The sequence below is a fragment of the Humulus lupulus genome, chromosome 1 (assembly GCF_963169125.1).
Source record: "Humulus lupulus chromosome 1, drHumLupu1.1, whole genome shotgun sequence".
In the NCBI taxonomy this organism is placed as follows: Eukaryota; Viridiplantae; Streptophyta; class Magnoliopsida; order Rosales; family Cannabaceae; genus Humulus; species Humulus lupulus.
In genome coordinates, this window is record NC_084793.1 from 13165534 (window position 1) to 13237622 (window position 72089).

Sequence of the window (72089 nt, forward strand, 5' to 3'; positions counted from 1 at the left end):
ATATTAATTTATTTTAAGATTTGTAAGTTAAAATTTTAAGCATTTATTAGTAGGTATTCAAATTCTAATAATTATCTTTGATATAATTTGTGTAGAGTATTGTTTTTTAGTACGGCACGAGTATGCACGACACAAAAAAATATGGATTTAGGCTAGGCACGATACAAATTGAAAATTGGCACAACACAATATTGGCCTAAGCACGACACGACAAGTCCGAATGTATGATATGAAAGTACAAATAAACTAGTCCAAAGGTACGACATAATAAAAAACTTGATATTTTGACATTAATAATGATAATAAATTTTTATTTATCAATTATCTATAAATTAAAATAATAATAAAAGTCTATTATTTTTCTCAATATTTATAATTTTATAATTATATTAATTTATTTTAAGATTTGTAAGTTAAAATTTTAAGCATTTATTAGTAGGTAATCAAATTCTAATAATTATCTTTGATATAATTTGTGTAGAGTATTGTTGAAAATTATATAAAAATATCTTAAATTATAATTTAAACAAATAAATATATTTAAATTGATAGTGAATCCATTAATTATTAAAAAGGAGGTGAAGGTTTCTAATCTCATCTTTACGATTTTTAACAATAATAAAATAAACTTAAAAGTCCTCTTGATGAAGATGAGAGAGACCCCATGACAACAACCATAGGCTTGCTCTCATGAAACTCATATGTGTGAACAAGAGTGCCATGGGCCACATCTCATCGCTCGCGGGGGTTTTGGGCCTCAGAAATCGGGACCACTGATCCAAGCCCAAATTTCTGTTTTTTCACACTTGGCGGGCCCTACTTTTGTATTTCTAAATGTGAATGTGATCACTTTGGTTGGGTTGCGTTTGATTTGAAGTCAACTAATCTCATAATATATTCAACTAAATCCTTTTGATTTTATATGATCCCTTTTACCAATGACGTTTTCAATTGTGTATCTTATGGATTGAGAATTTCATGCCCATTTTTATAATGGGCCACTTGACTTTGAGTTGCAAAATATCACTTGTCTTGTTGCCCTAGTTTAATTAAACATTACTCAAATATTTAAACCCCAATTAGTTAGGCAAGTCAAGATTGAGAGAGACCAGGCTTGAAATGAGGATTTGGAACTAAATAATAAAAGTTTGTACATATATGACTTGTAGGTCAACAATATGTCTCTAATCGTTTACTAACTTTACATGTATGACATGTTCACTACATGTGCATTACTTCATTTCTTTGCGTTTTGATTTTGTTCCATAATCATTGACGTAATGCCATACTATTCTTTTTATAAAAAAATACCATATTGTTTAAAAATAAATCAAATAAATAGAAATCGACATCGGTTAGATTATAATAGGATCTTTATAGTTATATACATAAAATAATTACAAAATTCATCTATATAATTTTATTTATAAAATTACTTTGTCGCATCATCAAAAAAATATTGAATTTAAAACAAAATATATCTGAATTAAAAACATTTCTGAAATCCCAAATTTCCTATTTTTTTGAATTTTCAAAAGTAATATTTTGGTTACTTATAATGGTGATAAGTTACCAATTTGTTACTTTTTCACAAAAAAATTATTTTTAGAGCATATGATTTCATATACATTTTAGTTACTTTCAAAATTTATTTGTTGAAACTTTTTTATCTTAAAATACTAATTAGATTTTTTTAGATTATATTATACTTTCTTATTCTTTAAGATATTTTTCTACTTATTTGGACTCATTTGTTATTAACGTAATACCTTACTATTCTTTTTAGAAAAAAATTCAAAAATATGATTTTTATACTATTAATGTGCAAAAATATGATAATTATATTTTTCTTAATTTTTATTGGAAAAATTTAAAATGAAAAAATTAAAGTATGAGAAATATAATTAGTAGCTAACTAAAATATAGAAATGCCACATTTTTTTATCATAGTTATGTTTTATTTGATTTTGTAGGATATTTTATTTTATTTTTTTCACTTTTTTATTTTTTCCTTCATTCTTCAGTTATTCTTTCTTTCTTTTTTTGCTTACTAATATTTTCTTCTATTTTTTCCTTTTTTTTTTCTTCCATTTTTTCCTTCATACTTTTTTTTCTTTCTATTTTTCATCATCTTCTTCTTTTTAATTTTATTCATTTATCTATTTTTTTCTTTCATTTGTATTGTTTTTTATTTTTTTTCCTTCATTTTTGTATTTATTATTTTCTCCTTTCATTTTTTTCTTTTTTCACACATATGAGCTTTTTTTTTCTTTTTTTCTTCTTCTATTTTTTCTATTTTTTTCATTTTTTTCTACCAATTTTTTCATTCATATTTTTTCCTTTCCATTTTTCTATTATTTTTCTTCATCTTCTTTTCATTTTTATTCATTTGTCTATTTTTTTCCTTCATCATTTCTTTTGTTTTATTTTTTTTCATATTTTTTTAGTTTTCTTTCCTAAGTTTTTTTTTCTCATTCCATTTTTTTTCCTTTTTTTTCACTCATATTTTAACATTACATAATTATTTTACTATTTTTTATTTATTATATTTTATTATTGTAATTTTTTATAGGTTTTTCCATTATATGTAAAAAAAATTAAATCACTTTTTTCAACATTTTCTTTTTACTGTAACTCTTATAGGAACACCAAAATTTGGAAATAAAGCTAATAAAAATATGAAAATGTGAATGGGTAATCAATTACCCTGATGAGAACATTCAATTCTATAAAAAAAAAATATATGAAGAAGATGGGAGAGAAGGGGAAGACGGTGGATCTGATTTTAGTTTTTCTATCTTTAGATTTGTGGTAACTAGTTACCTCATCGTTCTTTGTGTGTATATTTCTGGGGGTAACTGGTTACCTTCACATTCTTTGTGTGTATATTTATAGGGGTAACTGGTTACCTTCACGTTCTGATGTATGTGTATATTTCTGGGTTCTTTATGGTAACTAGTTACCTATGTTACTAAAATCATAGTACTTCTTCTTCATGTTTTAATGAAATGTTATTTCTCTTTTTCCTTCAAATTTGATGTTTCTAACCTGTCACCCCTCTTATGGTGACTCGTTACACCTCTTATAGCAAAAAATTACTCCTCTCAGGATAACTGGTTACCCCTCCTAGTACATGTTATTTAGCCTATCTCTAGGATTTTTTTTTACATAATTGTCAAAGATCAATAAAGTAACTGGTTACCTTACTCAGGATTTGAAAAAAGAAATGTACAATCTAAAAAAAAAGGGGAAAATGTTTATAATAAATAAAAAAATAATTTTAAACACAATTCATATTACAAAAAAAAAAAAATTACAAAACAACCAAAGAAAAATTTAATATAAAATTAGTAATATAAAAATAATGTTAAAAACAAGTTAAAAAAATAATAATCAAATTACAAACATATTCTTCCAAATTAATAAAACTTGATTAGGAGTAAAACTATGGCATAAACCAACTATTATACAAAAATATCAGAAAATAAACGCATAAAAGTGAAAATTCTTAAAAAAGAAGTCATGGATTAATTTTTTTTATTTTTAAAAGTCATATTTTTGCATACTCTATTAAAAATCTCATATAAAATGTAATTTTATCTTCTTTTTATACAAAAAATACCATATTATTTACAAATAAATCGAGATTGAGATCTGGTAGATTATAATATAGGTTGGCCGTATTTTTTAGGTCCAAGGGTTTTGTTGTTGAAAGCCCAACAAAATTAGTAACTAAGCCCAGTATGGTTCTCCATAATTGGAAGAAGTTTTCATATATGCCCAGCCCACAACGGAAAGTCCATAACCTTGGGTTTTCACTAATTTTTCAGGGGGAAAATATATATCATTTGTATTAAAGTAAAAAGATAATTAATGAAAGGATAATCACGGCAAAAATATCAAATACTTTCCCTTATATATTAATTCTTTTTTCTGTAGCAAAAATATGAAACTTTTGTTAATAGTTTTACTTAAATACCAATTCTTTTATTTTGGCGTCAATAATACCAAACATTTATTAATAGTTGCACTTAAGTATCAATTTTTTTTGTCAAGAAAATAATACTATATATTTACTAATTTTAAAAGATAATTATTTCAAATATTCCTGCAATGATTTTTAAAATGTATAAAATCAATTTTAAATTATTATAATCTAAAAAATTAAATGGAATAATAGAAAGAATAAAAAAAATTGAGTTTATATTTAAGGGTAAATATTAGTAGAGATTTAGTATTATTGTTGTAAATATTCTTTAAATTACTTTGAAAATATATATAAAATAAATTTTAATTTATAAAAGCATATAAAACTAATAAAAAATTTTGAAAAAAAAAATTGAATTTATATTTAAGTGCCACTATTAGTGTTTCCAAAAAATTTAGTAATATGACGTGGCACAAACATAAAGCACGTGAAGGACATGTAACGAGACATTTATAGAGGGTTGGTCGACTTACAACCAGACATGAGAAGAAAACATGTTATCAGATGAATTCAAAACTTATAAGGAGCAGCACAAAAAGAAGTTGATAAAAGACATGCGACCAGAGCTACTCCATTAAATATAGTTAAAGTTCAAAGTTAGTTTAATATGCAGATTTTTGTTAGATATCTGTTATAAAGTGTATTTATTTACCTATTATTTTATATTTACTTATTGCACAAGTTACGCAAGGTCCATGACCCATCTATGTACATTCTTGAATCTATAAATAGAGGACTCAGGAATTCTTTTGTTTTTTACGCTGAAATTCTTTATTTTAAGAGAATTCTAAGGATCTAAACCTATTATCCATGTTTTGTATCATTTCTCTCAGCTTGTGAAACTCAGTTGACTCCGGCTCATCTGATTGCAGGTTTTGGGAATTTACATAAATAAGAGTACTAAGTGGACGTAGGTCATTATTGATCAGCAGGGCCGAACCACTATAATTATGTTTGCGTTTCTTATTCTTAAGTTCAATTCTTATTCTATATCGTAAATTTGACTCAGTTTTGTTGACCAAATCAGTGGTCAACATTTTAGTGTTTTCGTTGAGAGTCGAGCTCAAGAAGAAAAAACAACGTCTAAATCTACTAGGAAAACGCAGGGTCAACAGGCAGGTCAGACGTCTGAGAATCAAGATGCTGAAACCTTGCTAGCAGCAATGGGGATGTTGTAGGATGAGTTGGCCACACTGAAGGCTAACCAGGAGAATGTTGCTGAAGCTATGATCATGCAACAAATGGAGATTGATAGACAAATGCGAAAGCTCAATGATAGGCAAGCAGCGATGGATCAGTGTCAGAGGGATGCAACTGTGGCACTGGAGGCGGCTATACATTTAGCACAAGGAGTTCGACTTACACATAATCTTCAACCACAACCATTACGAAGTTTTCAACAGCCAGAGCGGCACTGGGTTGCTCAACCTGACAAGCAGCCCCAGAATTTTGGTAGACATACCGAGACACGTCAGCCTCCTCAGTCCGGTCTCAGTCCGGTCAAGTTAGCGAGCAACCACCTTGACAAAATAGGGACGAGCAACGTCCCCGAAGCCTACGTCCTGTAACTGACGAGTAATTCTTACTTGAAAGAGGACCAGGGAATGTTCCCTTAGGAAACAGGAGGCAGCCAAACTTAGGTTTTGTGGTCAGAGATCCCCCACAAGAAAATAATGTCTCGGGACCTAGCAACCAACGCAAACCCCATAGGCCTCCTCCAGTCTATCGAGACGATTTTGGACGAAGATAAGGTGATAGTGTGTACAGCAGGTCGCACACTCACAAGTCGAATTTTAAAGATGGGCATGATTACAACGAAGGGGATTCTAGATTTAACAAAAGTCCAAGAAGAAATGCTGGTCGACATGATGAGCAAAGGTTCGAATAGTAGGACCCTCCATCTCCTCCACCAATGAATCATTGACCAGCAAGTCAAAATGAAGTGGGGCAGCCAAGGTAGCCTAATGTCTTCGATCGGCTAGGAGCATCAGAGCAAAGACGAAGTGAAGATTTGAAGGATGTCCTAACCAACCGAAGAGAAAAATATGGTGAGCATGTCCTTGTTGCGACTACTCCTGCCCCCGCAGTACCAATTGTTGTCCAGGCTCAAATATATGCTTTGAACCAAGTCGTTCAACAACTAGTCGGCAATAAAACTTCCCATATAGACTGATTGGAGGAAAGACACTCCTTTCATTAATAGAATTGTCGTGGCCAAAATCCCTAGCAAATTCAAAATGCATGTGCTACCCAGCTATACTGGAAGAGAAGACCTAGTATCTCACGTGAATAAATTTGAGATACAAATGGATATTCAAAAGGTGTCTGAAGATGCTCGGTGCACGATTTTTCTTGCCACTCTATCTGATGCTTCTAAAGAGTGGTATTGTAAATTTACACCGGTCAACATAACTTCATGGGAAATATTCGTCAAGGAATTTTATGGACAATTTTATGTTGGTTGCATACACTCGACCGAAGCAAATCAGCTAGTAGATATAAGGCAAAAAGAAGGGGAACCTCTCAAAGAGTATATTCAAAGGTTCATGAGAGCGGCTGATGGCCATTACAATTGGAGTAAAGCGTCGATCCCCGTTATGGAGTAGTTTGCGGAAAAATGGAGTTAAGTGCACCCAATATTTTTGGACCAAGCAGATAAACACATTAAGTTTGAGGAAGCTATCGCCAATGAAGGAAAAGCCTCAAACGCTGATTAGGACAAAAAAAAAAAAATAGTCGGCCAAAGCTGTTGGCGGCCCTAGTAAGTCCAACAACGATGGTAAGAACAACAACAAAATGGTGGAAAACCGGCAAGCACTGAGTCGTCTACGTCCAACAATAAACGCCCTAAAAAAATAGATATGAACCAATCACCAATTATACGGCCCTGATCGATAGCGGAGCAGAAGTGTACCAGGCCAACCACACCACCGTACCTTTTAGGCAACCAACTCCCATCAGGAAAGACATTTCTAAAATAGATACAACAAAGTTTTGTCACTTTCATAATGATTATGGTAACGACACAAATGAATGCAACGAGTTGAAGGATGAGATTGAGTTTCTGATACAACAAGGGCATCTGAAGAGATACGTACGATTAGAGGATAATCCCCAACAATGAGCTAATGGAGCCAACGAGAAGGCATGTACACGCAAACGCTCGCTTCCTCTACAGCCGGCCCCGGTCGTGGGCACTTTGCTCACTATCTGTGGTGGACCGCACTTAGCTTGTGACAGTGGTAAGGTAAGAGAGAGAGATATTGATAACTCTACAAATTAGAGTTATTTTACCATATTTTATATGCTAATTGTTGCTTAGTTCTTGAGTTTTTAATTAACTTATTAAGTTTTTAAGTAATTTTAAATTTGTTAGTCTTATTTTGATTTTATATATTTTTGTGTGTTTTTATAGTTATTTTGTTGTAAAATATTGTAGTTAATTATTTGAATTATTGTTGTTTTATTAGTGGTAAAAAAATGTTGTATTATTGAACTTAAATGTAAAATATAATTAAGTTATAATTAGTATTTTCAAAGAATTTAATTGATTTATTTTATAGTTGAAAATATTGTATTATGATTTATTTTATATTTATTTTGTAGGGAATTTATGCTCTTAAAAAAAAAAAAAATGAAGGACAATATGGCATTTTCAAGAAAGCAAGACAAGAAAAAATTATGGCATTTTTGCCTTCTCCATTCAGGCCCATGGCCCAAGCCCAATTCTCCTTCAGCTTGCCTCCTTCTCCCCAACGTGAGGACCATTTCTCTCCTCCAATTTGCTCCATTTCACTCAGCACCAAAGCAATCACATATGATGACATATATGATGCTCTCCCAGCTCCTTTCCACGTGACATGAGCATTTCCACCAGCTGCACTGCACTCCTATCATCAACGCCTCCCAGCCAAAAGCCACCATTTCCTCCTCCACGCCAGCCCAGATTTTGGGCCCAACTCCACCTGCGCCTGCCCAAGGCCCAATCCGAAAGACACTCTCCAACCGTGTGCCTGCCACCAGCCCCTTTATTTTTCTTGAGCCCATAAATAACTCAAGTGTACCATTTGTCCCCTTGTCTAAAAATACCACATTTTTACCCACTTTTCTACACATTTTTCACCCAAAATCATCATCACTCCTATAATTTACCCCTATTTACCATATTATTATTAATTTAATCAATTTACTTAATTTAAATTGATTATTTTAATAATCTCATTTTGGCTATAAATAAGGGTTTTGAAGACCATTTTTGGGGTGCTTAATGTTTTGGTTACCATCTTTTTCTCCCATTTTCTCCCTACCATTCTCTCTTCCATTTGGGTTTTTCAAGAGCATTTTGCAAGTATGTATGTCTTTTATTTTGTAATTTCTATGCTAGTTATGTGCTTCTAATCTTTTTCATAAGATTATTAAGATCATGATGAAGCAACTTGTAACTAGGTAATATTTATGTTGTATGTTGATTTCCCTTATAATACAACAAAGTTTATGGATTTTTCTTCTACATATATTTCTTTCATCTTAAATATCTTGTATTTTAGATTGTTAGAACATATTTACACTTTGTTCTTCATTAGTGCATAAACATAATATTCTTTGTGTAAGATGTGTCATTAAATTGTACACATCCATGCTTAGAACAAAAATATTATGTTTTGCCTTATAAATAATGTTCATTGATTTATTTGTTATTTCATTAGATTGATTTACACTAAATGCTTTGAAATTATAATTTTGAAAAGTGAAGAAAAATCCTATCTTTTTATAGAAATTTGTGTTTAAAATTATAAATCTTTTTGGAAAATGATAGTTTAAATTATTTTAACTATCACTAAAAACTTGGGAATCAATATACTAATAAATATTATGAAACTTACATTTTGTGGATTCTAGTATCTTAATAATATTTTCTTTTAACACTTATTGTCAAATCATTATTGATTTATTTTCATTCTCTTAAATAGCTTTATTTTTCAATCTTTCATTTTATGTTCATAATATTAAAACTCATCAATCTTTGGAACTAGGTTAGAATTTATTACTTTTGATTTAAAATAGTTTTCTTTTTTATTTTAGACAACTCCTTTGGGTTCGACCTCGTGCTTACACGAAAACTATTCTATAAATGCGATTCGTGCGCTTGCGAGTATAAATTTTTAAACATACCCGTTTTGGGTCCATCAGATATGTTAGGACCCTACGTCACGAGCAAGATATTGAAATGCTAACAGTTGAGGAGTGGACTCCCAAAAAATCTCGAGCATAGGAAGATTTTATAACTTTCTCTGAGCTTGAAGCACAGCATGTCAGGTTCCCCCACACAGATCCCCTGGTCGTAGATGTCCAAATCGCCAACATGATAGTGAAGAGAGTGTTGGTGGACACATGAAGCTCAGTAAATATAATTTACAAATCATCATTATAGAGAATGAAATTATCAATACAAGATTTGGAACCATGCAACCAAACCATCTACGGGTTTTCTGGCTAAAGGATCGCTCCAACAGGGTCGATGAGATTCTCGGTCACAGCAGGAGCTACCCCTGCGAACATGAAATTACTCACTAATTTTATAGTAGATGATTTTCCTTCCGCATATAATGCAGTGATCAGAAGACCCACCCTGGTAGAGCTACGAGCTGTGACCTCAATAAGGCACCTAGCCATGAAATTCCCAACAAATGTAGGAATTGGGTGCGTGCTTGGAAATCAAAGGGAGGCGGGAATGTTATAACTCCTCCATCACGAAGGCAAAAAAGTATAGTGAGGGGAGTGGGCTCATTGGCTCGGGCAACACTAATGGGTCAGAGAAAAGGTTGCAAGGAGTTAGCGGACCAAATGCCCAATACGGTGAACAAGTCACCAAATAGGGTGTTTCCCAAAGTGAGGACGAAGGTATAGATCCTCACTTTGGGAATTTTGAGGAGGAAGTTGAACCTGTGGAGGATCTCGAGGAGATTCAATTAGAAGCAGAACGATCGACTAGAGTTGTGAAAGTTGGTAAAAACTTAGAAACAACGATAAAAAAAGAACTGGTTGAATTTTTAATAGAGAATCAAGAAGTTTTTTCCTGGTCGAATAGTTATATGGTAGGAATAGACCCAGCAGTTATTAGTCATGTCTTAAACATCAACAAAAACCACCCACCAGTCCAACAAAAAAGAAGATTACTCGACAAAGACAGGTTCAAAGCGCTAAGAGAGGAAGTCGGGAAGCTTAAGAAAAATTGATTCATTATGGTAGCATTTTATTCATCATGGGTCTCTAATCCTATTTTAGTCCTAAAGCCAAATGGCAAGTGGAGGACTTGCGTGGATTTTACAGATCTCAATAAAGCTTGCCCAAAGGATTGTTTTCCATTGCCAAGGATTGACCAACTGGTCGATGCCACATTAGGACATGAATTTTGTCGTTTATGGATGCATACTCTGGCTACAATCAAATAAGTATGCACCCACCTGACAAAGAACACATCAGCTTTTGAATAAATATCAGGCTATACTACTATAAAGTAATGCCTTTTGGTTCGAAAAGCGCTAGTGCAACTTACCAACGACTAGTAAATCACATGTTTAAAGACCAGATTAGCAACAACATGGAAGTATACATCGATGATATGTTGGTCAAGTTGAAAAAGGTTGGTGGGGACATCAAGGACTTACGAGAATGTTTCAACATCTTGAGAAAATATCAGATGAAGCTTAACCCTCTCTAGTGTTCATTTGGAGTCGGATCAGGGATGTTTTTGGGGTTCGTAGTGAACTCACGAGAAATAGAAGCTAACCCCGAGAAGATTCAAGTGTTGATCGGCATGAAATTGCCCACCAGGATTAAAGATGTACAAAGTCTAACAGGAAGAATTGTTATCCTAAGTAGATTTATTTCAAAATCTACCGATAAGTGTGTCCCATTTCTTAATCTTCTCAGAGGAAACAAGAAGTTTGAATGGATAGAAGAGTGTGAGCAGGCCTTTCAAGCACTCAAGAAACATACGGCTCAACCTCCTATTCTATCCAAACCAGTCGAGAGAGAAACTTTGTACATCTATCTAGCGATAACAAAATATGTTGCGAGTGTTGTTTTGATTAGAGTAGAAAATAATGTCCAAAAAGCAGTATATTATATAAGTGAAAGGCAAGTAGGAGCATAATCATGATATCCTTCTATTGAGAAATTAGCTTACTTCTTGGTACTGACATCACGAAAGCTGGGACCATATTTTCAAGCACACCCCATAATAGTATTCACCGACTAGCTATTACGACAAGTCTTGCAAAAACTAGAAGTCGATGGTCGACTATTAAAATGGGTTGTGGAGTTAGGATAATTTGAAATTACTTACTCACCACGAATAGCGATGAAGGGCCAAACATTAGCGGATCTTGTAGCTGAGTTCACTAATCTCCCCATATGCGAGCAAACACCAGGAACACAAGTGGAAGCAAAAATTCCAGCTTGGAAGCTGTTTGTTGATGGGTCTTCCAACGAGCATAATTTCGAGGCAGGGCTGTTTCTTATAACACCAGAAGAGCATCAATTTCACTGTACAATTAGATTTGGATTTGTTGCATCCAATAATGAAGTTAAATTTGAAGCCCTACTCGCAGGATTAAGACTAGCCAGTGAGTTAAGCGTAAAATCACTAGAGGTATACAGTGACTCATAGTTGGTCATTAATCAGATTTTGGGAGAATATCAGGGCAAAGGATTGAAAATGGTCGCATATCTAAACAAATCAAAAGACTTGTTAGCGCAATTCAAAAAATATACATTACAACAAATCCCCCGCGACCAGAATGTTAATGCTGATGCATTGGTGTAGAGTCCAAGAACTTTACTTAGCTAATTGTTTAGTAGTATTATAGTATGTTTTGTATTATCTTTGTTACTGTGGATTTTTGGTTCAGACTGGGAATTATTTGTACACTCATAGTAGTACTTATAGATTTTCTAAGTTTAACCTATAGTTTAAGAATATTAAGTATAACCTAAGGTTTGATTATATGACTGATAATTAAGGATTATATTTATTATACTATAAGGTTTAGATATCAACCAATAGGATTTTAAGCACATGTTATGAATGGTGATTAAGGATTAAGTATTTTTGAGGATTAAATTTAATAAGGAGTAAAGTTTGAATGTTATAGGGTCAGTCAGCAGCTTTGAATACGTTGAGGGCTTAGTCAAGGCTGTTTACTCCATTCAAACTTAGCTAAAAATGTGTAATTTTGTGTTTAAATATTCAGCGTGTGCCGATATATCGCAGCTATAGGGGGCGATATATCGCAGCACATAGATACGGAAAACACGAATCGATGCACGGTCGCCTCGGGAACAATGGTCCAGGAGATATATCGCCTATAGGGGGCGATATATCGCCTCCTCCAGCATAAATTCAAACATTTTTGAATTCTTTTCCTTTCAGCCATTCAAACTTCTTCAAAAGTCCAGCATCTTTTGAACGAGTCTTCAGCCTGTGCTGAACGATTATTCAAATGATTTTCACCTAAAAAGCCATTATTTTTATTCAAGTAAAATCAAGATACTTTCATTCCCAAACTCTATAAATAGGACCTAGTACCCAGCCATTATTCACCTTTTGCTCTAAGTTCAGAAGCTGCTTGTGCTAAGTGAGTGTGAGAGTGTAAACACCTGGTTTGGGAAATCATAAGCTTAAACATCATAAGCTTATCAAACACTTTGGGAAGTGAGGTTCTATAGTATTTCGGTTGTGGTATAGATTGGTCTTTCAAGTCTTTAAGGTAAACCAAAACTTTAGTTCATTTTCTTTATGTTACTTCCTCTTTCATAACCTTCTACTCAGTCCCCTAATCTCATTCTTATTTTGGTTAGGGAATCCAAGTTCTTAAGCACATAAGTTTCGGTAAGTATGTTTTTCAATGGTTTAGTCTTTCCATCCTTTTCATTTCTTCTTCTTCATAAAGACTCACTCTTTCTCATATGGTTTTAGGAGTGTTCCAAAAAGTCCCAACTCAGTCCACATATCCCGGTAACTTTGGTAAGGAAAATAGGCTAGAATCAATATGTTATATGCTTATGTTATCTTATGCTTTATGTTATTAAATGTGTTATGAATATGTATGTTTGTAGGCTTGGGCTTATGCCCTATTTGACTAACAAGACCCCAAAAGATTATGGGCATATGTCTACTTAGCTAGTAGGACCCCACTAATCTCATGGGCATAAGCTTGTTTAGTCTATGGGACCCCAAGTAATAATGGCCATTATAATAAGTGTATGTATTAAGTGTTATGATATGTCTTTACGTTTATTATGAAATTTATGTTTATGACTATGTGTTAGATTTTCCTTGCTGGGCATTAGGCTCATTCCTTTTTGTTTTATGTGCAGGAAAATAGCTTTAGAGGCGGTAAGATTCGTGACGCTTAGAGGATGTGTATCGATGGTGAATGGAGTCAAGGGGCCGAGCGTTATTCGATTCGAGGATGTAGTCTCATTTTATCTTTTATGGTTTTACATGTATTTTCCGCATTTTCTATGTAACTCTTTTCACTTTAAGTTATTTTTTGTTTTAAAGACAATGGGTACCCATATCCTACTTATTTTTATGAAAGTAACCTTTTTTTCTACAAGTTTATAATAAATTATGGTATTTTCGCAAATGTATGTTTTAGTAAGAATTTGTATGTATAGTTCGATAATGGTCCAAGAGTCTAGATTAGTGGGTCATTACAATTGGCCAAGTTAGCAAGTTCCAAAGATGCAGATATGCTAAGCATAGTATCGGTCGAACATCTATCAACCCCCAACATACAGGAAGCTAATTCCACCCTGGCTATACATACATCTGATACCTAGATGACTCATATTTTCTAGTATCTCGACCAGGGAATATTTCCAACAAATAGGAATGAATCGAAGAAACCACAAAGACAGTCTGCCCGTTTTCTTCTAATGGATGGAATTTTGTATCGACGAGGATATTCTATGTCATTTCAAAAATGTATTCCCAAAGAAAAAGAAAATGAATTATTACAAGAAGTACATGAAGGGTTTTGCGGAGACCACTCCGGGGGCAGAGTTTATCAAAAAGATTCTACAATAGGGGTACTTTTGGCCTAAAACGAATGAGGATGCAACAGAATTTGTGGAAAAGTGCGATAGGTGCCAGCGATTTTCCAAAATACATCGAGCAGCCCCAAATGAGTTGAAGCAGATGTAAAGTCCTTGGTCATTTACAATTTGGGGAATAGACTTGATCAGATCTTTACCAATGGGAAATGGGGTGGGAAACATGCAATAGTAGTTGTCGACTACTTCACCAAATGGGTAGAAGCTGAGCCGCTCGCAACAATCACGACCAAGAAAGTGCTAGATTTTGTCGTAAAAAACATAGTGTGCCTGTAACGCCCTGGTTACCCCAGAACCGTTACGGTGAACGGTGAACCAGAAATTTGACCCGTTACCCGAGTCCTTTGGTTAAAAACGTGTTCTAAGTGTTATTAACAGGCTAAGGTGGAAAATCACTAAAAAGGAAAGGTTATATTTTATTAAGTACATAAAACTGTTCATGGGCCCACAAGAACATTTACATGTTATTTACAACTCAAAAAGGTCATTACTGTTTCAAAAATTACAAACCCACCGACCTAAGCGGCAAAAGAATAGGGTAAACCCCCTAGTTCCTCTGAGAACTCCTTGGCCGTGGTGGTCAAGCAGCCGCATATGTACACATCACCACTTAAGCTCTCCACTCAAGGCTGGGTGAGCTTTTCTTTCCCTTTACCTGCACCACATAGCACCCATGAGCCAAAGCCCAGCAAGAAAACACAGTATTGAATATAAACATTATCAAATGATTATCATTATAATCACACAGAGCTTATAGCTCTTAAACAGATGAGTGAATATCACTTGAGGTTCTAGAAAATCATACTGAGTGACTAACAAGCAAGTCACTAATTTAAGTAGAAGAGTGGCTGCTAGGTAAGCCACTAGCCTTAAACAAATGAGAGACTGATAGGTAAGTCTCTAACTTAACAGATGAGTGACTGATGGGTAAGTCACACAAGCGCTTATAATATTCATCGAACTTGAAGTCGGTCCGACATTAATGCTCTTTGAGTCATCCAATGCAGATATCGATTAGATCTAATCTTTATTGTCTTGTGTTGAACACGCTAAGGCCGTCCTGACTAATGAGTCAACACCAAGTGACCAGTGCCCAGTACCATTGCTGAACCTGACTAATGAGTCACAGCTTCACAGTTGATATTGACACCTTGGGCTGGCAATTTTCGATACGACACGACTCGAAAACGACACGAAATAAATGATTTTGGGTGACACATTTAATTTTCGTGTCATAATCGTGTCGACACGTTTAACATGTTATTAAACGTGTCATTTTCGGGTCAACACGCTTAACTCAAAAATGACATGCTTAAGACATGTTTAAGATGATATAAACATTTTAATTTATTTATATTATGTTAATCGTGTCAATTACGTGTCGTGTCATTACACGTTTAATTGTGTATTAATCGTGTCAGTTTAGATTTGTGTCAAATGACAAATTTATTAAACGTGTTATCGTGTCGTGTCGTGTGACCTGCTAAGATAATCGTGTCGTGTACTGGTTTGGATTTCTGACACGAATAATAATCATGTCGTGTTCGTGTTTACTCTAATCGTGTCGTGTCATAATCGTGTCGACACGATAACACGAATTGCCAGGCCTATTGACACCTATGCCATTTCTGACTAATGAGTCAGTGCCATGCATAAGTGAGCAATATTTGCTAAGCATTCAATAATAAATCTATGTCCACATTTACAAAATCATCATGCCTCATGAATAACCATGCATGCACATATGGGGTGCAGTTTTCTTACCTCTGGTTCGAGCGAGAAATAATAACAAGAACGACTCCTGAGAACGATCGATCTTTGATTCCTTAGCGGTTACCTAATCACAGCCAATTATAGCCTCCATTAATGGAATTCAACAATGAAAGGGTCTTAACCTAAGCACCACTATCGGGACCTCGAAACATGCCCACACGGTGAGTAGATTCGATCCCGGGCCTTAAGGATTGAAACCCCAAGTCAAAAACCCTTAAAAATACTCAAAACGGGACTTTGAAGGAACAGAGTAGCGCTACAGCGCTGACCCCCAGCGCCCCAGCGCTATTCTCAGAACCCCCAACACGCCTAAATGCCCCCTGAGTAGCGCAGTAGTGCCCTAAGGTGGGCGCTATAGCGGTACCTCCAGACCAGGAACCCCCTGAAACCTCCTTCTTCATCTCCTTCGATTCTAACCTGATTCCAATGCTTCCAAATCCCATATTTGATGCCAAATAAACCCAAAAATCATCCTAAGATACCCCAAACATCACAACCATAAGAACCCTAGCCAAAACTCCCAACAAAACCAAGTATTCAACATAGAAATCATAACTGTAAAACAGAACTAAAACAGGGCAAACCAGGGATTTTCAATGGTTAGAAACTTACCCAAAGCTCAGCTTATGATGCTCTTCAATGGAGGAACACACTCCCAAACTCCTAAGGCTTACTTCCCAAGCTTGAATCTTCAAGAATGATTTAAAAATCCCAAAGAAAAATGAAGGAGAGGATGATACAGGAGAAGCTTCAAGTAGAAAAGACCAAAATACCCCAAGGTCAATTAATAGTTTCTAAAGGCTCCCAAGGGCAAACTTGGTATTTTCCACCTATCTCGTTAATCATAATTAACGCTCTCCAATTCCCGCTATTCTCGATAATCTTAAACACCAATAATTCATATCCCGTTACCCTTTAATTCCCGATAACGCTCTAATCATTAAAATCACCTCGAGACTCATCCCGAGCCCTGAACTTAAACCTGTTATGACTAGACCGCTAATCAATAATCCATGATTGTCTCATGCCGAATAGCTCGAACAAACCCACATTATAATGTGGTCTCAACAACATATCACCGACATGCATAAAATTATACAATTATACCCTCAACGGGCCAGATTACCATCACACCCCTGTAATTAAAGTCTGGACCCACATGCATGCATTTAACATCATATTATAATATAATTCACATATACATGCATTCTATCAATTAATGGCATAATTAAGCAAGTATGGCCCTCCCGGCCTACTATTCCCGCCATTAAACCACATCGGAGAATTCGGGGCATTACAACTATCCCCTCCTTACTGAAATTTCGTCCTCGAAATTTACCTAAACAGCTCGGGATACTGGCTCTGCATATCTGACTCCAGCTCCCAGGTCACTTCCTCGACCTTGTTGTTCCTCCACAATACCTTAACCAAAGGTATCGTCTTATTCCTGAGGACCTTATCCTTTCTATCAAGAATCTGAACTGGCTGCTCCTCAAAGGAGAGATCTAGCTCAAGCTCCAGATCCTCATAACTCAAAATATGGCTCACATCAGATACATACCTCCGAAGAGCTAAAACATGAAATATATTATGCACGGCCGACAACGCCGGAGGCAAAGCCAATCTGTAAGCCACTTGACCAACCCTCTCCAGGATCTCAAATGGACCTACAAATCTAGGGCTCAACTTGCCTTTCTTCCCAAACCTTCTCACCCCTTTCCATGGCGAGACTCTAAGGAATGCATAGTCTCCCACTTGGAACTCCACGTTCCTGTGCTTGGGATCTGCATAGCTCTTCTGTCTACTCTGAGAAGCAAGCATTCTAGCTCTAATCTTCTCAATAGCCTCACTGGTCCTCTAAACTGCCTCAGGACCCAAGTATTTCCTTTCACCTGTCTCATCCCAATGAATGGGAGATCTGCACTTCCTACCATACATCATCTCAAAAGGTGCAACCCCAATAGTAGACTGATAACTGTTGTTGTAGGAGAACTCTATCAAAGGTAGATCCACCAAAGTCCAGCACACACGCTCTCATCATGTCTTCCAGAATCTGGATCGTCCTCTCAGACTGCCCATCTGTATGAGGATGATAAGCAGTACTGAACTTCAACTGTGTCCCCATGGCCTTCTGCAAACTCCCCCAAAACTTGGAAGTAAAAGTAGGGTCCCGATCTGACACGATCGACCTAGGTGCTCCATGGAGGCGCACGATCTCTCTCACATAGAGATCTGCATATTGGCAACTGTATATGTAGTCCTCACTGGTAGAAAGTGAGCTGATTTGGTGTAGCGATCCACTATCACCCAAATAGAATCATGCTGACAAACAGTCCTGGGTAAGTCCACCACAAAATCCATTGTGATGTCTTCCCTCTTCCACTCTGGGATATCAAGAGGCTGCAATAACCCTGCCAGCCTCTGATGCTCAGCCTTGACCTGTTGACATGTCAAGCACTTAGCCACATAATCAACTACATCTCTCTTCATCCCCGGCCACCAATACAACAATCTCACATCTTGATACATCTTTGTGGTGCCTGGATGCAAAGAATAAGGTGTAGTATGAGATTCATCCAGAATCTCTCGCCTCAAAGCAATGTCTAACGGAACACATATCCGCCCTTTATACCTCAATAGGCCTATCTCTGGATGCTCCAACCTGAACATCCTCTCTGATCTTGATCAGTTGTGGATCACTCAATTGACCCTCTTTGATTCTTTCCAACAGTGTAGACTGTAGCATAATATTAGCCAACTGGCCCACTAGGAACTCTATACCATCTCTGGTCATATCATCTGCTAACTCTCTGGCTATCAGCCTCATACCATGAATCTGTCCCGGACCCTTCCGGCTTCAAGCATCAACTACCACGTTGGCCTTTCCTGGATGATACAAAATCTCACAGTCATAATCTTTTACTAACTCCAGCCAACGCCTTTGCCTCATATTTAGATCTTTCTGGGTGAAGAAGTACTTCAGGCTCTTGTGGCCTGTATAGATCTCACACTTCTCTCCATAAAGATAATGCGTCCATATCTTTAAAGCAAAGACCACCGCTGCCAACTCTAAATCATGAGTGGGATGTCTCTTTTCATACTCCTTCAATTGACGAGAAGCATAAGCAATTACTTTTTCTGATTGCATCAAAACACAGCCCAAACCCTGATGAGAAGCATCACAATAAATCACAAACTTCTCCTGATCTGTTGGGAGACTCAGAATCGGAGCTGTAATCAATCTCTGCTTCAGTTCCTGGAGGATGTTCTCACATTTATCTGACCACACAAATTTCTGGTCTTGCGTGTCAGCTCAGTCAAAGCAGTAGCAATCTTTGAGAACCCTTCCAGGAAACACATATAATAACCTGCCAATCCAAGGAAACTTCTAACCTCAGAAGCATTCTTTGGCCTTGGCCAATCTCTGACCGCTTTGATCTTTGCTGGATCTACTTTAATCCCCTCCTTACTGACAATGTGCCCAAGAAAGGATACCTAAGATAACCAGAACTCACATTTTTTGAACTTGGCAAACAATTTGTGTTCCCTCAGTCTCTGTAGAACCAACCTCAGATGCTGCTCATGCTCTGACTCAGTTTGAGAATATACCAGAATATCATCGATGAAGACGATCACAAACTAGTCTAAATAATCCTTGAACACTCTGTTCATCAGATCCATAAAAGCAGCAGGGGCATTAATCAATCCAAAAGACATGACTAATAACTCATAATGCCCATACCTGGTATGAAAAGCAGTCTTCGGTATGTCTCCCTCCTTGACCCTCAACTGATGATAACCAGAACGAAGGTCGATCTTAGAGAATACCTTATTACCTTGCAACTGATCGAACAGATCATCTATCCTTGGCAAAGGATACTTGTTCTTAATTGTCAGTATATTCAGTTCTCTGTAATCAATACACATCCTCAGAGAACCATCCTTCTTCTTTACAAACAGAATTGGCGCACCCAAAGGTGAGAAACTAGGTCTGATAAAACCCAAATCTAACAATTCTTGCAACTGTACCTTTAACTCCTTCAACTCATCCGGGGCCATTCTCTAAGGCGCTCTAGACACTGGCTCCATCATTAGTGCCAGTTCTATAGCGAACTCAATTTCTCTATGCGATGGCAACCCTGACAAATCTTCTGGAAATACATCCAGGAATTCACAAACAAGTCTGGTATCTTCTGGTCTCACTGGCATGACCTGAGTGGTATCAACCACATTGGCTAAGAACCCAATGCAACCTCTTTGCAATAGATCCCTGGCCCTCAACACAGAAATCATAGGAATGCGAGGTCCATGCATAGCACCAACAAACATAAAAGGATCTTCACCTTCAGGCTCAAAGGTGACCATCTTAATTCTGCAATCAATGGTTGTCCCATACTTTGCCAACCAATCCATACCCAATATCATATCAAAGTCAGTCATAACCAACTCTATCAAATCCACTGATAACTCTCTGCCCTCCACTGTCACTGGCAAAGATCTGACCCATCTCCTAGATACCACTAACTCTTCAGTGGGTAACAAGGTACCAAACCCCATAGCATAAAAATCACAAGGTCTACACAGTCTATCAATAATACTAATAGCAACAAAAGAGTGTGTAGCATCGGAATCAATCAATACATTATAAGGGGTTCCAGCACTAAGAAGCTGACCTGTAACAACTGAGGGAGAAGCCTCAGCTTCTGCTTGAGTCAACGTGAACAATCGAGCTGGGGCCGAGCTTTCCACCTTCCTGGGTTCTTCTTTTCTTACATGAGGGAAATCTTTCTTAAAATGACCCACTGCTCCACACAAGTAGCAGGCCTTTGCCCTACACTCTCTCAAATGACGCCTCTTGCATCTAGGGCATTCAGGACGCGTCTTCCAGGCTTCACTACCCCCTGGACGACCCATTGTAATACCACGGGGCCGCCTGTCAGGACCTGGAACTGGGAAGGTGTCAGGAACCTTCCTCTTTTGATCACTGGGGCCTACACCCCTACCAGAACCCACAAATGGAGGAACTATCCTCCTGAAATCCTTCCTGGCTGCACTGTCACGCCATATCTTGTTTTCTGCACTCTCCGCTGTGAGTGCCTTCTCAACCACCTGTGCATAGGTAGTAACCCCAGCCATAGTGGTGATACAAACATCACGGGCTAATCTGGACTGTAGCCCCTACAAGAATCTCTCTCTCCTGGTCCCATTAGTGGGCACTAGCTCCATGGCAAACTTTTCCAAACGATCAAACTTTAAGGCATACTCAGTGACTGACAAACTTCCCTGAAGTAGCCTAATGAATTCCACAGCTTTAGCTGCCCTGATGGCATCATTGTAGTATTTTTCATTAAACAAGGTTTGAAACTTCTCCCAACTCAGGGCATTCACATTCTTGGTCTGGGTAATCACCTCCCACCAAATCCGGGCATCCTCCCGAAACATATAGGTGGCACAGGCCACCCTCTCATTACCAGTTACCCTCATAAAGTCAAGGATAGTGGTAATCATGCTCATCCATTGATCTGCCTTGGCAGGATCTGCACTGCCCTAAAACTGGAGGTTGTTGCTTCCTGAACCTTTCATAAAGAGGTTCCCATTTATTTCCTACCTCAGGCAGCTGCTCTGCTGCTGGCACCAACATAGGAGGTGCCTCTGACACACTAACCACTGCAGGCACTTGCTGCTGTCTCAGGAGACGAAGCTCCACTCCCTGTTTCAACACTGTAGCCTGCAGATCATTAAACAACTGCTGCCAGTTTGCAGGAGCTGGCTGTGGAATCTGAGACTGGTCATTTTCTTGACCTTGGCTGTTATTATTATTCTGGCCCTGATCACTTTGGCCAGTTGAAGTATCTGTCTGCCCTGGATTCATTCTTATTTTTGATACCTTGGTGAAACATTAATCAATATGGCCAGTCAGGTAGTAATAACTAAACCTATTGCCGTCTTACGGTCCAAGAACTAGCAGACAATTATCACATTCCACAGTCATACAATTATTCAAGCAGATACATGTTTATAACATTCAGCACTCAGTTGCTGAGGATATAATATTTCAGGGCACAGGTTTAACATGGTGTCTCATGCATACAGGTAAAACATATATACTATATTTAAGCAGTTATACATATAACTATATAAATAGTTACCAAATCCTGAGTCGAGCTTGACTTCAGTGATGTGTGTACATGCCCAGCCAGTCTACAGAAACCTTAACCTTGGCACGCTCTGATACCAAGTTGTAACGCCCTGGTTACCCCAGAACCGTTACGGTGAACCGGAAATTTGACCCGTTACCCGAGTCCTTTGGTTAAAAACGTGTTCTAAGTGTTATTAACAGGCTAAGGTGGAAAATCACTAAAAAGGAAAGGTTATATTTTATTAAGTACATAAAACTATTCATGGGCCCACAAGAACATTTACAAGTTATTTCCAACTCAAAAAGGTCATTACTGTTTCAAAAATTACAAACCCGCCGACCTAAGCGGCAAAAGAATAGGGTAAACCCCCTAGTTCCTCTGAGAACTCCTTGGTCGTGGTGGTCAAGCGGCCGCATATGTACACATCACCACATAAGCTCTCCACTCAAGGCTGGGTGAGCTTTTCTATCCCTTTACCTGCACCACATAGCACCCATGAGCCAAAGCCCAGCAAGAAAACACAGTATTGAATATAAACATTATCAAATGATTATCATTATAATCACACAGAGCTTATAGCTCTTAAACAGATGAGTGAATATCACTTGAGGTTCTAGAAAACCATACTGAGTGACTAACAAGCAAGTCACTAATTTAAGTAGAAGAGTGGCTGCTAGGTAATCCACTAGCCTTAAACAAATGAGAGACTGATAGGTAAGTCTCTAACTTAACAGATGAGTGACTGATGGGTAAGTCACACAAGCGCTTATAATATTCATCGAACTTGAGGTCGGTCCGGCATTAATGCTCTTTGAGTCATCCAATGCAGATATCGATTAGATCTAATCTTTATTGGCTCGCGTTGAACACGCTAAGGCCGTCCTGACTAATGAGTCAGCACCAAGTGACCTGTGCCCAGTACCACTGCCGAACCTGACTAATGAGTCACAGCTTCACAGTTGATACTGACACCTATGCCAATTCTGACTAATGAGTCAGTGCCATGGACAAGCGAGCAAGATTTGCTAAGCATTCAATAATCAATCCATGTCCACATTTACACAATCAACATGCCTCATGAATAACCATGCATGTCACATATGGGGTGCAGTTTTCTTACCTCTGGTTCGAGCGAAAAATAATAACAAGAACGACTCCTGAGAATGATCGACCTTTGATTCGTTAGCGGTTACCTAATCACAACCAATTATAGCCTCCATTAATGGAATTCAACAATGAAAGGGTCTTAACCTAAGCACCACTCTTGGGACCTCGAAACATGCCCACACAGTGAGTAGATTCGATCCCGGGCCTTAAGGATTGAAACCCCAAGTCAAAAACCCTTAAAAATACTCAAAACGGGACTTTGAAGGAACAGAGTAGCGCTACAACGCTGACCTCTAGTGCCCCATCGCTATTCTCAGAACCCCCAACACGCCTAAATGCCCCCTGAGTAGCACTGTAGCGCCCTAAGGTGGGCGCTATAGCTGTACCTCCAGACCAGGAACCCCCTGAAACCTCCTTCTTCATCTCCTTCGATTCTAACCTGATTCCAATGCTTCCAAATCCCATATTTGATGCCAAATAAACCCAAAAATAATCCTAACACACCCAAAACATCACAACCATAAGAACCCTAGCCAAATCTCCCACCAAAACCAAGTACTCAACCTAGAAATCATAATTGTAAAACAGAACTAAAACAGGGCAAACCGGGGATTTTCAATGGTTAGAATCTTACCCAAAGCTCAGCTTATGATGCTCTTCAATGGATGAACACACTCCCAAACTCCCAAGGCTTACTTCCCAAGCTCAGAGGCAGAGCACACGAGCTCCATCTTCGACAGGTTCTTCAGAGGTTGAGGGAGCATGAGTTGTACGCCAAGTTTAAGAAATGTGAATTATGGTTACCCGGAGTGACATTCCTTGGACATATCGTAGGTGCAGATGGGATTAAGGTGGATCCATCTAAGGTAGAGGCGGTTAGGGATTGGCCGAGGCCAAGGAACGCCACGGAGGTGCAGAGTTTCCTTGGTTTGGCAGGTTACCACAGACGGTTTGTAGAGGGCTTCTCGAAGATAGCAGCACCGATGACAGAATTGACACGGAAGAATCTGAAGTTTATCTGGTCCGATAAGTGTGAAGACAGTTTTCAAGAGTTGAAGCGACGGCTTATCATAGCACCAGTGTTGAGTCTTCCTTCGGGGGAGGGGAAGTTTGTTGTTTATTGCGATGCATCGAGGTTGGGCTTATGCTGTGTGTTGATGCAGAATGAGAAGGTTATAGCGTATGCATCACGACAGCTGAAGGAGTATGAGCAGCGGTATCCTACCCATGACTTGGAGTTAGCAACAGTGGTTTTTGCACTAAAGATTTGGCGACATTATCTATATGGGGAGAAGTGCGTGGTATACACTGATCATAAGAGCCTGAAGTATTTCTTTACACAGAAGGACCTGAACATGAGACAGAGGCGTTGGCTGGAGTTGGTAAAGGATTACGATTGTGATATTATTTACCATCCAGGGAAAGCCAATGTGGTGGCATATGCATTGAGCCGGAGAGGCCAGGTCAGTTGTATAGTTCTATCCAGATCTCAAGGGAGTTAGCTGATGAGATGGTTAGAGCAGGGATAAAGTTGGTGGTAGGCCGATTGGCCAATATTACTCTGCAGTCGACCCTGCTAGAGCAGATCAGAGAAGGGCAGTTGGCAGATGCTCAGTTACAGAGGGTTAGAGAGGATGTCTTAGCGAGAGTAGCTAAGGACTATTCTGTTTCTGAGGTTGGATTGCTTCGGTATCAGGGACGGATTTGTGTTCCATCTGATGAGGGGATCAGACGAGAGATACTGGATGAGTCTCATACGACACCGTACTCACTTCATCCGGGTACCACGAAGATGTATCAGGATCTGCAGACTTTATATTGGTGGCCCAGGATGAAGAAGGATGTGGTAGAGTACGTTGCTAGATGCTTAACCTGTCAGCAGGTGAAAGCAGAGCATCAGCGACCAGCAGGGTTGCTTTAGCCTTTGGGTATTCCTAAATGGAAATGGGAGGACATTACTATGGATTTTGTGGGAGGTTTACCTAGGACAGTAGGACTTCATGACTCGGTGTGGGTGATAGTGGACAGGTACACCAAGTCAGCCCATTTTCTACCAATGAGATCAACATATACTATGGATCAGTATGCAGAGTTGTATGTGAGGGAGATCATACGTCTCCATGGGGTTCCTAAGTCTATAGTGTCAGACCGGGATCCTATCTTCACATCCAAGTTTTTGGGTGGTTTGCAGAAGGCTTTGGGGACTCAGTTGAAGTTCAGTACAGCCTTTCATCCTCAGACTGACGGACAGCCTGAGAGGATGATCCAGGTATTAGAGGATATGCTCAGAGAGTGTGTGATTGATTTTGAGGGTTCATGGAGTAAGTAACTTCCGTTGATTGAATTTTTGTATAACAATAGCTATCAGTCAACGATTGGAGTGGCTCCCTATGAGATGTTATATGGGAGGAAGTGTAGATCACCCATTCATTGGGACGAGATGGGTGAAAGGAGTTATTTGGGGCCAGATATGGTTCAGAGGACAAGTGAAGCCATAGAGAAGATTCGGGCTAGAATGCTCGCTTCTCAGAGTAGACAGAGAAGCTACGCTGACCTTAAGCGTAGGGACGTGGAGTTCCAGGTTGGGGACCACGTCTTTCTCCGAGTTTCACCACTGCGAGGGGTGAGGAGGTTTGGAAAGAAGGGAAAGCTAAGCCCTAGATTTATTGGACCATTTGAGATCCTAGAGAGCATTACAGGTTAGCCCTACCACCATCACTATCAGGAGTCCATGATGTATTCCATGTCTCTATGCTTCGGAAGTACGTCTCAGATGTGACTCATGTGTTGAGGTATGAAGATTTGGAGTTACAGACAGATTTGGCTTATGAGGAGCAACCAGTTTAGATCTTGGATCGAAAAGATAAAGTATTGCGGAATAAGACGATTCCTCTTGTTAAAGTACTGTGGAGGAATAGTAAGGTCGAGGAGGCGACTTAGTGGTGGAAAAAGCTTATACAGGATCTTTATTTATTTTCATGTATATCTAATATTAAACAAATTAATACGAGATAGCCTAAAACATGTTTCTAAAATTGAATTCAAAGAGAAACAAATAATATAATACTTACAGTATACGCAACGGAATTAAGAGTCCTTCCTTCAGTTTCTCTAACTCTTGTATCCTCTCTGTCACATAGTATTATCAAGAAACTGAACCGATCTTCTATTTTCTTCACGATCTTCCAATGTATCCTTAGAACGACCTAGACTAGTGTGGGCAATTCTCAACACATGAGATAGATATAGAGAGAAGAAGAGAAAATAACAAAGTGGCTTAGAAAAGGACTTGTGTTTAGAGAGAATATAAATCTATCAGAAAATCTGACTTATGACTTATATGTCGTCTCTTTAATCTTCTCTCTAAGCACTCCTTTTATAGACTAAATTAGGTCATTTAATTTAATTAAAAAATCAATAAAATAACAGCCATTTTGAAGCCCTAGGTCGAAATTATCATGGACTATAGGCCCGTGAAATTTCCCATTTGATTATAAGCCCATTGGACTTAAAATCAAGGCCTGTATTATTTTCTATTGATTTAATTAATTAAATAATTATTTAAATCCTTTATCAAATTAATTATTTATAATTTGAACCTTGATTTAAATTTATTTATTAATTTAGATACCAATTTATCTTCATTAATAAATCTGCCATAATTTCTCTTTTCTTCTCAAAATTACACAACTCTGTGAAACTATCCAAAATTGACCTGATCAACTTTGATAATTCTAATTGTTGACGCCATTTTTCGTCAACAGATAAAAGAAGATCACAAAAATAATGAATGACAATGGCCAAACGAAACAAACAAATCAAACACACGGTTTTTTACGTGGTTCAGCAGTTAAGTCTGCCTAGTCCACGAGTCTTTGTTATTAATCTTAAGATTATCTCTGAAAAACTCTTTAGCATGAATTCTCCAGAGTTTTCTCTCAAGGATCATAATTTCGGTCCTTTACAATATATCATGGCCTCTCTATTTATAGAGAAGGCTGCAGAATAATATCCCACATATTTTGGGTAGTTACTCTTTTGTGAATAAAATAAATGGCTTTAAATGCCTATAATCAGATATAAAAGGAAACGTCCCCTGAAGATCAGGGGACGCATTAACTGACTAAATAATATCCCACAATTCTTGGGGATTTACATCAATAAATGAAGATTACATCTCTTGTTTATAATACTTGTTGATATTCAAGGTGATTATCGCGTATTTCTAAGGCTTTAACATCTCAGGTCTCACGTCATTGTTCGAGCTAATGGCATCTCCCGAGATCACGTGTCTTTCGAGATCATACGTACATCTAGCTCGAGACCCCCGATCCGAAGTTGTCCCCGAAGATGAGTGTGTTCTCGGAGCTACCTTTCGAGATCGAGATCGTTTCGAGCTCATATATTCGAGGTCATATATCGTACTTTGCAGGCTCGATATACAATCCTGGAGCATACTACAATCCTTATGAGACCATTTGTTGCGAATCCAACTTTCGAGGTCATATTTACCATGGCTCGAAATCTGGGTATAACATCATGCCCCCTCAAAAGTATTTGTTCGAATCCTAAGAGAAGGAAACTTTTGAACTACTTTCTTTGGGACCCGCACCGTCATACACTTTCGAACATGGACACGCATCAGCTAGGTATTGCTCACTTTAGGTACTTGAGTACCTTGGAAACACGCCCACGATCGTCCATCTGACAACTTTTCAGCGCCTTCTTGTCATTGATCCCCATTCGTTCGATCTAGTGAGGATTTTATTCAACACTCCTGATTAATTCCGTTTTCCCACCTATATATACAAGACCCCGCTTCATCTTCTCCATCACTTTTGTTCCTCGTAAGCAAGAGAAGAAGAAAAACATACCCAGAAACCTCTTGCCACAGTTTCTACTCTGTGCATGTTCTCTTGGCCAAAGAAACACAGGAATCCTGGTCTGTTCGAGTCAGTGAGTTCTTTATTGCAACCTCTTCTCCAATCGACGATTTCTCTGCAATCACCATCACTGTGTAAGTATGCCATTTTTGTTTTCAGTTTTTTTATCCCTACTGTTCTTATTGTGTATGCTAGTTTATGTTCTTAGCATAATAAGATAGGGGGTTTCGTTTCAATAGGCTTTCAAGTTTCTTAGACTTCCTCTGCTGGATTTCGCATCACTGGTTTATATCCAGTTTTAACGTTTGAGCGAAGTTTCAATTTTCTGGGTTTTGAAAATTTTAGGCCATGTTTCTTGTCTACTAAGTTTTCGGGTAAAAACCCTTGTCCTTGACAAATGCACGAAACCCAAGAATACCCTTTCTGGTTAACCGCCACCTTTCTTTCCCTTGAATCTCGAGATTTTCAAAAAATCTTCCACGCTCCTTTTCTTTCCCGTGGAAAACACGCTCTGACTCTTTAGTAAGGATCTCAATATTTAATTTCTTGTTCCTAAATCCCCAAGCTCATACCATCGAGCTCGTGATTCTTGCATGCATGGCCCTCACCATTTTTTCTTTCTCGTTAGATGTCACAGAATCTGGAAAGACGGTGGGGGTTATTGCGAGCCATCCCTTACGAGCCTAAATCTCCGAGCCCAGAATCGCTGTTCGCCCGGAATCAGCGTCGGATAAAAGAATACGAGCTTGCGCGCGAGCAAGAGGACATTCGAGCCCACTATCGCCGTCAGATAGACAAGGTCATTGAAAAGAAGAGAAGAGTTCTTCGGGAGGCCATCTATCCGGAGCCCAACCCAGGACCTAGGCCAATTCCCCTCGACCCTGCGTTAAAAGTCACGGTTGCATATCATCCAGGGGAACTCCAATTTTCTCTAATGGCGGAACCTTCGTCCTCGCAGCCTAGGAGAGAGATGTTTGAAGCCGAGCTCTACCAGAGCTCGGTTACCACCACCGACCAAATAACTGACATTTTGGCCCTCCATGGCCTTGGTTCGTTGGACACCCTAAAGTGTCGAGCTCCGGCTAGTCATGAACAGAGATGTTCCGCCCCTGGGGGTCGCGATGTCAGTGTGAAATATGCGGCCTAGAGCCAGGAACATATAAGGGCAGGAGCTCTTCTGCCCTTGAAGTCCTTTTTCAGAGACTTCACTGATTTCGTTGGGTTGGCTCCATTCCAACTCAACACCAATTCGTACAGGGTGCTGTCTGCCCTGAGGTCCTTGTTCCACGAGCTGGGGTGGACAGGACCTTCACCCCAAGAGATTTTATATCTCTTTTGTTTGAAGAGTAACCCCTCCTGAGCTCGGGGAGGAGATGGTTTTTTTTATCTTTCGAGCTACCCCAAAGAGACGAAGATTTTTGAAGATCTTCCAAACCACCCTCCTGACTCCAAAAAGGCTTTTTTCTGGACAGACGGTCTGTCCCTGTCTCGACATCGTTCGTTCAGTCGGATTCGTAAGTACTCTTGTTACTTTTATTATTTTTTTTTTTTTTTGAGCTCGGAATTTTAGCCCTTAAGACCATACTTAGCTGAAATGTGTTTCGCCTTTCAGCTAATTTTCAGCGTCCCTCCCCCACCAAGGCAATGAGGGAGCACAGAGAGGCCTTGCTCCGACTTCCTTATGGCAGGAGGTCTCTCTCGTATCTTCTTCAAGAGGGCAAGCTCCGAGCCTGTGGGTTGTTGGGAGAAGGCCAGTCAACCTCTGACTGGTCTAACAAAAAATACGAACGCTGGGAGGAGGTGCCACAGCCCACAAGCACCCTTCTTCCGAGGAGAGAAAAGAGGGCATCTCTCCCAGTTCGCTTGAGGAGTCCGCGATCTGGGAATGAAGCCAACGACGAGGCCTTGAGCTCGGACTCAGATGAAGGTAAAACCCTTCCTACTTCGAGAATGTGGTCCCCCACTTTGCTAAAACACAGGCCCAATAGGTTAGTCTCGTGCCCACAGGATAGATACCACTTCTACATATGGAGTTGGGTAGACGACTGTGTCCATAGGTTTGATAGTGGGCTCGGGAAATACGACACTATGTACACCACGGACGAGGTGTGGAATGGGATAGCTGTGCAGTATGGGACCAATGATTATAGGGACCTCTCGAGGTTATCACCAACTTATAGGGAAGGCACTCCCCCCGCCTCTTCTGAAGACGGGGGAATTTCATGGTTCCCAAGCTCGAGCTCGGGGGAAAGTTCCAGTTAGGTTTTTTCTACCATCACTCTATACATCTGTGATACTGAAGTAACTTATACACCTCTTTTACTGACTCACTGTGTTGACTTGTGCAGACGAGATGGACTCCGACCTTGACACCCTTATTGACAATGCGGGTGCCAAGAGGAGAAAACGCCCCAGGGCAGGGTCACTGAAAACCAGCCAGCCGGGGAAAGGCTCCAAGAGATCTAAGAAAACGCCTCCTCCTGCCCCGCTGGCTTCGAGCACTGCTGCTGCGTTGACTGGCCAGATCAGCGCCCCCACGACGATGCCATCCTCGCAGGCCGTCGTCTCTGCGGTGGCACCGGTCTCGCTGGCTGGTATCCCTGTCGTGGTTGAGTCCCAACCTCCTGCGGTGGGTCAAACGTCTTCTGCTCAGCTCGCCAAGAGACCTTCTGCTTCTTGAGCTTAGAAGCTAACCATCTCCACCCATATGGACTCATATGTGGTGGATAACGCTGCCGGACCTCATGGATCTACGCTGATTTCGGATGTCATGTCCCGGATCGGCCAGAGCTACGGCAGTTTCGAAGCTCCCCAGTGGCAGTGCCTAACTGGAACCCGAGACCGCACTGTTCTCTACGAGAAGAGTATCGAGCACATCGCTGCAGTAAGTATTTTTCCATATTTCTTTCGCTTATATCCATGCTGTCTTGAGGCTAATGGTGGTTTCTTCCTTTTTTCAGGCTCTTGCCTTCACGGCCCAACTCAACTACGAGCTTAATAACGAGATCCATTCGAGCAGGACTCATGCCCAAGATGCGAAGGACCTCCACCTTAGAGCAAACGATGATCTGAAGGCGGCGAATGCTAAGCTCGAGGCAGTGGTTAAGGAGCGTGAGGATATGGCCAAGGAGCTCGGAAAGCTGAAAACTGAACTCGAGGAGCAAAAGAAAGATAACACCCAGCTTCGGGAGACCAATAAGAAGCTCGAGGAGGACAAGACCGCCACCTTCGACCTCATAGAGGATGTCAAAGCTCGCCTTACTGCCGAGTACAAAGAAAAGAAGGAAAAGGCGGTCGACTCAGCCATGTACCGGATGTGGGCTTTTAACGAAGAGTTGGACACCAGCTTCTTGGGTCCCCATGAGGCGCCACTTCTCGAGCGATGGAACGCTCGACTCGAGAAGGAAGATGCCGAACAGCTCGAGAAGGAAAAGGCTGAGCAGCTCGAGAGAGAAAGTGCTGCTCCGGGCACCGTTTCGGTGGAAGCTCAGGGGGATAGTCATGCTATTCATCCTGGTGGGTCCAGTGTTACTGATGCTGAGAAGGCCAAGGAGACTCCTCTTCCTTGAATCTGGCCTCGGGGAGATCAGTTATCGGGGCTGCGTCCCCTTATTTCTGTAATTATTTTAATTTATGCCCAAGGGGCTGATACAATTTCCTTTACTATTCTTTTATATGCTTTACATTTCTTGGCTCGAAATATTTTGCATATTCTATATTGATGAACTAGTTATGTTTATTTATTCATACAAACATAGTTTGGACTTAGGCTCGAAATTCGATGCACTTATGCATAGTTTATTCGAATTATCCGCTTCCGACCTCGTTATTTATCAAGGTCGGATATTACTTTAACCATGAACTGAAAAGTACTTATATGGTATGTAATATGAATGATTTGGTTATCTTTTTAGTCACTTTTCCTCATCCTCAGTATTTTGGCTCTGAGGTTATGAGTTCGAAACTATTTTTCTTTAAGATATTCCAGCCTCGATCTCGACATATTTCGCAATAGGTTTAGGCTCCCATTTATCATCGATCGATAATTTGGCTGGTTTGTTCCAAACCTGTTGTGTTTGCACATCTGGTTAACTCCAAATATTTTAGGTTCTTGATGGACGGTTATATCCGAACTATCTAAGCTCGCGTATTTGGTCATATCCAAATACTTTGTTTTTGATAATTCGGTTATGTCCAAACTATCTAAGATCGCGTACTTGGTTACATCCAAATACTTTATGTTTTTGATAATTCGGTTATGTCCGAACTATCTAAATCGCGTACTTGGTTACATCCAAATACTTTATATATATTTTTTATTTTTTAAGCTGGTGGTATGTATACCAGTGATGCCCCCTTAATATCCTATGAGTGTGACCATAGGTTATTAAATTAAGAGAGATTGCAAAAATAAAAATACATTACATGTGAAACAAAGCAGACATTTTATTTGATGAAATTCAGAAACAAACAAACAAACTAGTACAGATAGAAATTCATGGTTACAGGCAATACTTCCTACACTATTGATAATATGGTCTTAGGTGTTCGCCATTCCATGCTCGTGGTATCAGGCTCCCATCTAATCTCGCAAGTTTGTATATGCCAGGTCGGATGACTGATTCTATCTGGTATGGTCCTTCCCAGTTTGGCCCGAGCACTCCAGCTGCTGGATCTCGGGTTGCTAAGAATACGCGTCTCAATATCAGATCTCCCACTCCGAACTTTCGATCTTGAACCCTTTTATTGAAATATCTTGTGGTTCGTTGCTGGTAAGCAGCATTTCTCAGCTGAGCCTCTTCCCTTTTTTCTTCGATCAAGTCTAGGGTTTCTTCGAGCCGAGTGTGATTTGAATCATGATCGTAAATTTGAGTTCGAATCGTTGGGATTTTGACCTCGATGGGCAACATTGCCTCGCATCCGTACGCTAGAGAGAACGGGGTATGTCCCGTTGATGTCTGAGCTGTAGTTCTATATCCCCAAAGGACTTGAGGTAATTCCTCGGGCCATCGTCCCTTTGCCTCCTCCAACTTTTTCTTTAGAGAACTCTTGAGGGTTTTGTTAACGGCTTCGACCTGACCATTCGCTTGAGGGTGAGCCACTGATGAAAAACAAAAATTGGTGAATAAGTCGATGAAAGCACAGCTTGAGTACTTTGCAGGTTGGTGAATAAGTCGTAATCGAACTGGGTTCCGTTATCAGATACAATCTTTCTTGGTACTCCATATCGGCATACGATGTTCTTTACCACGAAATCAAGGATCTTTTTCGAAGTTATGGTCGCCAATGGTTCAGCCTCTGTCCATTTTGTGAAGTAATCAACGGCGACCACAGCATATTTTACTCCGCCTTTGCCAGTTGGGAGTGAGCCTATGAGGTCGATGCCCCATACCGCGAAAGGCCATGGGGATGTCAACATGGTCAGTTCGGAAGGTGGAGCTCGGGGTATCGTGGCGAATCTCTGGCATTTGTCGCACTTTTTCACGTACTCGAAAGAGTCCGTTTTAATGGTTGGCCAGAAATATCCTTGGCGTATAATCTTCTTGGACAGGCTATGCCCCCCGGTATGGTCTCCGCAGAACCCTTCATGAATTTCTTCAATGATCTTCTTAGCTTCGGGAGGAGTTACACATCTAAGCAGCGGCATGGAGTACCCTCTTTTGTACAACTTTCCATCCAGAATGGTGTAACGAGGAAGTTGATACATCAACCTTCGAGCATGATTTCGATCTCTTGGAAGAATTCCATTTTCGAGATAATCAACTATTGGACTCATCCAGGTTGGTTATGTTTCAACCATACACACATCTTCCTCATCTGGCTCAGTAATGCTAGGTGCTGATAGGTGTTCTACGGGTATAACATTCAGCTCTTCATTTTCGGCGGAAGTGGCGAGCCGAGCTAAGGCATCTGCATTTGAGTTTTGTTCTCGGGGATCCTGTTCGATTGCATAAAACTCGAAATACTCTAATGCGGATTTTGCCTTCGCCAGATAAGCTGCCATTCTTGTGCCGCGAGCCTGGTACTCCCCCAAGATTTGATTAACCACGAGCTGGGAGTCGCTGTAGCAATGTATAGCTTTGGCCTTGAGCTCTTTTGCTATTCGTAGTCCCGCAAGTAGAGCCTCGTATTCAGCTTCATTATTAGATGCTTTAAAACCAAATCTTAAAGCAGAGTGAAATTTGCTCCCTGCAGGAGTGATCAGAATAACTCCTGCCCCCGCTCCATTTTCATTTGACGAGCCGTCGACGTAAAGTTTCCACAGCTCGTGGGCCGTGGTTCTTACCTCGTCGTCGGCTATACCAGTGCACTCCACTATGAAGTCTGCCAAGGCTTGTGCCTTAATGGTCGTTCTTGGATGGTAAGTGATCTCGAACTGTCCTAGCTCAACAGCCCATTTAAGGAGCCGACCTGACGCCTCTGGTTTAGACAGGACTTGCCTAAGTGGTTGATCTGTCAGTACATGGATGGGATGTGCTTGAAAGTAGGGGCGGAGCTTGCGAGATGAGTGGATTAGGCTGAGGGCAAGCTTCTCCATCAATGGATATCTTGACTCTGCCCCCAGTAATCTTTTGCTGATGTAATAGACGGGTTTCTGCAATTTCTCTTCTTCTCGAACGAGCACCGCGCTTATCGCGTGTTCGGTAGTTGAGAGGTATAGGCACAATACTTCTCCCGTCTCAGGCTTCGATAGGATGGGAGGTTCAGCTAAGTGCTTTTTGAGTTCCTGAAAGGCCAGCTCGCACTCCTCTGTCCATTCAAACTTCTTACTTCCTTTCAATAAGTTGAAGAATGGAAGGCCACGATCCGTTGACTTCGAGATGAACCTGCTCAGGGCGGCCATCCTGCCAGTCAAGCTTTGGACATCTTTATGCTTCCGAGGTGAAGGCATATCAATCAGGGCCTTTATTTTGTTGGGATTAGCCTCGATCCCTCGAGAGTTGACAATAAAGCCCAGAAATTTTCCCGAAGATACCCCAAAAGTGCACTTCTGAGGATTTAGCTTCATGTTGTATTTCCTGAGTACGCCAAAGCACTCTTCGAGATCATCAACATGGTTCTTGTTAAGTTGAGACTTTACAAGCATGTCATCAACATAAACTTCCATGTTGTTCCCTATTTGCTTTGAAAACATCATGTTTACGAGCCGCTGGTACGTGGCTCCAGCATTCTTGAGTCGAAATGGCATGACATTGTAGCAGTAGAGCCCTTTATCTTTGATAAAGCTCGTATGCTATTGGTCGGGGGCATGCATGGGAATCTGGTTATATCCAGAATAGGCATCCATGAACGACATCAGGCCATGCCCCGCCGTGGCATCCACGAGCTGGTCAATTCTTGGCAGCGGAAAACAGTCTTTTGGGCAGGCCTTGTTGAGGTCTGAGTAGTCAATGCAGGTTCTCCAGGTCCCATTGGGCTTCGGGACCAACACTGGATTGGCTACCCAGTCAGGGTAAAAAGTGTCCCTAATGAAATTGTTTGCTTTCAGCTTGTCAACTTCCTCCTTTAGTGCTTTCTTTCTGTCTTCGTCCAGCTGTCTTCGCTTTTGTTGCTTCGGGGGAAAGCTTTTGTCTATATTCAATGCGTGGCTCGCTACATTCGGGCTTATCCCCACCATGTCTGAGTGTGACCATGCGGAGACATCCTGGTTTTTCTTCAGAAAGCAAATTAATTGCTATTTTGCCTCGTCTTGGAGATGTTTTCCGACCTTCACCTTCTTCGAGGGATCAGCTTCCTCGAGCTGAACTTCTTTGAGCTCCTCCAAAGTTTGGAGGTCAACTTTCTCCTCAATCCTTGGATCGATTTCCTCGTCAATTTCTAAAACTGTTCCATCTTTATTTTGTATGATAACGAGTGCCTGAGCGCTCGTTTGTTTCTTTCCCCTCAAAGAAATGCTATAGCACTCCCTTCCTGCCAATTGATCTCCTTTTAAAGTCCCGACCCCGCTTGGGGTTGGGAACTTAAGGGCCAGGTGCCTCACAGATGACACTGCCCCCAGCCCGACCAGGGCGGGTCTCCCGAGCAGTACATTGTAGGCAGATGGTAAATCTACCACCACGAACCCCATTATCTTGGTCACCGAGACTGGATAGTCTCCCAAGGTCACAGGGAGTTCAATGAATCCCATACAATCAGTCCCTTCTCCTGAAAAGCCGTACAAATTAGTTGCACATGCCTTCAGGTCACGAAGGGAGAGTCCCATTTTCTCGAGGGTCGCCTTATAAAGAATGTTGACCGAGCTCCCATTATCTATGAGAACTCGGCGGACTCTCTTGTTGGCAAGCTGAAGAGTAATAACCAATGGGTCATGATGAGGGAACTGAACATGAGATGCGTCCTCCTCAGTGAAGGTTATCGGTTGCGTTTCAACCCTTTGGCTTTTTGGTGCCCTAGGTTCGGGTTCATAAGGAGACCCGTCCCCTGTCTTCAACTCGTTAACGTATCGCTTTTGAGCATTTCTGCCCCCTCCCGCGAGATGAGGCCCTCCCGAGATGGTTATTACATCCTCTCCATCAATCGGCGGGGGCCTGTCTTCTTCTCGAGATCGGGAGTTATTATTTTGTGCCGTCGAAGGCGCGGCTACTCTCTGACTCGCAGTAGTCTGTCCAGTACTCTGGTTTTTGACGTACTGTCGGAAATAACCTCTCGAGATCAACCCCTCGATCTCGTCCTTCTGCTGTCGACATTCATCAGTGGTGTGTCCGGTGTCTCTATGGAACTGGCAATACTTACTGGAATCCCTTTTGGACTTTTGATTTCTCATTGGGTCCGGAAGCCTGAAGGGGACCTGGTTTTCATTAGCCAGGTATATGTTTTCCCGAGACTCGTTGAGTTCGGTGTGTACTTTATATACGGAGAAATACCTTTCTCCTTTCTTTTTCTTTCCTCCTTCAGCCTCGGGGTTATTTCCCTCGCTCTTTTTCCTCTTGGGGGGATTCTCTGAGGTAGGCTGTGGAGCTGCTTCGTCAGCCGAGGTTGAGGCGGAGTTAATGTTTATCGTTGTAGTTTCGGTCTGCGAGGTCGCCTTCAGCATTGACCTCGCCTCCTCTACATTGACGAATCTCTGCGCCCGTTTGTTAAATTCGGTTATTGACCTCACCGGTTTCCCTTGCATGTCATCCCAAAGGGCACTTCCGGGTAAAACACCAGATCGGATAGCCATCAGGTGCCCACTGTCATCCACATCTCGAGCTCGGGCGACCTCTAGATTAAATCTTGTCAGATAGCTTTTCAGTGTTTCGCCCGGCTGTTGTCGGACGTTAGTCAAAGTGGATGCCTCTGGTCTGACTCCCATCATAGCTCGAAACTGCTTCTTGAAGTCTCTAGACAACTGATCCCATGAAGTTATCGAGTGCCTCTTGTACTTTTCGAACCAACTCTTAGCAGGTCCGGCCAATGATGTTGGAAACAACATACACCTGAGCTCGTAACCCACGTTACTAGCTCTCATAATAGTGTTGAATGTACTAAGGTGACTGCATGGGTCGGTTTTTCCTTCAAACGCTGGGACGTGAGGGATTCGAAACCCTTGAGGAAACTGAGTGTTAGAAATATTGGGAGCAAACGACTCAAGCTCCTCATCAGAGTCCTCGTATCGACCATTCCCTCGTTCATTCTTTAAAAGCCTAAAGGCTTTTTCGAGCTGATCAATCCTTTTCTTGGACTGGGTCCTTAGGCAGTGTCTGGAATTGACAGTCATTGATCATGATCCCAGGCTCGTGTCTCCGTGAGGGATCTCTACGCCCATTTAGGTGATTCCTTAGGTCCGGATTTGTCTGATCTCCCTTTCCCCTGCTCTGATTTAGATGATTTCGCAGGTCAGAACGATTCTTGCGACTTCCAGTATTTTTACGACCTCGGTCGCGTTTACTGACGGACCTGGTCTCTCCGGACTCGTCACTGGTGAAACTCATTGATCGGTCATTTCGTGATGGGTTCTTCCCATGTCGCCTCGTTTCCGCAGTGCGAGACCGGGACGTCTGAATTTTCTCAGATTGTGCGCCTCTCCACTCCTGGAAAGTCTCCCTGTGTCCTTGTCTATCCCCCGTACGCCCTTGATCCTGATCCCGAACAGGTTGAGCGTTTCTGCGGGGAGGTGAAGGATATCTTATGGGAGACGGAGGGAACCGTATAGGCGACGGTGGCTGCCTCCCTTGCCTCGGCCTAGAGGGTCCAGAATTTGCCCGAGATGGGTTAGTCGCGTTCGGTGCGCTACCAGGAACCTGAGTCCGAGCCTCGGTAGGAGCTCGGTTATTCTCAGTTCCTGCAGGCACTTCCACAGGTGGATTAGGCGGGACCCGAGCTCGGGTACTCCTCTGGGGCCTAGGAGGAGCAGATGGCTCTGCTGGTGCCGGAGGTTGAGTCGGCCTTCTCGTGGCAGCATCTTTTCGTGGTCGTCCACGGGGCCTCCGGGGAGGAACATACACGTCCCTTGGAGGAGGGACTTGGTTTTCGCGCGGAGGCGGGGGCTGAGCCACCTGCGCCTCTGCGGCCATCCTAGTCAACTCCTCATTCCGTTTGTTGGCTTCTGCCAACAGCTGTTTCAACTGCCGATTTTCCAGTTCTACAATAGGAACGTAACGCTCAGGATTGTAGTACATATCCTCATCCCTCGGTGGAGGCGGTGGTCCCCGAGAATCGGAGGACCCACTTCTCTCCTCAGACCCCGGGTTCTCCATTGGTTGTTTTCCAGGATGCCTTGGGTAGCTTTCATCAGGGGTGTTCTGATTGTTTGTAGCCATGAATCTCTCAGGGATGAATGCTTAAGGCTCTCAATGAAAGCACCAAACTGTTGACGCCGCTTTTCGTCAACAGATAAAAGAAGAGCACAAAAACAATGAATGACAATGGCCAAACGAAACAAACAAATCAAACACACGGTTTTTTACGTGGTTCAGCAGTTAAATCTGCCTAGTCCACGAGTCTCTGTTATTCATGCTAAAGATTTTTTCAGAGATAATCTTAAGATTAATAACAGAGACTCATGGACTAGGCAGATTTAACTGCTGAACCACGTAAAAAACCGTGTGTTTGATTTGTTTGTTTCGTTTGGCCATTGTCATTCAATGTTTTTGTGCTCTTCTTTTATCTGTTGACGAAAAACGGCGTCAACACTAATTGATGATTAAATCAATTAATTGAGACTATCTAGATGATTTTATCCAAGGTACAATGGGGACCATGGGCCTATGAAATCAAGCTCCAATAAGTTATCATAAATTTAACAAATAAATTTACTAACTTATTAATTCCTCATGACTCCACTATAGACTTGGAATTGTACTCTTGAATTCATAGAACGCTCTATAACAAATATAGATACGCTATTAATTATCCATTGTTACAACCATAATTGTCACTCAATCTTCTATAGACGGTCTACAATGAGATAGGACTAAAATACCGTTTTACCCCTCATTGTATTTTATCCTTAAAACACTTAGTTCCTTGTAAATGATATTTCAGTAAACTAATTTAATTACTGAAATGAGATCTCTATCATTTAACACCTTGAACCAAACTAAAAGGAAACCATCATTTCACTTCTTCATCAGAAGCTATAGATGTTCATATGTATGATTAACACTCCCACTCAATTATACTACTGAGTTCCCAAGATGTAAGTATGGGCTAGTCCGTAGGGTAAGCTGGTAACGAACAAGTCAAAGAACTCAAATAATACAATCAGTTAGAATACTAACCACTCAGAATTGAGATTGAATTGACCTATGGTCAACTATATGATATGACTAGAATAGATAATAATGGTATGTTTACTTATCTTATCAACTGTCAATATCGGTCCTGTCCGATGTAACAAATACATCCGATCTTATCTACTTTTCTAATGTTCTGGAAAGAACATAACACTGTAATGTGTAAGTAGATCATATCGTAAATTGGCAAGTCAGTGTAAATCCGGTGCACTGACTAATCTTAGGACTAACTTATTTTGAACATATAATCATATTTATATTCCACTGTGATTACGTCACTATAAATAATATTAACTATATGCTCAGGATTTAATAGAAGTTTATATTAAACAAATAATCATGAAAATAAAACATGTGAGCAAAGTGATTGACCAAGTCAAAAAATGATTTCTATTCTTTTATTGATAATAAAATGAGAATACAAAGAATTTGGGTTTTAATTAGGGCATAAAACCCCAACACTTAGGAGCTTGAGACAGCGATTCGGGATCAGTATCCCGAGTTGTTCAGGTAAATTTCGAGGATGAAATTCTCATTAGGAGGGGATAGTTGTAACGACCCAAATTCGCTAATAAGGCTTAAGGGCCTTGATTAGTGTGCCTGGAGGGCATAATGGGAATTATGTGTGACTTTAATGAGTAAAATGCATGATTATGATTTAAAGCATGTTATATGACTATTTAAATATTTGAGATGCATGGCTATGTGTATTAGTATGCATGTAGGCCCTGATTGGGATAGAATGGCATAATTGTAATTTTGGCCATTATGGGCATAACTGTATTGATGTATGTGATAATTGTTGAGACCACATTATTATGTGGATATATCTGTGATCTGTGACTCGAGACGATCCTAGTGAGCATATTAGCGAAAAAGTCATGGCGGGGATTTATACCCGGCTTGGGGTGAGCCTAGGGTTATAAATGGGAATTTAGTGAGTATATTGGAGTCTATTTTGACATTGAGGAATATTATTGGTGATTAATTAGGTATTGGGAATTAAGCGGTAAATATTAGAGACACTCGGGGAGTTAGCGGGAATTGGGCGAAATGACCAAAATGCCCTTAAGTGGATTAAAGGGTTAGAAATAAAGGGGAGGGCATTAAGGTCATTTGGATTTTTAAAGATGGGAATTACTAAGGCTTAATGTTAGTGGAAGTTGTAGAAAGGTATAGAAGTCTCAAAGAAAAAAAAGAAGGAAAAGAAAGAAAAGAGAAAAGGAAGGGAAAACAGAGTTGTATTCTCTAGGGTCGGTTTATGGTTCTCTCACCACTTTCCTTGGGTTTTCTTGGAGCAAAGCTCAGAGGAGAGCTGGGTTAGGCTGAGCATCAAGGATACTAAGCTAGGTTTGGAGAATTGGCAGAGGTTTAGCAAGAACACCCTAACACTTGAGGTAAGGCTTTGTAGTTTCTTCAGTTTCTGGTTTTGGTTTTGAACTATGGTGTATAAGCTGAGTTTGATGGAAACTTTGGGGAATTCAGGCCAAAGGGTGAGGAAGAGCAAGCTAAGGAGGTGTTGAGGTTGTCTTGAAATCGAATTCCCATTACAGGTATAAATTCTGAGCTCTTAACTTTGATATTTTGACTGGTTTCTGCTGAGTTTTGAGTTCTAGAAGTGGCTATGGTGGATTTTGAGATTAGGGATGCATGTGCTTGGGTTTTGAGTATTTGGGGTGCTTGGGATGAGTGGAGTGTGTTGATAAGGTTGTTTTTGAGTTTGGTGAAGGTTTGGAGAAGTTTTGATTGAGTTTGGTTCAAGAAATCGCAGGAGGGAAAATTGGGAGGCTGCCTGCCTGTGACTAGCGCTACAGCGCTAGCCTTTGGGCGCTATAGCGCTAGGCCAAGCTTCCTGGGGGATTTTTCTTCTGCTTGTAGCGCTGTAGCGCCCTCCTAAGAGCGCTGTAGTGCTGCCCTGTTTTCAGAAAAAGGGATTTTAGGGTTGTTTTCAAGAGTTTTTTACCAAGGGTTTGGGGTTTGATTCCACCACCTTGTTTGGTGGAACTAGGACTTCCCGGGGTCTCGGGATTGGCCCCGAGGCTAGGTTTTGGACTTGAGGTTTGATGATGACTTTGGCCTATGGTTGTGTTTAGGTGAGCGCTAGGGCTCGAGAGGGATCGTGCTCAAGGAGTCAAGTGATCAAAGCTAGCGAATTGAAAGGTAAGAAAACTGCACCCAGTTATGTGTTTGTGATGGGACTAAGTGCTCCCGATATTTGTATTATGTCAATGATGGTATTATTCCATGGGACATGTGATGGCGGCCTAAGGGTGTCGTACACAATATTTGCGCACAGGGCGCGGCTTGGCCACTGGTAGCCGAGGATAGCTTAATATTCACTGAGCTCAGTTTAAGCGGGCCGGAGTCAGTGGGATAACGGAGGGAGCGGCCTGAGGGCGCTAGCCCTAGTTATCATTTGTGAACTGATATATGATATGAGTTGATATGTTTAGTATGTGGAATACTTGAATATACTGAATGCTTATATGGTTGAGAATGCGTGATTCAATATGAGATATTGATTTGTCTGTTGATTGCTTATGCTCTGTTGTTGTGTTTTCTTGCTGGGCCTTGACTCACGGGTGCTACGTGGTGCAGGTAAAGGCAAAGGCAAGCTGGACCAATCCTGAGATGGAGAGCTGCAGGGTTGAATGTACATAGCCAGCTGTTCGATCGCCATGGTCGAGGAGTGGATCAGGACAGGGATTGCCTAACTGTCTGTTTTGCCTTAATATGGCTTGATATTGTATTTAAACCTTATGTCTTTTGTAAATGGTCTTTAATCTTAATATTTTTGGGATCCCGTGTAAATAGGAAACGTTTCGTTATGAAAATGTGACTTTTGAGACCAAAATATTTTAACCCTAGTTCCTTTATAGTTTCAATAGCACGTTTTCAATTAAACGACTTGATTAGCAAGTTTAGCACTTTATAAACACACAGGGTAACGGTCTTGGCTATCTAGGGCATTGCAGGTTAGTTTTGGGTGTTTATGTTCTTGGGTTTCAAAAATTAAAAAGAGAATTCTAGTGTGTGTTGAGCTGAGTTTTCTGTGGAATTGTGTTGTTTAAGTCATGCTAAAAGTGTTGGGATTGTTGGGTGTTGAAGTAGGGAGCTTAAGGGTGGTTTTGGCTAAGATTTCAGGCCTAGAAATGGTGGGAATTCTGGGTTCGAAGGGAAGGGTCGCGACTCTGTTCTAGAGCACTGCAGCCATAGGATGAAGAAAGGCCAAGGAGGCTAGGCCGAGGGTGGGCCCCGCGGCGCCCAAAGTAAGGGCCACGACGCGTGTCTTTGCCTAGGGTGGTCCTTGGTTCTATTTTGAGGCTAGGGCCATGGCTAAGCTTCAGGGGCCGCAGCCCTTAGTTGTGCACATGAACTTTTGAGGATTTTAGGCATGGGAATGTGGTCCAGTATGCTCGGGATTGGTTTCACCACCGTGCTTGGTGGAATTCGGATTCTTGGGAGTTAGTTTTGTAACCGAAAACCTATATTTGAATATTAATGGAACCCTATGTTTTGGTTGTGAATAGGTGATAAAGGCTTAGGCTCAAGAACAGATCGTGCTTGAGGGGCGTTGCTCGTAATTCAGTAACTGTAAAGATTAAAGGTAAGAAAACTGCACCTAGTTGAATATATGAGATGGGACTAAGGGATCCCTATTGTAAATGCTTGAAAAGATGGTATTATGCCATGCAAGCCATTTAGTGAACCAACTGCCTAAGAGTGCCAAGGGTTTAACTAGCGCACAGGGCGCAGCTCGGCCACTGGTAGCCGAGGACAACTTATTATGCACTGAGCTCAGTTTAAGCGGGCCGGAGTCAGTGGGATAAACAGAGGGTGCGGCCTAAGTCGTCGACCCTGAATATTATGTGATATGTGTAATATAAGTGATTGATTACATCTTGAACCTGAGTATATGTGCTGAATGTCTATTGTGAATTATTTGATGAGAGTTCATGCTTGATGAATTAACTGTCTGATATCATTGATTGTGTTGTATATGATGTTTTCTTGCTGGGCCTTGGCTCACGGGTGCTACGTGGTGAAGGTAAAGGCAAGGGTAGGCTCGATCAGCCTTGATTGGAGAGCTCTGCGAGCGAAATGTACATAGCCAGTTGCTCAGCTGCCACAGTTGAGGTTTAGGCAGGGACCCGCAACCCAGAGATTTACTATTTTGCCTTAGTATGGCTAACCTTTGTTTATGTATTTTTGGAGGTCTGTAAATCAACTTTTAATTCTGTTGTTTTTGGGATCCCGAGTATGTAACAGTTTAATTATATAAAATGAGTCTTTTGAGACCAAAACCTTTTAACCCTAGCTCTTACATGTTTAATAACACGTTTTTTAAAATGATGACTTGACTAGCAAGTCTTGCACCTTTATAAGTACACAGTGTAGCGGTCTTGGCTATCCAGGGCGTTACACCCAAAGTCCTCCTAAGCCCTAAAAATAGGTCTTTTTGAAACAGACATAGCGCTAGGGTGCTCATGGGTAGCGTTGGGGTGCTGCCCCAAGTTAGAGAGCACCCGAGCTCTCCCCTGCCTAGCGCTGGGGCGCCAAAGGTGGTGCTAGGGCGCCAGTTCGACACACTAGAAATTTTTGGTTTTCTCCCCTACGTTTTCCCCTGAATACCAAGTTTGAAACAAAACCAAACACCATCCAAACTTATAATTTAACCCCAAAACTTCATCTATACCTCAACCTCATCAAAACCAAGCTTTATACCTCTTAAAACCACACCAAATACCCAGATCTACAATCAAGAATCCAAAACTTTAAACTAACCTTAAAAACAGAGCAAACTAGAAAATCAAACTGAAATCCTTACCTTAAACATAGAATTGAATCCTCTTCAGCTACTGATCACAACCCCAAACCCTCAAGCTTTGATCCCCAAGCTTCATTCTCCACTTAGCCTTAAACACCAATCCGAAGGAAGAGAGAGAGAAGTAATCGTGAGTGAGAAAAAAAGTTACTCTGTTTTTGCCTTAAGCTTCTACAACCAACCACCCTTAAGTCTATCCCATGGTCAAAAGACAAAAATGCCCCTAGGTCAATTAATTTCCTTCTCAGCCACCCAAGTGTAAAACCGTCCTTTCTTGTCTATCTCGTTAATTATAATTAACGTCCTCTAATTCTCGTTACTCCCAATATCCTCAAGTAATTACCAAATAATTTCCTCCATTACCCGATCCTGGTAATGTACTAAATTACCAAATTACCCCTAGGTTCGCCCCGAGCCCGGTAATTAACCCCGTTATAACCAAACCGCTAACAAGCTTCCTAGGATCATCTCATGCCGAATAACTCGATCATATCCACATTATAATGTGGTCTCATCCATAAATCATAAACATGAACATAAATATACAACACATGAAATTATCATCATATATTCCACATAATAATGCATTTAATCACATAGTTGCATAATAAATCAATTATGGCCCTCCTGGCCCCCTAATCCAGGCATAAACCACATTAGGGAATTTTGGACATTACATTTATAGTCGACTTAGGCGACAAAATCAAACATCTATAACTGCTCATCGAAACACCCCAGCCGTGGCGGCCAGGTAGGCCAAACATGTACACACCACTCCATGCCCTCCAACTCATGGTTGTTCGACCTTTTTCCTTGCCCTTACCTGCACCACAGAGCACCTGTGAGCCGAGGCCCAGCAAGAGAACTTCACAGCAGAGGAGACAAAAATTTACTTCAACAAATACATACTTAATCAAAGGCAACAAGTAATTACACATTTCCATTGGAATGCACAACATTACAACACTATAAAAGTACAATAGCATACCAGCATAACAACGTAATAGTATAGCAGCACAACAATACAGTAACACAACCGTATAATAAGACGAAAGCACAATAACACAACAACACAAAATCACAGCAGCAGCCTCCATCGATCGGGGTGCGTTATCAGGCATAAAGTCTGCGGTCTTAGCTGAACGGGTGTGGACAACACCCTTGAGGGTCTAGCCCTGGCGTCTTGCATTCAACATGCTTAACGCCGATCTCGGCCCCTTGGCACTCCCTGCTCTTGCCGCTTCCAGCTCTTGCTGATCCCGACTCTTGTCGATCAGTCATAACCACATGTATGACATAACAACTATAAACAATATATACAACACTATACATCACATAGCTCTGCAAGCGCAAATAGTTCTCTTACCTGGTGTCCCGAGCTGACAACCCAAAGCAATCCCGAGCACGACTCCTAATCCCTAGCTTGAGCGGTAAAACCTAGTCACAACGCCATAACAAATAGATATCCATCAATCTCTAATCATTTTAGAACTTTGGATTAAAATACTAGCCTTCGTGACCTCAAATCCTACAACATCAGGTAGTAGGATCTTTCCCGAGTCTTAACATATGAGTTATTGAGCTTAAAACTTCAATTTGGTCATTTTCCCTAATTTGAGTTGCGGCTCGCCCTCTAGGGTCGTGACCTGATGCAAGTCAGAGAGCACCCTCTGCCATTTGGGGTACATGGGCCGCGACACCTGGGCAAAATCAGAGGCTCCCAGGCCTCTTCGCACACATGGGTTGCGACGCCTGAAGAACAGGGCAGCGGCGCAAGCCCCAAAACCCAGAAACTCCACCATTCTCATTGTGTTTTCCTCAGCCTAACTTCACCAATTCCTACCTAAACTTGCCCCAAACTCATAATCATATCCCAAACTTACAACAACACAGTAAAACCAGCAAAACCACCTCACTTCATAGGCCATAGCCCATCAAAAACCCAAAAACCAAACTAAGCTTAAACTTTAAAAACAACTTCTATCTATAGCCAAGAACTTAACACAATTCAGTTAGACCCTTACCTCTATAATAATTTCGGTCTAAGCTTATTCCCAAGCACCTCAAGCCTCCATTTTCTCAATTCCTTAGCTAAATTCCTCAAGAGTTCATCAATACCTCCAAGCATACTTAAAGAGGGGGAGAGAGTCGAGAGAGAGAAGCTAGAGAGAGAGAGAAAGTTCTTTCTAATTATGTTGGGCTCTAGTATCTAAGGCCGCCCAAGTCTATCCCCCAGTTGAAAAGTCCAAAATGCCCCTAGGTACATCCTTAATCCTTTAGTGCCCCCAAGGGCAATCTCGTCATTTGACACATTTCCCGCTAATCCTCTAGTAGTCCTATAAATTCCCAATTAATCCTGACATACCCAAATAACCGCTAATTAATTACATGTTACCCAATCAACCTCGAATACATACTACATTCCCAAAATACCCCTAGGCTCACCCCGAGTGTAATGCCCCGAATTCTCCGATGTATTTAACGGCGTGAACAGTAGGCCGGGAGGGCCGTACTAGCTTAATTATGTTATTAATTGATTAAATGCATGTATATGTTGATTATATTATGATATGATGTGAAATGCATGCATATGTGTCCATATTTCTTTATACAGGGGTGTGATGGTAATTTGACCCGTTGAGGGTAAATTGATTATTTATTCACATGTTGGTGATATAATTTGAGACCACATTATAATGTGGGTTTGTTCGAGCTATTTGGCATGAGACGATCAAGGAATGTTAATTAACGGTTTGGTCATAGCAAGCTTAAGCTCGGGGCTCGGGGTGAGTCTAGGGGTGTTTTAATGATTAGAGGGTTACCGGGCATTAAAGGGTAACGGGATGTGAAATATTGGAGTTTGAGAATAATGAGATTAGCGGGAATTGGGAAGCGTTAATTATGATTAACGGTATAGGTGGAAAGTACCAAAGTTGCCCTTGGGTTGGCTTAAGAGACTTTTAAAGACCTAGGGGTATTTTAGTCTTTTGGCTTGGATATATGTTAAGCTTGGAAGGCTGTGGATAAACAGAGTAAAAACAGAGTGTAAGCTTCTCCTCTTCCCGTACCTTCATCTTGCTTCTCCTTCCTTGTGAGTTTTGTGAAGTTGTTGAAGGTTTGAGCTTGGGAGCTAAGCCTTGGTACTTTGGGAGAGTGTTCCATTGTGGAAGAGCACCATAACTTGAACTTGAGGTAAGTTTTTAGCTCTTAGTTTCCATGTTTGCTCTGTTTTCGTTTTGGGATTTCAGCTTTAGAATTTGATGTGGAAAGTGAGGATTAAAGGGAGTTTTCTTATTGTTTTTGATTGGGGTTTGATAAGGGTGAGCCATGGGTGTTATTTGGGGGTTTAATTGTGTGTTTGGAAGAAGTTTAGAGAGGGTTTGAAGGGCTGGTTTGAGAGGAAATAGCTCAGGGGAGAAAACTGGTTCGTGTGGCCGACTTAGCCATTCTGGGCTGAGCGCCGCGGCGCAGCAGGGGAGCGCCGCGGCCCTTGGCGTCTGGCAAGGGAGGCTCCTTCTGGCTGAAGGGCGCGCCGCGGCGCAGCAGGGGAGGGCCGCGGCCCTTGAGGTCAATTTTGCAAAAAAATGTGTTTTTAGCATGGGGATTCGAACCTTAGGCCTCGGGATTGAACCTACTACCCGGTTGAGTGGTGTTTGAGGTCCCGGAGGTTAGGTTTTGGTTTGGGAACCTTTTATTATTCATTTTATTGATGGAATCCCATAATTTGGTTATGACCAGGTAACCGCTAAAAGACCAAAAAGTCGATCGTTCTCAGGGTTGTTCTTTTATTCGTTCTTGCTCGAACCAGAGGTAAGAAAACTGCACCCCAAATATGACATGCGTGGATATACATGAGGCATGTGATTGTGAAAATATGGACATGGATTGAATATAGAATGCTTAGCATATGTTGCTCATTTGTGCATGGCACTGACTTATTAGTCAGGTTTGGCAAGGGTGCTAGTATCAACTGTGAAGCTGTGACTTATTAGTCAGGTTCAGGGGTGGTACTGGGCACTGATCACTTTGAGCTGGCTTATTAGTCAGGACGGCCTTAGCGTGTGTCACGCAAGCCAACAAGTTTTGATCTGATAGATCACCAGCATTGAATGGCTCAGAGAGCATTAATGCCAGACCGACCCCGAGGGTCGATGAATGAAATAAGCGCTTGGAGGCTAGTGGCTTACTCAGCAGCCACTCTCCCATCTGAATTAGTGACTTGCATGGCAGTCACTCAGTGTGGTTACCAGAACCTGTTGAAGGCTAGTGGCTTACCCATCAGCCACTCTTCCATCTGAATTAGTGACTTGCATGGCAGTCACTCAGTGTGGTTTATCAGAACCTCATGTGGTGTTTACCCATTTGTTTGAAAGCTTTACGCTCAGTGTGATTATAATGATAATCATTTGATAATGTTGTATAAAGTGTTATGTTTTCTTGCTGGGCCTTGGCTCATGGGTGCTATGTGGTGCAAGTAAAGGGAAAGAGAAGCTCACCTAGCCTTGAGTGGAGAGCTGATGTGGTGGTGTGTACATATGCAGCCGCTTGACCACCACGGTCAAGGTGTTCTCAGAGGAACTAGGGTGTTTACCCTATTTTTGCCGCTTAGGTCGGCGGGATTGTAACTTCACAACAGTAGTGACCTTTTTGTACTGAGAACAGCTTGTAAACGTTTTGTTTAGCTCTGCAGAGCAGTTTGTAATAAAAATCTCCATTTCCTTATTATTGGTTTTATGCCTTAACCTGTTAATTACACTTAGAGCACGTTTTTGACCAAAGGACTCAGGTAGTGAGTCAAATTTCCAGTCCACCGTTCACCATAACTGTTCTGGGGTAGCCAGGGCGTTACACCGAGCCAGGTATTTGACTTGGTTGTGACTATTCCGCTAATCCACTCCCTAGGATCGTCTCGGACCACATATCTCAAATATATCCCCATGACATTGGGGTCTCACTCACAATACAAACATAATTACATTTTTTCCATCAATGGGCCAAAATTACAAACATGCCCCTATTCACAGAAATGGGCCCACATGCACATTTCATACACATTAAACATGCATATCTACTCATATTACCACACAATTCATTTATAGCACATCATCACACATATAATCAATTACTCGCTCATATAATCCCAATTAGGTCCTCCAGGCACTATAGTCAAGGCACTTAGCCTTAATATCAAATTCGGGACGTTACAACTGGTCGACTTACGACCACACATGAGAAGAAAACATGTTATCAGATGAATTCAAAACTTATATGGAGTAGCACGAAAATAAGTTGACAAAAGACATGTGACCAGAACTGCTCGATTAAATATAGTTAAAGTTCAAAGTTAGTTTAATATACATATATTTGAGAGATATATGTTATAAAGTGTATTATTTACCTATTATTTTATATTTACTTGTTGCACAAGTTCGCAAGGCCCATGACCCATCTATGTACATTCTTAAGTCTATAAATAGAGGATTCAAGAATTCATTTGTTTTTTATGCTGTAATTATTTAGATTTAGAGAATTATAAGGATTTGAAGCTATTATCCAGTTTTGTATCCTCTCTATCAGCTTGTGAAACATAGTTGATTCCGGCTCATCTGATCGTAGGTTTTGGGAATTTACATAAATAAGAGTACTAAGTTGACGTAGGTCATTACTGATCAGCAGGGCCGAACTGCTATAATTATGTGTGTCATTTCTTATTATTAAGTCTAGTTCTTATCCTATATTGTAAATTTGACTCAGTGTCGTTGACCAAATCAGGGGTCAACAATTAGTATAGTATTTTTGCCACATATATATATTCCTTAAATAGTTTTTATAAAATATATAAAATCAATTTTATTTATAACAAAAAATTATTTAAAATATTCGGTACTTAAGTGCAACTATTAATAAAGATTTGGTATTATTACTGGGAAAATAAAAGAATTTGTACTTAAGTGAAACTATTAACAAAGATTTGATATTTTTGCCGCCGAAAAAAATTAGTATCTAAGTGAAAGTATTTGAAAATATTTGGTATTTTTGCCGCCACTATCCTAATATAAATAATTGTAGTTATATAAGTATATCACTCTTTTTTCCCCTTGATAATCATCTACTCAGGGCAGACCCAGGTAAGGACCAGCTTTGGCCAAGGCACATGCTAAAAAAATACTATATATATGTGTTTTATTATTATTTTTTTTGTAAAAAATAAATATAAAAATAAGTATTCAAACCTTGGTCTTATAGAAGTTAAAACTACCTCTACCACCAACCAATTGCTTTATTTATAATAAATTATTATAGTTAATATTTAATTACATGTAAACATGTGCCCAGCACTAAAATAAAAAGAATTACAAAATCCCACATCATTTTTTGGAGTTAAATTTTCTCTAATTCTCATTTATATATTCAATCAATTCGGTTTCAGTTAAGAAAAAATACTTCTTTGAGACTTTTATAGTTTTTAAGAAGTGTGGTTTTTATTTATCTTTTAGTTAATTTTAAATTATTATAATAATCTAAAAAAAATTATAGTTGAAGAATTATTGAGATGACATCTCTTAGGTATGTATGTGTAATTATACAAAAATTGTTCCTTTATATTTATTTGATTATTTGATATTGTTATCAAATATAAATGTGTATTTATGAATATAAATTATGTAAGAAATGTATGTGTATCAGAGTATGTGTGATTGTACATAAAAAAGTTTGTTATATATTTATTTGCTATTTTTATCAATATAAATGTGTAATTTATAGATACAAATTATGTAAGAAAATGTGTTTTATATTTAATTTTATTGATATAAATGTGTAATTACATGTATGCATAATAATACAATATATATAAATTTGTGCTATATTTATTTGATATTTTTAATTAATATAAATGTGTGTAATTGCATATATGGCATGCATATGAATACAATTATATAAATTTGATATTTTATAATTATATTTGACACAGAAATAGAAAATTATTATAAAGGAGTTTCAAATGTGTCACATTTTCCGAAGGTGGAGGTTGACAATTCAAAAAGACAAAAAATTTCAATTATGTCACATTTTTCTGAAGTAGATGTTGACAATTCAAAAAGAAATTGTATTTCAAGTTCAATTGATATGACTAATCTTCCTACCAATCCTGGGTTGCGCCCACCAATTTCCAATTACTATCCAAAGATTCAAGATGAAATTCGTAAACATTATCTACAGCAAGGGCCTTGTCAACCAAGAAGTCATGAATCTCCTAAGAAATTCTTTGGAACAAAGGACGGTCGATTCAACATTGCATAGTTTGATCAATTTTCTACTTCGTTGGAATATATCATCAGTAAGAATTTTGCATTTTGTCTGTGTTGCTATCTTTTTAAATCAAGCATTGGAAAACAAGATGGTGGCAACACATTTGTTAGTAAGGGTTTTTCAAATTGGAAGAAAATGAGGCTACTCGAAGCCCATGTCAAAAATCACAATAGTAGTCATTACAAGTGTTACAAAAAATGTGAAGCTTTAAAGGATGGAAAACAACAAATTGAACACATTTTTTTAAAGAAGAGCATCAAAGATCGAATAAGTTATCGTGTTTGATTAATTGCTTCAGTTGATTGTATTCGCTTTCTTGTATGACAAGGTCTTGCATTTTGTGCTCATGATGAGTCTCAAGAGTCTAATAATCAAGGTAACTTTCTCGAACTTCTAACTTTTCTTGCTGATCATAACGAGGAAGTTAGAGTTGTTGCTTTAAAAAATGCTCCTGAGAATCTTAAATTGACCTCACCAAAGATTTAGAAAGACATTGTAAACACTTGTGCTATGGAAACAATTAATGTTATTATTAGATATATGGGAGATGTTTTTTTTTCTATTTTAGTTGATGAATCTCGTGATGTATCCATAGAAGGAACAAATGGTCGTAATGTTTCGTTATGTGGATAAGAGAGGGTGTGTGATTGAGCGATTTATCGATATTGAATATGTTCCTAATACCACTGCGATCTCACTTAAGACATCAATTGATAAGTTGTTTTCAAAGCATGGGTTGAGCATACCCAAATTACGAGGTCAAGGGTATGATGGAGCTAGTAACATGAGTGGAGAGTTTAATGGTTTGAAAAGTATTATCATATAGGAGAATGAATGTGCTTTTTTTTCCATTGTTTTGCTTGTCAACTACAATTAGCACTCTTGGGTGTGGCAAAGAAACATGATTTAATAGGTATTTTCCTTGTTATTCATGTTAAACTAATACTTGTTTCATAAACAATTTTTTTTATATATATATATAACAATTTATCTATTTATGAAAAAATAGGTACTTTTCTCACTGTAGTGTTTAATGTGGTGAATGTTGTTGGAGCCTCATTAAAGCGTCGTGACATTCTTCGGGAAAAACAATCTCTCAAAGTCATCAAAGCCTTAAAAGGTGGAGAACTTTTGAGTAGAAGATGCCAAAATCAAGAAAGTGGAATTAAGCGTCCATGTGATACACGTTGGGGATCACACTTTGGTACTTTGGTAATGTAACGCCCTGGTTACTCCAAGACCGTTACTGTGAACCTTAAACCGTGCTTAACTCGCTAAATGAGTCATTTGGTTATAAATGTGCATCTAGGTGTTATTAATAGGCTAAGGTGAAAAATCTCGATTAAAAGGAAATGATATATTTTTTTTAAAACATAAAATTGTACATGGGCCCATAAAAGCATTTACAAGTTATTTACAATCCAAAATGGTCATTACAATGTAAAAATTACAACCCGCCGACCTAAGCGACAAAAACAGGGTTAACCCCTAGTTCTCCTGAGAAACACCTTGGTCGTGGTGGTCAAGCGGCTGCATATATACACATCGCTACCTAAGCTCTCCATTCAAGGTTGGGTGAGCTTTTCTTTCCCTTTACCTACACCATATAGAACCCGCGAGCCAAGGTTCAACAAGAAAACTTATTACTGCATGTATTCAATATCAACAGATGATTATGATAATCATACTGGGCTTATAGCCCTAATAAGATAATATTAAGATTCTAATAATCATGTTGGGGCGTGTGGCCCTAATCAGATAAGTGACTGTAATATCCAAGTAGCTCAGTTATTTAATTATTTGCTGTTACACCCAGATTTCGAGCCTTGAGAATTGTGATCTCGAAAGCTGGATTCGTCAGGTGTGAGCTCGCAATGTCAAGAATACGTGTCTGCAACCTAGGCAACGAACCTACAAAGCAGGTGGCAACCTCGAAGATGGTAGTCTCGAAGTCCTCACAAGCTCGAAAGACAAACATCGGAGTACGTCTATTCTCGGGTGGCCTCGGATCAAGAGTTCTGAGCCTGACATAAGTATGAGCTCAAAACGACATGATCTCGGGGAAAATATTACAACTCGAAAGTCACTAAGAGACCTGGGCTGGCACGGCACTGACGATGTAGATTGCTAACTTCGAACATCTTAATGAGTCACTTGGAGAGACGCAGTCTACATTTATTGTTGTAACTTCCCTATAATAAAGGGATATTTATTATTCAATTATACGCCCCCTGGTCTTCAGGGGACGTTTCCTTCTATATAGGAGTTACAGGTTTTTAAAGTCATTTGATTTATTGATGTAAAGAATAACTTCCCAGAGACGTATGGGATAGTATTCTGAGACTTCCTCTATAAATAGAGAAGTCCTGTACCCTTGTAAAGGACCGAAATTTTGTGAGCTTGAAAGAAACTCTGGAGAATTCGTTCTTGAAGAATTTCCAAAAATCATCTTAAGTTCTAATAACAAAGACTCGTGGGCTAGGCAGAGTTAACTGCTAAACCACGTAAAAAAATCCTACTTGTTTTATTGCATTTTTCTAGCCATAACTATTTATTGTTTACGTGCTCTATATTCACTGTTGACAAAAAATGGCATCAAGAGTTTGGTGCTTTCATTGAGAGCCTTAAGCATTCAGTCCCTGAACAAGTTATGGCCGCAAACGATCAAAACATTCCTGAAGAAAATTGTCCGAGAAGCCCTGGGAAGCAGCCAATGGTAAACCCGGATAATGAAGAGAGAAGCGAGTCCTCCGATTCTCGGGTACCGCCAGCACCTCTAAGGGATGAGGATATGTACTACAATCTGGAGCGGTACGTTCCCATTGTGGAACTCAAAAACTGGCAGCTGAAACAGCAATTGGCCGAAGCCAACAAGCGAAATGAGGAGTTGGCTAGGTTAGCCGCAGAGGCTCAGGCAGCTCAGCCCCCACCTCCACGCGAAAACCAAGTCCCTCCTCTGAGGGACGTGCATGTTCCTCCCCGCAGGCCTCGTGGGAGTCCACGAAAAAATTCTGCCACAAGAAGGCCGAAACAACCTCCCGCACCAGCAGAGTCATCCGCTCCCTCTAGACCCCAGAGAAGCACTCGAGCTAGGGCTCTGGTCAATTCAACTGCGGAAATACCGGCGGGAACTGGGAATAACCGAACCCCTGTAGAGGCTTGGACTCAAATCCCTGGTAACACGCAGAATGCAACCAACCCATCTCGGGCAAACTCCGGGCCATCTAGGCCTCGAAATGGGTGGCAACCACCTTCACCCATACGATTCCCGCCATCACCTATAAGATATCCTTCACCACCTCGCTAGAATGCTCAGCCAGATCGAGATGACGAGGAAAGACGTGCAAGAAGGAGGTAGGGAAACAGAGAAGCCTTCAGGGAGCGAAGAGGCGCCCAGTCAACAAGAAGTGAAATGTCCCGGTCTCGCACCACAGAAACGAGGCAGCATGAAAGAGACCCCTCTTGAAATAATCATGCGACGAGTCTTACCAGTGACGACTCGGGAGATACTAGATCGGTCAGTATGTATGACCAAGGTCGAAAGAATATTGGGAGCCACAGGAATCGCTCTGACCTGCGGGAACACCTGAATCAGAATCGGGGTAATGTTAACCTGACAAACCCGGACCTGAGGGATTGCCTAAATGGGCGAAAAGATCCCTTGCGGAGGCGCGAGCCTGGAATTGTGATCAATGACAGCCAATTTCAAGCAAGACCCCTCACGGACCCAGTCCAGGAAAGAATTGATCAGTTGGAGAAGGCCTTCAGACTTTTGCAAAATGAGCAAGGTCAAGGTCGGCATGAGGACTCTGATGAGGAGCTCAAACCATTCCCTCCCCATATTTCCAATACCCTATTTCCTCAAGGATTTCGGATCCCTCACGTCCCAACGTTTGAGGGAAAGTCCGACCCATACGACCATCGGAGTACATTCAATACCATAATGAGAGCAAGTAACGTGGGTTACGAGCTCAGATGTATGTTGTTTCCGGCATCGCTAACAGGACCAGCCAAGAGCTGGTTCGAAAAATATAGAAGACACTCAATCAATTCTTGGGATCAGATGTGTAAGGACTTTAAGAAGCAGTTCAGAGCCGTGATGGGGGTCAGACTCGAGGCATCAACTCTGACCAATGTTCGGCAACAGCCAGGCGAGACACTAAAAAGTTACCGTAAGAGGTTTAACTTGGAAGTTTCCCGAGCCCGAAATGTGGATGACAACAGTCATCTAATGGTTGTCCAGGCTGGAGTAATGCCAGGAAGCGCTCTCTGGGACGACATGCAGAGAAAACCGGTGAGGTCCTGTAACGCCCTACTCCCTTAGAGTCGTTGCTAAGTGAGTTTAAAAAAATGTGCTTTCATCTCGCTAATCGAGGTTTTAGATCAAACAGTGTAATTAAGATATAAACAGAGGAAAGACTTTAGAAATAATAATTTCCATAGAAAAATCATAAAAGGTTTACACTTAAGATCCCAAAATACAAATTGGAAATGTTTACAACATATTAATTAAACCAAGTCGACTAGACGACAAAATCAGAGTTTATTTACAAGCATCTCCCAAAATCCTTTGGTCGTGGCAGCCAGGCTGGCCAAACATGTACACGCCGCCCCAGGCTTGCCATACTCATGGTTGGTTGATCTTCTCTCTCTTTACCCTTACCTGCACCACAGAGCATCTGTGAGCCGAATCCCAGCAAGAGAACCCACAAACAGATAACATATGCAACACATATATCAAGCATATAAAAAGGCCACCAGTGGCTAAACACATACGGCCTAGCCATCCCAGGCGTTTACCAAGCCCTGGGTTTGCGGACCACGCCGTGAGGATATCCCAGGTATCCTTCCAGGGACTCGCCCTGGCAACTCGCACTCCACGTGCTCAACGCTGCTCCCGGCCCCTTGCCGTTCTCGGCCTTGCACTCAACGTGCTCAATGCCGTTTCCGGCCCTTCGCCGTTCTCGGTCTACACCGTTCCTGGCTCAAGCCGACCATTCACATCCTAATACACATAGCATAACAAGCAAGTATAGAGTTCTAGCATAATCAGATAAAGGGCTACGCCCCGCGATTCTAACATATTGGGCTCAGCCCTGCATATCAATCCATTCAAACACACTGGGCTCAGCCCTGCATATCAATCCATTCAAACACATTGGGCTCAGCCCTGCACACAAGCTCTATGGGAACAAGGGTTCTCTTACCTGAGTTCCGAGCTTTTTGAGCACCGATGCCCCGAGCACAGTCCTCTAACGTGAGCCTCGCTGAAACCCTAGTCACAACACATTAACAATGTCCATCCATCAAATTCTAATAAAATAAATAACTTCTAGCCATAACCCTAACCTCTGGGACTTTGAATTCTATCAATTCGGGTGATAAAATCCATCCCGAGCCTTACCCCTTGAGTTGCCAAGACTAAAATACCCTTAAAAACTCAAACTGGCACTAAGGGCCGTGGCCCCACCCACAAGAGTCGCGGCTAGCCTCGAAACAGAGGCTAGCACCTCACTGACCCCTACACGGGTCGCGGCGTGCCCACCAGGCGCTGCGGCGCGCATGAACCTTCTCGGCCTCCCATGGCCGCGCGCGCACCCCTCCTAGGGCCGCGGCGCTCCCCACCGAACCCAGATTTTCCACCATTTTTCCACACCTTTCCTCAAGCTAATTCACCCAAAACTCACCTATCAAACCCAGATATTTAACACATACATACCAGCTCAATATCAACACTAAAACCCCATCAAAATCTGCTCCAAAACCCAATTAAAATACTCAAGAACATGTCAAACTTACCTAGCATGCATATTCTAACAAACCAGTAACAATTCTCAACATAATCCCAATAATTAAAGCTTACCTTTCTGAATTCAATCCCTGTAGTTGATCCTCAAGCCTTAAGCTTCAAGCTCCTATAATATCACAGCTGAATTCCCCTAGACCTTCAAGTTGATTCCCTTAGTTTTCCTTGTGTTTATCTTAGAGAGTGAATGAGGAAGGAAGAGATAAAACTATCCTTAGCTGAAATAAAAGAGAGTAGGTCGGTTTCTATAGCTTCTAAATATTTCCCCTTTTTGTTTTATTTGACTTAAGTCTAAAGGGTTACCTCAAGGCTCGGGGTACCAAAACGTCCCTGAGGGCAAAATAGTAAATTTCCCCAATATTCCCGTCTAGACATTCTATCCTCAAATATATCTCCAAATATTTATTTTCATGTCCCGATAATCCCATAACACCTAGTACCTAAATTACCCCTCGACTCACCCCGAGTCTGAGTCTCAACCCCGTTGTGACCCTCTGGCTAACCACTCCCCAGGACTGTCTCGGATCGTGCCGCACAGACATTTCACATATATACATAACATACATCACATTCATGCCCCTAATATCCAGACGGGGCCCACATGCACATTTAACTCACTAAACATGCATCACCATCATATATTCACATTAATTCACCCATTAACATATTAAAGCATATTAAATCATTTATTGCCCTCCAGGCACACTAATCAAGGCCCTAAGCCCGATTAGCAAATTCAGGTTGTTACAGGTCCCTAACCGAATTTAACAAATGAGCACAGAGGTTTGTCAATGTAGAGGAAGCGAGGTCGACACTTAATGCAACCTCCCAGCCCGTAACTACAACGATAAACGTAAACTCTGCCTCAACCTCGGCGGACCCACCAGCTCCAAAGCCTGCTGCGGAAAACCCTTCCAAGAGAAAGAAGAACGAAGGGAGTAACCCCGAGGCCGAGGGAGGAAAGAAAAAGAAGGGGGAAAGATATTTCTCCATGTACAGAGTGTACACCGAGCTCAATGAGTCTCGGGAGAACATATACTTGGCCAATGAAAACCAGGTCCCCTTTAGACGTCCAGACCCAATGAGGAATCAGAAGTCCAAGAGGGACTCCAGCAAATATTGTCGATTTCACAGAGACACCAGGCATACTACTGATGAGTGCCAACAGTTGAAGGATGAGATTGAAGGTTTGATCTCGAGGGGCTACTTTAGGTAATATGTCAAAAACCAGAATACTAATCAGGCGCCTACAAGCCAAAGGGCAGCTGTGCCACAACCTGCACAAAACAACAATTCCCGGGCCAGGGAAGAAGATAGGCCCCCTCCAATTGATGGAGAAGACGTGATAACCATCTCGGGAGGGCCTCATCTTGCGGGAGTGGCAGAAATGCCCAAAAAAGATACGTGAATGAGCTAAAAACTGGGGACAGGTCTTCTTACAAACCCGAACCTAGAGCTCCTAAAAATCAAAAGATAGAGTCTCAGCCAATAACCTTTACTGAGGACGACGCGTCCCATGTTCACTTTCCTCACTATGATCCACTGGTCATCACTCTCCAGCTGGCAAATAAGAGAGTTCACCGGGTTCTCATAGACAATGGGAGCTCAATTAACATTCTCTATAAGGCAACCCTAAAGAAAATGGGACTTACTCTTCGCGACCTGAAAGCATGTGCGACAACACTGTACGAATTTTCAGGAGAAGGGACCGCTTGCATGGGATCCATCGAACCCCTCGTAACCTTGGGAGACTACCCAGTCTCAGCAACCAAGAAGATGGAGTTCGTGGTAGTAGACCTGCCTTCGGCCTACAACGTGCTGCCTGGAAGACCCGCCCTAGTAGGGCTGGGGGCAGTCTCGTCTGTGAGGCATCTGGCCATTAAGTTCTCTACTCCTAGTGGCATCGAGACGTTAAGGGGAGACCAGTTGGCTGGAAGGGAATGCTACAACATCTCCCTTAGAGGAAAGAAACAGACGAGTGCATAGGCACTCGTAATCATTCAAAACAAAGATGGGATGATCTTGGAGATAGATGAAGAGATCGACCCAAGGGTGGAGGAGAAAGCTGACCTCGAACCATTAGAAGAGCTCGAAGAAATCAAGCTCGAAGAGTCAGATCCTTCCAAAACAGTAAAGGTCGGGAAGCATCTCCAGGAGGAAACTAAATAGCAATTAATTTTCTTCTTGAAGAAAAACCAGGATGTCTTCGCATGGTCACATTCGGACATGGTTGGAATAAGTCCGAACATAGCGAGCCACGCACTGAATATCGATAAGAGCTTCCCACCGAAGCAACAAAAGCGAAGACAGCTGGATGACGACAGAAAAAAGGCACTGAAGGAGGAGGTCGACAGGTTAAAAGCAAACTGGTTCATTAGGGATGCTCTTTATTCTGATTGGGTAGCCAATCCGGTGTTGCTCCCGAAGCCAAATGGGACATGGCGAACCTGCATTGACTATTCGGACCTCAACAAAGCTTGTCCAAAGGACTGTTTTCCTTTGCCAAGGATTGACCAGCTCGTGGATGCCATGATAGGGCATGGAATGATGTCGTTCATGGATGCCTATTCTGGATATAACCAGATTCCCATGCATGCACCTGACCAGGAACATACGAGTTTTATAACAGACAAAGGACTATATTGTTAAACCGTCATGCCATTCAGGCTCAAAAATGCTGAGGCCACATACCAGCGGCTCGTGAACATGATGTTTTCGGAGCAGATAGGGAACAACATGGAAGTTTATGTTGATGACATGCTAGTCAAGTCTCAACTTAACAATAACCATGTTGACGACCTCGAAGAGTGTTTTGCTATGCTCCGAAAGTATAACATGAAGCTTAATCCTAAAAAATGCTCCTTTCGGGTATCATCCAGAAAATTTCTGGGCTTCATTGTAAACGCTCGTGGGATAGAAGCTAACCCAGACAAGATCCAGGCCCTAATCAACATGCCCTCACCTCAAAGACACAAAGATGTCCAAAGTTTGACCGGCAGGATGGCGGCACTAAATAGGTTTGTCTCGAAATCTACAGACCGTTGTCTTCCGTTTTTCAATCTGTTGAGGGGAGGCAAGAAATTTGAATGGATGGAAGAATGCGAGCTGGTCTTCCAGGAGCTTAAGAAGCACCTCGCAGAACCCCCCATCTTGTCAAAACCTGTTACGGGAGAAGTACTATACTTGTATCTTGCCACTACCGAACATGCAATAAGTGCAGTGCTCGTGCGAGAAGAGGAAAAGGTACAGAGGCCTGTATATTACATCAGTAAAAGATTACAGGGGGCAGAATAGAGCTACCCCTTGATGGAAAAGCTAGCTTTCAGCTTAATTCATTCATCTCACAAATTACGACCCTACTTTCAGGCGCACCCCATCCATGTATTAACCGATCAACCGCTGAGGCAAGTCTTGTCTAAGCCACAAGCTTCAGGTCGACTTCTTAAATGGGCAGTTGAGCTCGGACAATTCGAGATCACCTACCACCCGAGGACGACCATTAGAGCACAGGCCCTGGCGGACTTTATAGTGGAGTGTACTGGCATGACCAACGATGAAGTTATAACCCCGACCCACGAGCTGTGGAAACTTTACGTCGATGGGTCATCTAACGAAAATGGATCGAGGGCAGGGGTCATTTTGATTACTCCCGCAGGAAGCAAATTTCATTCTTCATTAAGATTCAACTTCAACGCATCGAATAACGAGGCCAAATACGAGGCTTTACTAGCAAGACTCCGTATAGCCAAAGAGCTCAAAGCTAAGGCCATACATTGCTACAGCGACTCCCAGCTTGTGGTGAACCAAATTTTGGGAGAATACTAGGCTCGTGGCATGAAAATGGCAGCTTACTTAGAAAAGGCCAAGTCCGCATTGGAACATTTTGAGTTTTATGCGATCGAACAAGTTCCTCGAGAGCAAAACTCAAATGCAGATGCCTTAGCTCGACTCGCTACTTCCACCGAGAGTGATGAGCTAAATGTTGTGCCAATAGAACATCTCTCGGCGCCTAGCATTAACGAGCCGGAGCAGGAAGACATGTGTATGATTGATTCCGAGCCTACCTGGATGACACCAATAGTCGAATATCTCGAGACCGGCGTCCTTTCGAAAGATCAGAACCAGGCTCGAAAGTTAATGTATCAACTTCCCTGTTACACCATTTTGGATGGAAAGCTGTATAGAAGGGGATATTCCATGCTATTACTTCGGTGTGTGACTCCACCCGAAGCCAAGAAGATCATTGAAGAAATTCATGGAGGGTTCTGTGGAGACCATACTGGGGGGCATAGCCTGTCCAAGAAAATCATACGCCAAGGCTATTTCTGGCCTACCATCAAATCAGATTCTTTCGAGTACGTAAAGAAATGCGATAAGTGCCAGCGGTTCGCCAAGATTCCTTGAGCTCCACCATCCGAGCTGACCATGATGACTTCCCCATGGCCATTTGCGGTATGGGGAATCGACCTCATAGGCTCTCTCCCAACTGGCAAGGGCGGCTTGAAGTATGCTGTAGTTGCCGTGGATTACTTCACAAAGTGGACAGAGGCTGAACCGTTAGCTACAATAACTTCCAAGAAAGTCCTAGACTTCGTGGTAAAGAACATTGTCTGCCGATATGGGATGCTGAGGAAAATTGTATCCGACAACAGAACCCAGTTCGATAGCGACTTGTTCACCAACTTTTGCGAGAAGAATAGAATAATAAAGAGTTTTTCGTCAGTAGCTCATCCCCAGGCGAATGGCCAGGTCGAAGCTGTAAACAAAACTCTCAAGAGTTCTCTAAAGAAAAAGTTGGAGGAAGCAAAAGGATGATGGCCCGAAGAATTGCCCCAAGTCTTATGGGGGTATAGGACTACAACTCGAACATCAACAGGACATACCCCGTTCTCTCTAGCATACGGTTGCGAAGCTGTGTTGGCTATCGAGGTCGAGATACCTATAATTCGAACTCACGCTTATGACCAAAGCTCAAACCACACTCAGCTCGAAGAAACCTTAGACCTGATCAAAGAAAGAAGAAACGAAGCTCAGCTGAGGAATGCTGCCTACCAGCAGCGAGCTACCAGGTACTTCAACAAGAGGGTTCGAGATCGAAAGTTCGGTGTGGGAGATCTGGTGCTAAGGCGTGTATTTTTGGCAACGCGAGATCCAGCAACTAGCATGCTCGGGCCAAATGGGAAGGACCATACCAGATAGAGTCAGTCATCCGACCCAGTGTCTACAAGCTAGCGAGATTGGATGGGAGCCTAATACCGTGAGCATGGAATGGCGAACACCTAAGACCTTACTATCAATAGTGTAGGAAGGATGCTGCCTGTAACCATGCTTGTCTATTTGTACTGTTTTGCCTACTCTTGGATTTTATCAAATAAAGAGTTATTTCGTCTGATATGATTTATTTTTGCAATCTCTCTTAATCTAATAACCTATGGTCACATTCATAGGATATTAAGGGGGCATCATTGGTATATATATATAAATACCACCAGCTTGAAAAATAAATTAAGATATACAAAAAACATAAGTGTTTGGATATAACCAAATACGCGAGCTAAGATAATTTGGATATAATCGAATTATTAAAAACATAAGTGTTTGGATGTAACCAAATGCGCGAGCTAAGGTAGTTTGGATAAAACCGAATTATCAAAAACATATAAGTGTATGGATTACAAACCAATCACAACCTTAAAAGGTTTGGAGCAAACCAACTAAAACTAATCGACGATAAGTTGGAACATAAACCTACTTCGAGTTATACATATACACATATATCAGATACTTACACAATGAAGACGATGATTGCAGAGAAATCATCGATTGAAGAAGAGGCTGCAAGTATAATCCCACGGTCTCGAGCAAGCTGGCAGTCTTTTGTTTCTTTGGCTGGGAAAACAGGCAAAAAGCAAGAACTTTATGGGATATCCTCTGGTTTCTCTTTCTCTTTTCTTTTTTCCTCTGATGGGCGTATGTAACGACCCAAAATTACTAATAAGGCTTAAGGACCTTGATTAGTGTGCCGGGAGGGCATAATTGGAGGTTATGTGAATCAATAGTGTGAGAATGCATGTTTATGAGTATTGGGTGAGCATGCGGGCCCTGTTCGACTGGTAAGGGCTTAATCGTAATTTTGGTCCGTTAGGGCATAAACGTAACTGTGTGTGATAAATTGTTGAAACCACATTATTATGGGGATAGGTAGATATATATATGTGAAATATATGAGAACCACATTATTATGTGGATAAATATGCAGCCGGTGACTTGGGGCGATCCTAGGGAGCTAGATAGCAGGAAAGTCACAACGGGGCTTAATGCTTGACTTTGGGCAAGTCAGGGGTACTTTAGGTATCGTGTAGTGATTTGGGCTATCGGGTGATGAAAATAAATATATGGAGATATATTTGAGGTTAGAATGTTTAGGCAGGTGTACTGGGGAATTTTACTATTTTGCCCTCGAGGACGTTTCCGGTACCCCAAGCTTTGGGATTAGTCTAACAACCTAAGGATATACTTGGAAAGACTTAGAAAATACTAGATAGAAAATGTAAATCGAGCTTTCAGCCTTCTCTCCCTTCTCTCTCTTTCCTCTCCCTTTTAAGGAAGAAAAACTCTGATTTTGTAAAGGGAAACCAGCTAATTTCTGGGAATTGAAGGGGATAAGCTAGAGGATTAGCTCAAGAACTAATCAAGGACTGAATTAGAGCCAAGGTAAGCACTGATTTTTGTTCTGTGGTTAGGAACTTTAAGAAAAATGGTTGGGTTTTGAATATTTGTGGTTTTGGAATTTAGGGTGGAATTTGAGGCTGGAACTTTGAAGCTAGGTCAGGGAAACTTGTGGAGAGGTGATACTGCAGCTAAGGTAAGTTTCAATTTAAAGTTTAATGGTCGAATTCTAGAAATACCATGGCTGGTTTTGAGTTTATGGGTTTGAAATCTCAGAAATTGGAATTGGGATTTTGGTGAGTGTTAGGCTGGATTTCTGGTTGGATTGCGTTGTTTAAATTATTCTAATGATGTTGTTATTAATTGGTTTTGAGTTGGGGGCTTTGGGATGTCTTAAGATGAGGTTTAGAGATTGAAAATGGTGGATTTTTCTGGGTTCGAAGGGTCGGGCCGCGGCATGGTTCTTGGTGAGCCGCGACCCTTCGAGGTTGTTGCACGCTGAGGAAGGAGGGCGGGCCACGGCATGGTCCAAGAAATGCCGCGGCCCTTACCTGTTTTTGTGCCCATGAAGGGTTCTGTCAGGGGCCATGCCGCGGCGCTTAAGGGATTTTGGGATTTTGAGATTTTAGGCTTGGGAATTTAACCTAGGGTGCTCGGGGTTGAGTCTTTTACCATATTTGGTGAAGTTCAATGTTCCGAGGACTAGAACTTGGTTTAGAATCTCATTTAAGATTGTTAATGGTATCCTTTATCTTGGTTGTGACTAGGTGCTAAGCTAGGGCTCGGGGATCGGATCGCGCTCAAGGAGCATCGCTTATATCTAGCTCGTTTGAAAGCCAAAGGTAAGAAAGTTGCACCTGATTATGTGGCTAGGTTGGGACTAAGTGTTCCCTATGTTTGTATGCATTGTTATGTGAATGTGATTAACCATGTGGACACGATGGGACAAAGAGCTCCCTAAACTTGTATATCATGTTATGAGATGGTGTTATTATGCCATGGGACATGCGATAACCGACCTAAGAGTGTCGGAATCAATATTTGCGCAGAGGGCGCGGCTCGGCCACTGGTAGCTGAGGCAGTTTATCTATCACTGAGCTCGGTTAAGCTGGCCGGAGTCAGTGAGTATTACACTGGGGGCGGCCCAAGAGAGCCGAAGACAGTGTATTAAATAGAGGGTGCGACTAAGGGCGCTGACCCTGAATATCATTTGATGATGTGATGAACTGTTAATCTATTGTGTGTTATCACTGATTGGATAAATGTTATGAAATCTTGAGTTCCTGGTTGTGCATTGTGAAATATTTGATAAATGATGTTGATCTTGCTATGTTATCATGCTTTCTTACTGGGCCTCGGCTCACGGGTGCTACGTGGTGCAGGTAAAGGCAAGGGTAGGCTGAATCAACCATGAGTTGGAGAGCTCTGGGGGCGAGGTGTACATTGTCAGCTGCTCGGCCGCCACGGTCGAGGAATTGTATAGGGACGGAAACCTAAAATGTATATATTGCCATTAGAGTGGCTTGAATTATTTGTAACTCTTGGAACTTGTTGTAACTAGGACGTCTAAATCCTGTTTTGAGTTTCCATGTATTAAACTGTCATTTTTAATGAAAATAGCCTGTTTGTGACCAAAATCTTTTATTCCTAATCTGATGATGACATTGAATTCACACTTTGTTTAAATGACTTGATTAACAAGTCTTGCACTATTTTAAACACACAGTGTAACGGTCTTGGTTATCCAGGGCGTTACAGCGTAAAAATAAAATGAGGAAGATGACTAGAGCCTCATATATAGACGATCAGAGATGGAAAAAAGGGGTTGATCCAGGGCATTGATCAGGATCCTTATAAAATCAGACGGTTAGGGACAAATGACAAGATGGCGCCGAAAAGGTGGCAGGTGAAGGATCGTGGGCAGGTTTCCAAGGCACTCGAGTACCTTGAGTGGGCAATACCCAGCTGGCACGTGTCCATATTCGAACGTGTGTGACGATGCAGTTCCCGAGAAAAGTAGTTCAAAAGTTTCCTTCTCATAGGATTCGAACAAATACTTTTGAGGGGGCAAAATTTTACACCCAGATTTTGAGCCTTGAGAATTGTGATCTCGAAAGCTGGATTCGTCAGGTGTGAGCTTGCAATGTCTAGAATACGTGTTCGCAACCTAGGCACCGAACCTACAAAGCAGGTGGCAACCTCGAAGATGGTAGTCTCGAAGTCCTCACAAGCTCGAAAGACAGACATCGGAGTACGTCTACTCTCGGGTGGCCTCGGATCAGGAGTTCCGAGCCTGACATAAGTATGAGCTCGAAACCACATGATCTCGGGGAAAATATTACAACTCGAAAGTCACTAAGAGACCTGGGCTGGCACGGCACTGACGATGTAGATTGCTAACTTCGAACATCTTAATGAGTCACTTGGAGAGACGCAGTCTACATTTATTGTTGTAACTTCCCTATAATAAAGGGATATTTATTATTCAATTATACGCCCCCTGGTCTTCAGGGGACGTTTCTTGGTATATAGGAGTTACAGGCTTTTAAAACCATTTAATTTATTGATGTAAAGAATAACTTGCCAGAGACGTGTGGGATAGTATTCTGAGACTTCCTCTATAAATAGAGAAGTCCTATACCCTTGTAAAGGACCAAAATTTTGTGAGCTTGAAAGAAACTCTGGAGAATTCGTTCTTGAAGAATTTCCAGAAATCATCTTAAGTTCTAATAACAAAGACTCGTGGACTAGGCAGAGTTAACTACTGAACCACGTAAAAAATCCTACTTGTTTTATTGCATTTTTCTGGCCATAACTATTTATTGTTTACGTGCTTTATATTCACTGTTGACGAAAAACGGCGTCAACATTTGCTATTTAGTTATGACATGTTCATTAATAGTGTTAATATAAAATAATACTTTTAGTTGTGGTATTATTTTAATTAATTTTGGAAAAGTGAGATGATTACATAGAATATCAGCTTGTTAGATAAATTGGTATCTAGTTATGTCTAGTTGTAAAAATAAAAATAAATAAATAAATGGTTGAATAAATTATGGGGAATAGATTTTAAGATTTATTTAGTTGTTAGTAAATTTCAAATTATATAATGTTAGTCACAATTATAGTAGGGGTGACGTTAGTTTCAAAGTTATATATACTTTGAAGTTGAAAAGAGTCATTTATTTGAATAGATGATAAGATGATGTGGTTATTAAGATATTTAAGTATTTGACTTGTTCAGTGAAGTGAAGGACTATATCTATTAAGGATATTGTTAGATTAAATAAAAGATATTTGTTAGTATTTTATAGAGAGAGTTCAGTGAGTATTTGATGACTCTACAAAATAGAGTAATTTTATCACATTTTATATGCTAATTGTTGCTTAGTTCTTGAGTTTTTAATTAATTTGTTAAGTTTTTAAGTAATTTTAAATTTATTGGGTTTATTTTGATTTTATATATTTTTGTGTGTTTTTATAGTTATTTTGTTGTAAAATATTGTAGTTAATTATTTGAATTGTTATTGTTTAATTTGAGGTAAAAAAAATGTTGTATTATTGAACTTAAATGTTAAATATAAATTAAGTTATAGTTAAAATTTTCAAGAATTAATTTGATTTATTTTATAGTTGAAAATATTTTATTATGATTTATTTTATATTTATTTTGTAGGGAATTTATTGCACGTTTGTGTAAGAAAAGTGGTAGTTTTGAAAGAAAAGAAAGACAAAATGGTGATTTTAAAGCTAGGCCTACCTCTAACCAATTCGGCCCAAGACCAGCTCTCCAGCCTGTACAGCCACCCTGGCCCTTGTCACTCCCTTCGGCCTAAGCTCCATGCCACGCCAACACCCCTCCAGTTGCTCCCAGCCAGGCCTGCCTGCCTCCAGCACTTCTCTCCACGCCAGGCCCAGCCCATGCATACCCAAGCCCACCTGCCACTCACAAGCCCAGCGAAGACCCCAGCCCACAAGTCGAGCTTCCTCCTGCCACTCACGAGCCCAACTGCTTCCCAGCAGCCCCAGCCACCTGAAGCATGCCCTAGCCCCTTTTTAAGCCCAACAAAAGCATATATGTTCCCTTGTCCCCTTAATGTCCAAAAATACCACATTTTTATCCAAACTTTTCTACACATTTGACCCAAAAATCACCATTACACCTAAAATTTACCCCTATTTGCCATATTATTATTAATTTAAATTGATTATTTTAATACTCTCATTTTGGCTATAAATAAGGGTTTTCAAGACCATTTTGGTGTGCTTATTTTGGGGAAGGTCATACCCCAAAATTCCTACATTTGGAAGACCACTCCATTCTCTTCATCTTTTTCTTCTTTTTGGTCATTTTTTTCTATGAGTTTTTAGAGGAAAATTTTGGGGGTTTTTCCTCCAAATTTCCCTATTTATATTTGTAATTTTTTTGTTTGTAATTTCTATTCTAGTTATGAGTTTATAATTTTTTTAACATTATTAAGGTGATGATGAAACAATATGTAACTAGATAGTATTTATGTTGTGTGTTGATTTCCCATTTTATGCAATAAAGTTTATGGATTTTCTTCTTCAAATATTTTATTTCATCATAAATATTTTGTATTTTTTTATTGTTATAAAATATTTACACTTTGTTCTTCATTAGTGCAAAATCATAATATTCTTTGATTAATGTGTGTCATTAAATTGTGTACATCAAATGCTTATAACAAAAATATTATGTTTTGTCTTATAAATAATATTCATTAATTTATTTGTTATTTCATTAGATTGATTTACATGAAATACTTTGAAATTATAATTTTAAAAGTGAAGATAAATCCTACAATTCCATGATAATTTATGCTAAAAAAAGAATATCTAAATTGAATAGGTGATAGTTTCATTAATTTCTACTATTAAAACTCGGGAATCAATATACTTATAGATATTATTGAACTTATATTTTGTGGATTCTATTTTCTTAATAATCTTTCTCTTACAACTTGCTTACAATTCCTACCTTATTTATTTTTCTTACTTTAATATCTTTATTATTATCTTTCATTCTTATTTTCTTGATACAAAAATCTCATCAATCATTGGAGCTAGGTTAGAATTTATTAATTTTGGTTTAAAATAGTTTTCTTTTTTATTTTAGACAACTCATTTAGGTTCGATCTCGTGCTTACACGAATACTATATTTCATATACGATTCGTGCGTTTGCGAGTTATAAATTTTTAAAACATACTCGTTTTGGGTCCATCAGTATTGGTTGGAATTTTTGGTTGTTCAATTATATATGTATATTATTTTTTTATTAAAGCATGCTTTAACATACCAACGGTTTGGGCAATATATATATAGGACAATTCTCCTATAGGGGCTTCACTTTAAGCCCTACCGGTGGGGCTCTCAGTGTTTCTCGACCCGTGAACAGTTTTTAGCATGATTTTTTTTAGGACCGTGTATATTGTAACTATTTAGAGCATCCTGCAAATTTTCAGAAAATTCTGAATAATTTATAGTACCGAAAACTAGGTTCAAACATGTTGATTTCCACGCGCATAAAAAAAATTAGTCACGCGTGCAACAACATGTTTGAACTTAGTTTTCGGTACTGTAAACTATTTGGAATTTTCTGAAAATTTGCAGGATGCTCTAAATAGCTACAATATACATAGTCATAAAAAAAATCGCGCCGAAAACTGTTCACGGGTCGAGAACATTGAGAGCCCTACCGGTAGGGCTTAAAGTGAAGCCCCAATAAGAAAATTCTCCTATATATATATATAGATTGAAATAAAATATAGCCAAACCGTAATTAACTAAATCAAATAAAATATTTACATATATATTAAATAATGACAAGCTTTTAGGACTAAAATAAAGTAGTGAAGGAATATATATATATTCATATATATAGATATATTGAAAGTTGAATTTTTGACTGAGAATGATTAAATGTAAATATATATATATATATATATAATTATCTAGTAAAGTTGAGAGAATATCATATAGGCTAGTATTAGTTAGAGTCAACGATAGTTATGTGGGAAATAGATATTTTAGGACTTTCAAATTTAAATAGTTTTGAATTTTGAGAACTAAAATAGAAACATGATATTTTTAAAGCCTATAAATAAGAGTAGTTAGTAGACAGCAAAATTAAGAGAAAATAAGTGGCATTTGGGTGCTTAAGATTTTGTCTGATAGAATATTCAAGGTATGGTTGAGCTATTTATTTTTAGTGATTTAAATAAATTTATTTAGAAAATCATTGATGGGGTTTTTGATGATATTAAAGTTCAAATAATTAGCGGCTAAGAAGGTGGTCTTTGTTGTTTTGGTCATATTCTTGGGATAAGATTTTTATTTTTATTTATTTCAATAAGTTGAATTCTCTTGAGAGACAGGACTTTAACACCTGTTGTGGTAAAATTAGGTTCTTCATTTTGCAATCTCTCGCGCTCAATGATGTATGACGGACTTATGTCCGGTAGGCTCGGTTGCCAAAGTTTTATGACGGACCTAAGTTGATGTCCAGTGTATAACAGACTTATGTTTGGGGCTTAATTACCACCCCTGTATAAACACTTATCTTTTTATTATATATGACTTGTTATTATGACCTATGATCTATAATTATGAATATGACTTATGACTTAAGACCTATGACTTGTGAACTGTGATTTATGATTATGATTTAGGCTATGATATAACCTAGGGTTTTATGATGTTGTATGATTAGTATAAATATGTTTGATTATATGATTTTATGACTAACTTTTGTTTGTATTTTCCTTACTAGGCTTAGAAGCTCACCCCTTATCATGTTGTTGTTCAAGCAATTGATGATAGAAAGGCCGGTGGCGAGTGGGACCTAGGAGCTTCGTGATGTACTCGTGGGGACCATATAGTCAAGGAAGATCAAGCGGGCCTATTTATTTATTTTTATTAAAGAATGTGTTCCTTTAAAGTTTTATTTAATGTTGCTCATTTTAGTATGTTGAAAAAAACAATTATTTTATTTTTGTAAAACCATGGATCCATTTACTTATTTTAATTTTCATTCAATAAAAGAGCAATGTTTATGTTTATGATCCAACACTTTATTCTCGATAATTTATGAGAAATTAGGGTGTTACAGTGACTGATGAGTAAGTCACGATCTTAAACCAGATAAGTGACTATGGAGTCACGAACTTGAATCAGATAAGTGACTAATGAGTAAGTCACGAACTTAAACCAGATAAGTGACTATGGAGTCACGAACTTAAACCAGATAAGTGACTAATGAGTGAGTCACGAACTTAAACCCTTAGCCATGTGACGATACAGTCACTTGGGCCTTTTGGCCCTTGCTCTAAGTAACTAGCATTTAGACTAGACAAGCGCTTTTGTTTTCATCGAACTTAAGGTCGGTCAAGCATTTCATGCTTATGTCGATTAGATCTAATCTTTTTGGCTTGTGTTAAACACGCTAATACCGTTCTTGACTCATAGGTGAATTCCATATGACCAGTGCTCAATACTACTGCCGAACTTGACTAATAAGTAACAACTTCATAGTCAATACTGACACCATTGCCAATTCTGACTAATAAGTCAGTACCATTCACAGATAAGCAAGATTTCTAAGCATTTAATATACAATCAATGTCCACATATAGAGCACTCAACATACCTCATTAATAACAATGCATCTCACATACTGGGTGCAATTTTCTTACCTCTGCTTTGAGCGAGAAATAATAAAAG